The 72,089-nt window shown below is 45.7% G+C and overlaps 1 protein-coding gene across 1 annotated transcript; it reads right to left on the reverse strand.

Moving 5' to 3' along the window:
• Positions 1-25,862: 25,862 nt before the first annotated feature.
• Positions 25,863-44,994, reverse strand: CXCL12 (C-X-C motif chemokine ligand 12). Its single transcript, XM_037399899.1, has 5 exons — positions 44,851-44,994; positions 39,419-39,536; positions 35,952-36,038; positions 32,184-32,281; positions 25,863-30,093 (listed from the first exon to the last, which is right to left on the reverse strand). Exons 1-5 carry the CDS (start codon positions 44,909-44,911, stop codon positions 30,062-30,064), a joined length of 396 nt encoding a protein of 131 aa, XP_037255796.1. The 5' UTR covers positions 44,912-44,994; the 3' UTR covers positions 25,863-30,061.
• Positions 44,995-72,089: the final 27,095 nt, after the last annotated feature.

Here is a 72,089-nt window from a genome sequence, read left to right on the forward strand (position 1 = left end):
CAGTGCTTGGCTGAGGGGATCTAAAGAGCAAAGTCCTCTGGACACCATGAGGGGCCTGACGCAAGGCAGTAACAAAACTTGATTCTCCATCTACCTCCAAGCATATTCAGACTCTGCCAAGAAGCATCTCCAGACTCCCCCTGGGGATGTGAGAGCAATTAAACACCCATTCGACCCCTGTGAGCGTTTCCCAGCAGGGTCTGGCCGGGGTAATGGAGCGTGCCAGCTACAGTCCTTCCTAGGAGGGCAGTGGAAACAATCATGTGTTGACCACGGCTGACTGAGAGCCAAGTCCCAGATGAATCCAGCTAAGGGATGGAAGCTGTTAGACCTATGCAGCCCTAGCATGAGATCTCACAGACTAAGTCCAGCTGGTCTTAGCCCGTTATCTGTGTCACTGTCAGCAGTGTAAATATTACTGGGCTCCGGAGCATTAGGGTTTTTGCCTTCCTGCCTTTTCCCAAGCAGCCCAATATCTCGCTGTTATCAAGCTGGCTGATGGACTCTCCATCACCTCTGTTTTCCCTGTAATCCTTGTCTACCTGGAGGTGGCAAAGAGTCTTCTACAAAGTACGTTCAGTGCTTAGGCCCTTCCCTTGCTGATGAAGGCAGGAAAGCCAAAGGAGAAAATTATTGCACTGTTACCTCTCAATGTGAAAGCATTCACAGGGCCATCAGCTCCTCTCTCTCCAGCATCTAATACCCTTAATAGACACCTTTTTCAGTGATGTTTCTCAGACTGGTGCTTGTCTGCACCAAAACCCCAGTTTTTCACTTGTGAAATGTTACAAAAACTTCTGGATTTATTTTAGCAGCAAAAATTTATCTGGTGGCTCCTTGAAAGGAAAGGCTCTTTCTACATTGACCAGCTACCCGAGTATTTGTACGTATATGAAGGGATGTATGCATATGGAGTGCACTATAAAGAAATCAGGACTCTTTTACAGATGTGCCTAAACCAGTTACAGCCCTAAGCCTGTACCAGCTCTGCATCCGTGAGGTTTGGGTGCAATACCTGCAGGCACAGCTGGGGCCAGCTCGATGAGGGACCGATGGCAGGGCAGGCACCATGCTCGGCCTTAAGCCCAGGAAGCACAAACCTATCCAGGACCTTATAAACCCACATCCATTTCCCCACTTCAGATGCCACTTTACCGTAAAAATACAGTAAAATGCAGCTTGTGGACACGTGAATGGGATCTCCTTGAGAAAATCCCAGCTTCCCAAAGAAAGAAAAAAAAGATTTGTCTAATCCATATGACCTCTTGAATGAAAGCAGCTCTGCCTTAACTCAGGGAATGTCATCCAGGACAGTATGGGCAAAAATATCATGGAGCTGTGTCTACATATCTTTGCAGTGCATTGTGAGTCAGTGTTCATAGATATGTATAAAACTGATGTATATAGGTATCTACGTATGTCTGTCTCTACATATGTATGTATGTTAATGAACGGGGAGATTTCACAGCAAGTCTGTTGGGAATAGATCTTTCTCTTTCAGGAACCATTTGGATTTTATGTTGTTTAAATGAAGACAAAAATTATTTCTTCTCAGAATTCAGATAGAAGAGGTACACAGTCCTCAGGGGAAAATACCCCCATGAAATTTAATAAAATTCAAAGTGTGACTTAGAGGTGACTGTGAGCATGGAAAAATGAATTATATTGTCCCAGGCCAGGACTGAGGGACAACGGCTGGGAGCCAGCAAGGAGCAGCACACAGCCTTGCAGGGCTGCTGCACCTCTCTGGAGATGGAGAGCGCTCCAGAGCAGCCACACCAGTGCTGGAGATGGCTGTGAAAAGTATGATTTAAGCTCTGATACTCGTTCTCTTTGTTTACTATCAGCACAAAAATTAAATGAGGTGCAACAGCAAGGCATCATAAAAATACCAGTGCCGAGACTCCTAATTTTTCTCCCAAGCAGGCATCTGGATTAACATGTGTCTCTGCAGAGTGCAAAGCTGCGCTGCTCGTGTGGGGGGACAGGGTAATCCCAATACAACTGGCTAGTGACCAGGAACGATGCAGGAATGATTAGAAAACATCTGCTCCCCTGTCGTATCCTGCACTATCTGCATTCCATCTGCTTTGGCTGGACATAACTTTTACTATAAATGTCTTGTGAATTGGTCCCTGTGGGAGTCAGCTTGGTTTTAAAAGTATATGACAACTGATGGAGGGAAAACGGCTAAATAAATCTGTTGTGGTGATTGCATTCCGTATTACTAGCACTTCTTGAACCCTTTTGAGGGAAAACTTTTCTTTGCTGAGTTACCTTACTGAATGAAATCATTTCTTCTACTTGAGGAATGAAGATTTATTTACCTCAAATAATGTAAAAGGTCGTTCTTCACTGGGCCTATAAACCGGATCATTCTTTTGGCAGCAGCTGCTGCTAAGCTATTAATGTCACTGGTAACATGAGAAAATAAATAGAAATGTCCTCAAAAAAGCCAGAAGGACTATAGACATGGATGTAAATTAATGTGTGTGAAGATTGTGATCTCGTCTCCTGCAGCCCAGGATTTATACTCCGGTGTTCTCCGTGCTCAAGGGTAATGATCTGACGTGAAGCAGGCAAGTCTGCTGTCCAAGCCTCAGCGGATGCCTAGTGCAATGAAGACAGCCTGTGCAGCACCTCGGGATGCCCACCCTGCAGGCTGCAAATCCAGGGAATCCAACTGATGCCTGCAAGAGCTCAGGGCTCCCCAAATGCAGCCCCTAGGTCAGGAGTGCAGCGAATAGGGGCAGGCTGACAGCAGTGCAAGGCAATTCAAGGTAGAGACAGGGGGGCAAGTGGGAGGCAAGGGGGGGAGGTTAGACTGCTGGGTCTGCAGTCCCAGGCCCTGGGGTGGGCTGGGTGGCCATGCCCACAGAAGCCTGGCTCGAAGGATGGCACGGGGAAAGCCCACCAGAGATGAGGGAGCAGGAGGGCTGAAGCACCACTTGTTTTCCCAGCACAGCAGCATGTCTGCTGTGAGAGTTTCAGCAGCAAGCTGTGTGTGAGAGCTAAGCCCATCAGCCCTCTTCCTTTTCCTACCCTCTCCCAAAAGCTCGTGCTTGGAGAGGACAGACCCTGTGTTGGTTAAATATTTTCCTGCCTCCCTGGCTGCCAAGTAGCTGGGCATGAATACAGCTGCATGCACTTTCAGATTTCAGATTTTTGTTCTGAAAGATCTGAATAATATTTCAGACTATTACTTTGAAATAAACTGCTAGGTAAATACTTCATTTCTTCCTTGGGCAGGGAGGGAAGATCAATCTTTTTCAGATGTTTGTTTATACCTGCCCTGCCTGTCTCTCTGGAAGTCTGGGCTGGGCTCGGAGCTGTACCTTAGTACAAGGTGATTTCTAAAGAGCAGTCCGGAAAAAGCTATGTGATGTCTTCAGTGGTGGCTGTCACCTTAGCCCACATTATGTTTTCACCTTAAGTTTTTTCCTTTTGGAATCAAGACCAAAAATATAGGCAAGCTGAAATAATTTTTTCTATTATTATTATTTTTTAGCTAGGTGAAGAGATAAAAGGAATGAGAATATTCCATCCTAAACCTCATATTCAATCCAAGCCAAAAATGCCCCATTTGATAAATTTTAAAAAAATATATTTCTAAATCAAAGTTAATTATTTTGGAAAAGTGAACAAGGAATTTTGCTGCATTTTAAAAATTTTCCATGCATTTTTTTAATTGGAAACTTTCCCTCAGTCGAAGAAAGCTCCTGAAATAATTTTGTTCCTTCTGTAAACTGAAAATCTGCTGAATTTACCAGGCTCATAAAAAATCCACTACACTCCAGCATCCATTCAGAAGCATCTGACTCCTCCAGTCATTTCTTCATTTCTCTCGTAACTGTCACCATCTCACACACACACACACTTCACAGTGCTATCAGGAAGCGAAATTCAAGAGACTTATTTCAGTGGCTTACAAGAAGTGATTATCCCAGGCTATCTATGCTCTTCAGAAGTCGTGCTTCCTCAGCTCCCTATCTCACCAGCTGGGCTGGAAGTCAGGCCGGCTTTGGCGAGCTCCTTCAAGCCTCAGACCCAGGCACGAGCAGCAGCCCCAGCTGCCTGCGCTCGCACACACAAGAAAATTTTTCTGAATCAACTTTGCTCCTCTCTGTGTTATCAGGAAACAGGAATGTTTGTGATTATGCTTGGCAAAAACTAGTACTGGGGGAATAGTAAGGAGCAGGCAGTCTGGCTTTGTGGCAGATAAGCACAAGGAGCTGTACTGATTAAGCAATGTTTATCCAAGTTATTCCAACTTCTACAGTGAGCAAAATGAAGCTGCAAATCTCTCAAGCCCCCACTTCCTCCAGAGGTTTGTGATTGGTCCAGAAGTGCCACAAGAGGGACCCAGTCGGGTAAACCCAAAAATCCATATAAAAATATTCTTCAACTTTCTATGAAACTCGACCGTACGGTGGACAGAAGTGTGGTTGCTGGTTAGAGGACCCCAGCGTGCCACCACTAGCCTTGTGTGAACAAGGAAAGCAGCAACAGATATTTAAGAAATTACAGTGAGGGGAAGACAGAAAACTGAGTATTTTGAACCTTAGCTGACTTACAGGAGTAAATTCAAAAGGGAAGAACCTCAGCCTTGCCAAATTGCCTGAGACATCTGGGCCAATATCCCAACTCCGGTTATATTCAGAACCAGGTGCTCTTGAGGAAGAGAAAAACTGCCAGCTGGGGAAGTTGCTTACTAATTTACTTTATTAGCAGTTGTCTGCCAATATGTTTTATAACTTTCCCCAAATTCTTGTCTATGAAACTGCATTAATATCATCATGAATATTCCCATGGCTTTGAGGAACGTCCTATTTTGCTGTGAACCTCTCTAATCTCCAGGCATCAAAAGCCTCATACTTACTTGCAACATGTGGAGAAGCCATTCCTCTAGCTACATTCAGATGTTATGACTCAACTTCACAGAGTATCTGTGCACATCCAGGATATTCTTGTGTTAGAAGAGAGAGCAACAGAAGCTCTGTGATGATCTGGCTTCTATACAGCCCTGATAGTCCTGTCTACTTCCATAACATCCCTAGTTTTTTATCTCTGCTGTTAAGTGAGTCCCACTGTTTTTGATATCTTCTTGCCCAATGTGTTTTCCTAGGCTGTAATCTCTTTTCCTGCTTCTAATCGCATGTCCGTTCCAGAGCTTCCTTTTGGGAGAGGGTCCCCACTGATGTATGCAATAGCTTTATGCTATTGACTGGATTATTCTTCACCCCATCAACACTGCTGAAAGGAGCAACCCAACAGGCTGTGCACATCAAGCAGCCCTTTCTTGGCACTGTGCTGGTACTATCTGCCTGATAGCTTCCCTTTCACCATAAGAAATACAGCAGAAAAGCTTTAGGCCAAAGTGTATCTGAGACAGGAGTGTGAAGCCAGTGTAGAAAAACCCCTGGCACAGATAAAACTCGAAACTAAAAGTGTGCTTTCATCTGTGGTAGCCTTGCTCCATTCAGAAATGGTTTGAAAGGCTTGGAGGAGACTCCATGGATTGGGACTCTGTGAGGGACACACCTTTCTTGTAGGAAGGCAAACTCATTTTAAGGCTAGCTGTGTACCTCCACGACACTTTTGGTCAGCATTGTGTTTTTTCCACCTATGGCTGAGATGTGCAGCCCTCAACGTCAATGAGATTACATCAGAATAAAGATGCCTTACTTCAGCACAGCACATCCCCAGCTGTCTACGGGAATAGATGATCCAGCTTGAAGGTGCATTTCTAGAAGGAAGACAATGTACAGAAGTTGCATGAGACGAGCTACTTCCACATTCTTTTAAAACAACACAGCTGTGTGTAAACAAATCCTGTGCTAATAAAGTGTCACAGCACTCTCCAAACTATCAAGCTGCAACAAGGTCTTTCACCACCTCACACCAGCATACTCTTCATACAGTCCCTCTGCTGCCTTGCCCTCACCTCATCCAGGGCATGCTCTCCCTTCTCTTGCTTCTTCTTCCCTCCCTTCCTCGGCTGCTCCCTCTTCATTGGCTGCCCAACCCCTTAACAGAACCAGCCACAGCTGCACCTTGTCTACATCAACCAACCCGCTGCCCCTGAAGCCAGCCAGCAGTTGTATATTATCAATGCTAATTAACGCAGCTTCATTCCTCTACAATAAAGGTTTGGTTTGTTTCAGTGTTTGGGAAGGGAAAGGTAGGCAGAGGGATTACTTGCATTATGTTTGCTGTTTAAGCTAGATTTTGGCTTTGGGCAAAGGTGAATGTGAGTTTCCTTCTCCCCTGAATCCTTCCTCCCTTATATTTCCTTTTTGGTTTACTACTTTAGGGGTTCTTTTGGAAAACTGAAATACAAAACCTGAAACTTTTTATTTAAAACTTTTTTTTAAAAGCCTACTAATTTTTGTTTCTCTTTTATGAATCCTCTTGAAAAACCGAAGAGAGGAAGAAGACTACAAATTTTTTTTATAAAACCATGTGATATTTTAATGAAATGTAATTGACTTTTCCCTCCAGATCCCATGGGATATTTCAAAGACAACGGGCAGGGGAGATCTTTCAAAGAGCTGGGGGAGCTCTGAAATCTTTTCTGATCATTCAGCAAAAGAATGACCAGGTCCCAGATCGCCTCATCCATATGTTATCTCTGCACAAGTTATCCCTGACCTGAACCTCATCAAACATGGGGAACAGGGGTGGGGAGTGCAGACCCTGCCAAAGCTGAGTGGTCTCAACTTGCAAATCACTGCACAACTTAACCCTTGCCTTCTAGTGTGACCTTCCAGAAATACATAAGTAAAATAATATAATTTGTGGGGGAAGAAGGAATAGTCCTTCTTCCTGTACAAAATCCAAGGAGAATTTTGCAGCAAGGAAAAACAGCACTTCTAGGCTGAGAATTGGTGGGGGCTGAAATCAGGCAGACAAGGTTATGTTAGAGACTGGAAGCAGCATTTGTGCTCTAGCCTTGGGTACAGCTTTTGCCGTGGATGGTGAAACCCCTCTGAAGCTGTTCCCAGCCGGCTGGGAGGCGGGTGAAGTACATGCCGAGGGCAGGGGATGCCCTGCTGTGGGCCACTGACTCCTTTTGGGTGGTGCAGTGAGACAGGGATCCCTGCACAGGCAGCCACAGCCAGTGGGGTACAGACTCAACACAGCAGGCAAGAGAAGGGGGTTGCAGAAAATGTGTGTATCACGCACCCACCCACTCTGTTACCTTCCTACCCCTGCTGGCCGGGGGGGGGAAGGCTGCCCTCGGGCACCGTGGGGACCGCCACTGCTTTAAAGTCCTGTTAAAGGTAACTGTGTCACCACCTGCATGATTTCTCCAGGGTGTAAAACGATACACAACCAGTGCAGATTATTTCCATCTGCTGCGGCTGCGGGGAGCAGGAGGCCTTTATGTTTTATTTACAAGCCTGTGTACTAGGGGGGAACCAAGTGGCTGGAGAAGTTCTCCATGAATGGAGACGTGGCGTTGAGTTATAGCTTGTTCCCAGACAGCTCCGTGTCCATTCTCACAAAGACTGTTTCTTTTGCCTGAAAAGCTTTTCCTATCAGAAAATGTGGTTTCAAGTGAAAGCAATATTTGCAGGGAGGCAATAAGGATGTGGCTATCATGACAGATGTTTTTCAATATTCCAGGGAGATGAAATGAAGCAAAAAGAAAACTTGCCTGCACTTGAGCTTTGGAGCAAAATAAAGTTATATTGTTTCAAAACATTCATTCAAGATGGAAAAAGCTGGTCTCATCAGTTTTGCTGTTGTTTTTTTAATCTTTGTTGAGAATGCCTCAAAAAATGCAGTTTCCATATCCCTAATTCAATTCTCCTGAAATTCTTTGACTTTAAAATGGTTTAGTAATTTGGTCTCCTGGTTTTGTTCAAACAGGAAACAAATTGTAAAGCAATTACGCTTCCTGCAGCAGAACCAGCCACCACTAGCAGAAGGACAGAGAGGTGGGTGGCCCAGACCAAGACGGTGGCTCTAAGACCCTCCACCCCAAGCTCTGCTGAGGTGCAGCTCAGCCCTCAGACAGACAAGCTAAGAAATGCACTGTATTTCATTTAGAGGGTTCAAAACAGCCCAGCTCCGAAGTGTTCATGGCAAAGAGCTCTTAGCTCTGGCTCCTTTTCACAATAGGAACCAAACTACACTTCAAGTCCAGATTCAGTCCCAGAGCTTCATTTCATAACTATTTGGAGTTGGAAGTTTGGTTTAGAACTGAATCTAATTTGTAACCTCCATCTGCTTCATCAGAAATGCCTGCACGTCCCCACAGCCCCAAGGCAGTCCACTCCTTTCTAGTGCCAGCTAGGAAATCAAACTCAGACCCAGCCCTTGTCAGGGATTGATGAATGGGCTTGCTGTGTGAAACATGAAAAAGAGAAAGATCTGGGATCATGGAAGCTGACAGGCAGAGGGGAGTGAACGCCTGAAGGATGTGGGAAGGGCCCTTTTTAACAGGAAAAGCTCTGTCACCTTCAGTCCCAGATCAAGAAAGAAGAACATTGGAACAGGTGATGGAGAGAGGAGCAGCTGACAGCCACTGTGGGGAAGCAGCAGAGCCAGCTGCACAGGAAAGGAGACATTGCTGGTGCTTCTTTGCAAGGAGACCAGTCCCTACAGGAACGGAACTGCTTCCCACGGGAGAGCTGTGCTTGAGAGACGAGGGAAAGATCACCCCGAGAGCTGAGAGGGATTTACCCAGCAGCACAGTCACTCCCAGCTTTGCTTCTGCCCTCTTGCAAGCACATAACGAAGTCTGGAAGTCCATTGCACAGCTTAGCAGAGCAGGACTCCAGTCTTCTTTTGCTGGGCACTGTGGGTTGGTGACATTAATGTCTGGTTACACTGCCAGCTGCAATGCTGACAGTAAGGCTGCCAGTGACACTGCCTTTCACTAGCTGTGCACCAGTCTGGATTGCCTGTGTACCTCAGTGGTACAAATCCTTCTGCTTGGGAACCTCTGCCCTTGGGCTATGCACAGCACCGTTGGAGGCAGACAATAGTGTGGGAAAGGACTGGGAGGGAGATTGAGCAGTCAGACTCCTGGTGCCAACACCTGCATCTGCATCTCCATGTGCATCTCCATCTCCATCACTTACCTGCCTCAGGGAACAATGTAGCCTTCTCTGCCCCTCTAATACAAAGGCTTGAAAAGATGGAGTGAAGGAAAGGAGGAGACAGCAGACTGGAAAGGACTGGTATTTGTTGCTGCTTGAGCTGGTTTCACTGGCTGGCTTGAGCAGTTTGGTTGTCTGTCCTATGCTGTGGGACCGTCTGTGGTGGCAGAGGGAGGATGCAGTGCTCTGTGGTTGCGCTTTGCTCCATTCATCAAAGGGAAGCCACTCTCATCCAAATCAGTGTTACCGCTGGGGGCAAACCCAAACCATTTCGGCTTCCATAGCCCATCTCATCTGTGACACTGGATTATCCAGATGAGGTATATCCTTAAATAGAGAACCCTTGAAATTCATCTGCAGCCTGTTGTACGTGCTTCTCTTAGCCCAAACCCTTTCCCATTAAGCAGCATGAAAGCCATTGCCAGTAGTGGCTCCCAGCACACTATTTCTCTGGCACTCCAATCGGCCAACCACCAAAGCTGGCTGCTAAAGAAACTGTGGCTTGTTTTCACCTGCTCCTTCCACAACCAGAATACAATGAGCAAATGATTGCTGTGAAAGAAGCAGGCAGTGAAAACAGATGCAAAGCTGCAAGTGCTAACTCCTCTGTCAAGTTAATTGTCTGCCTCTTGCAATCCAGTGCAGCTCAGTTTTGAAAGCTTTTCTAGAAATCCAATTATGTGTTGGCTGTGGAATTTTTATTGATAAATAACTTACCAGAGCAATGCAAACTGGGCAGAAGGGAGGGTGATGGAGTGGTATTTTTCCTACAGGAAAGGCTGTGGTGGGGGGTGGGGGGGCTGGGGGGGAGGGGAAGCTTAAAGTCATGATTGATTTTCAGGCTTTCAAAACTACTCCCATGTGAATTTCGCTAGTAAACCCTGCCCTGGCAACAAGCCATCAGGAATAAACACAGACCCAAGACAAGAAAGATATGTACAGATGCAAGTTTTATGCAGAGCTTTCAGAGAGAACCTGCTTCCTTGTGCAGTGGATTATTCACTTAACAGCTCTCTGGATATGGGATTTCTTTGTGGAGGGCAGTGCTAGGTAAAGCGAGTACCTCAGCCTGCTATCTAGCAGCTGAGTGCCCTATGCCCCATCCTTTATTCTGTACATTTTTAAAAGTCAGCCCAGCTTCCAAAAAGTATAGCTGAAATCTGAACTTCATTTTAATTCTGCATTTTGCAGTTTAGTTTCAGCAAAGATGCTGAGATCAGTAGGAACTGTGGATGCTCTAGGAACTTAGGCTCATCTCTGCTCCAGCAATGGAAATATTTGTGTAGGGAAGGAAAGAAATTAAATTGGGAAGGCAAAGACAAGGGTTTCAACATAGAAAGTATTCAGGCTGCCTAAGAAGAGGAAGACTTCAAATGAAATCAACAACATGAAGGAAAAAGTAAGCGTAACCCTCATATTTTTGTAGCAAATTAAAAGTTACAGAAGATGCATTTCAATTATTTTTATTTTTGAAAACTGGCATTTTTGAAAGTGAAACCTCTGGCCAAAATTCACCATCAGGAACTTTCACGTCTAGAAAAACTATGCTGAGCTGTCTTTGCCTTTCACTTCTGTTTTTCAGTATTTCTTTTCTTGCTGTTTATTTTGGGGTTTGCTCCATTTAAGAGTGGAGGAAAAAACAGGTGAATTATGTGTAAACTGGCAAATCTGGCTTCTGTCCACCTACCCAGTAAGAGGACCTGTGGACTGGCTGGAGGCTATGGCCACTCTGAGTTCATTTCAGAGGCAATAAACCACGTAAAAGCCATGTGCACAGGTTTGCTGAGAATATTTATTTCCATTCCTTTTTGTTTCAGCCCTAGGAGACATCAGACAGGCAGAAAGGTAGGATGTCTTTCTGTGATGGAAGTAGACCTGGCTGAGATCAATTTGCATGAAAAACTTAACAGGTTGAATGATCACTGGGAACTGATTGAGATTTGAGGAGTCTGCAAAGGAATGCTGGAAATCTTTCAAACACATCTAGACTTTTTAGCCGCTTCCCCTTCTGGTCTGACTGGTGGAGCTGAAGAATGACCTCCTTTGCAGTATTTCTGCATTTCTTCTTTCATATCTGGCATACAGACAGAAACTAAGTAGTGCATGAAAATTAAAAGTAAAAAAATAACAAACTTTTCTCAAGTTCAAGGTCTGGATTTAGTCTGAACCACAATTGGGTCATGCCCTGGGCTATTTGCATCCAAGATTTAGCCTTGAATTCATTCGGCAATGGGGCAAAGGTCTGGGCCAGTTCTGAGCACTGCATTTCCATTTAATCTAATGACATTCTCCTGGACTCACTGGCCTCATTAATTCTGAATGTGACATTGTGTCACCCATGAGCTGACATAAAACAGGGAAACCCTTTTAAATGGGAGTAAACACACAGAAAAGAGGGCTTTGACTCCATGTGTTGATAGGAAAGCTTAGGGTCACTGTATCTGAACCCCTCCCAGGTCACTCGTAAGCCCCCTTTTTCTTTCATCCCTTGAAGTGGTATGTGGTGAGAAGGAGGAGGTCTGGGTCTGGGTCTGGGTCTGGGCAGAGCTGTGCTGCTGGCTGCAGGGGCTGAGGTGAGGCTTGGTGGGGAAGAGCTCCCTCCTGGACACCCTCACTGCCGAGGGGACACCTGCAGCCACCCAGCTGGAGGCATCCCGGCACAGTGCCTGCCAGGGAGCTGCCGAGGCCACCACTACCAAGGGAGAGTCTGCAGCCCTGGGCTATGACAGCAGGCATCCCTTAAGAGTTCCTGTGGCTAGTGCTCATTATCTGATAAAGCACTTTGATAGCCTTTTTCTTTTATGGAATTTTCCCCTTCTCCCAAGAAAGAAATTATGCAAATTCTATTTAAAATACTATTTCCTTTGAAACTTCCTCTCCACAGTTTCTTCCTGGTGAAGAAAGGGACACTGAGGACTAACTGAGCAGGGAAACAGTCTGTTTTCTCTCACTGCTATCTACCCTTTTCCATCTTGTTCTTTTTAAAACACAATTATCAGAAGAAAAAAATGTTGACATGGATGTTCCTCAAAATGAGCAGGAAAAACAAAAACAAAAATTTCAAAACTGTTTTTGTGCACTTAAAAGACACCCACAGAGTTTTTGTGCCTTGCTTAACTGGGTCTCAATAGAAGAAGCACCTGTTTGAAGTACTTGTATGGGCTTTAGCATTCTCACATTAAGATATTTATCCTCCTAATAGCTTTGTGAGGTGAGGGCATGCTGTCATCCCTATTTTACCCAAGAGGTAAAGAGAAGGCCTGCAGAAAAGCCCTGGGAGGCATCCTGACATGTACCAATAGCTGTGGAGTGACTGAGTGCCGGACAATTGTCGGCACCGGTGGGTGACACCATCACAATTTGCCATATAAACTCTGCGTGCAGAGTGCAGATGCCAGCAGGAAGATGAGCACCAGCCTTCCTGGCCTGCAGGACCGCACTGCAAGTGAGATGCCATCTATCAAGACAGGAAAGAGTCACGACTTACCGTTACAGTATCTCACCAGTGTCTATTCCCTCCCTAAACAGGAGTACCGTTGGCATGGTCATGCCTCTGTTAGAGTGCTTTGGGCTGTACAGCCTATGGAACATCTCACAGTGATGGGTGGCTCAGGGCTTTATTGCACTCTGCTCCTTCAGTACAGATGTGTTTATGCTTCTACAGCAATAAGCATCCTCCTTTCCAGAGAAGAGTTGCTTTTCTGAGCAAGGAGGAAAGCAGAGAGCCTAACACAACTCATACATCATCTCTGGTCCTGGAGGCGAGTTGAAGGCATTCATATGAGGGCATTGGCTCCTCAGGTTTGTAATGATTCCTGACAGCCCAGCAGTGAAATATTTTCCAGAGTGGGAGTACAGATGTGGGGTGATGTGGATCCTATTTCTCACAGAGCCCCAATCGTGTAAATATGCGGATTGAAATACACAAGGTGATGAAGAGCAGATTACCCAAATAGGAGGCTTGCGAGAGGTTTGCCTGTAAGGAAAGCAAGTCTAATAAAAGTGATAGACATAACAGAACAAAGCTGGCTACACATCAGCCACAGGCAAAGCGACCCTTAGCTCTCCCCTTGTAAAGTATCTTGTGGTCTTTCTGAATGAACCATCTCTTCAGAGGAATATAAACCACCCCAGACCCATGTGAAGATGTTGGGGCTGTTCCAGTTTACAGCAGTTGAGGACCTGGCTGTTGTCACACTCCAAGTAAAAGGACCTTCTGTCAATGACCAGTACTGAAGACACACTCTGCCCCTAGTATGAGCAGTTACACATGCTTGATGTCCAAATCAGAGCAGGGATACTAAAAAGACTTGAGCCTTACAAATGATCATTGGAGGAAACGGGAAGTTGGTGATGAAGGGACACATTGATCAAAGGAGGAATGAAGTGGTCCAGACATTCAGCCTTGATAAGCAGTAAATGGTAAGATCAGGAAGAGGCTGGTGACTGAGAGTATGGGTGGAGAGGAGCTGGAAGGAGACTGACTTTTTAGTAGTTGAGTTAGGAAACTTAGTAAAGGAATGAAATAATTGATTTGGATTGAGCTGAAATTCTTTAATGGAACAGTAAAAAAAAGAGAAATAAATGGATTATGAACACAAAACCATTTATTCTGTCTCAAATTATCTCACTGATTCAATTAACTTTTAGACAAGGAAGGTTCCTTTAAAAGGAAAAATCAAAGCATTTTAATTGTAAAATGGCAAACCTAAACGCTGACGTACTTTTGAAGCTTGCTTCATTTTTTTCATCTGAAACTGTTGACCGAATTCAGCCAAGTATGTGGCTCATTTCAGTCCCCCTGTGCTTTGGTAGTGTTCATTAAAAAAAGACAACTCTCACCCTGCAGCACTGAGGGACAGATGTGAAGTGGCTATTGCCAACACATAGTCACCCCAGAGGAGAAGAAATCACAGACAGTGGCTGGGAGTGACACAGCAGAGACCTGGTAGTCACACATCATGTCCCAGCCCACTTGGCAGCATCTATTTGAGAGCAGGTTTGTAAGTACGTGTCATATGGTATAACTCTCCAGCTCCTTCTCTCCTCCTTTCTCTGCAGCACGATCTACAGTCCAAAATGGAAGGAGAATGTCAGGGAGACAGAGGGCTTTCAGAGCAATTGCAGTGATTCTGTAAAAGAGGCAGGATAAAGGAAGGGTAGAAAGAGATGGGAAGCAATGCTATTTAGCACACAAAGCGGGCAGACCAGAGCTGGAAGTAGAATACAGTCCGCTGAGCATCTCTTTGGCCTGGCCATACTGAGATTGTACCTGAATCTGGTTCTGCTGGTATGAACTTCATCAGGATGAGTAGGCTAACCTGAGAAACAACAGCTGAGTGCAGCTTAGCCAATATATTGCCATACCTCAGTAGTCCTCTGTCCACACAGGGGACTGCTAGTAGGTGGTGCTTGCTCTTTATACACATATAAACAATCTCAGAGCCTAATTAGTCCATTTGCTAGCAGTTCAGTGCATATGGATTTGTAAAACAATGGCCTCCTATAACATCTGTTTGCTGCTAAAACTAGGCAAGCCTTTCCCAAAAAATATTCTTGCATGGATAACACAATTTTTCAAATGCCTTATCAGCTGGAGCCTAACTGAGAAATGCAGTCTCCCTCAGGCAATTCTGGTATTTTTTACACCATTTCATCGAGAAAGGTGAGGAAAAGTGATGATGGAGAATAAGAGGTCAACTGAAGAGCCTATTCAGCAATGGGGAGCTATTTGCTGTTGGCTGACTTGATGCTTTCTGCCTGTTCCGCAGCAAGACCTGGTGGTGACTTGCAGTTCCCCAGCCCTGCTCTTAGCGAACTCAGTCCCAGGTGGCCTCCGGTCCCGGTCTGCGTGTAATCCCCCATCACTGCCTCGCGCAACATCTCTCAAGAAAGAAAACTGTGTGAGGCACTGAATAACGGGCATGGATGAGACACGACTGCCACTTCCAAGCAAGCCATTTCACTTCACTTTTCCCAAAGGGAAGATGCTGCCAAAATCAATACCTTTCCTCAAAAGGCTTTGGTCTTCACACAGCTCCATTTTCTAATGAGAAAAAGTTAATTTCCAGCAGATCCCTAGCACAGCTCTGCCTAGGTGTTTGCTGTCTCCTCTATGCTCCCACTGGAAGGGCTAATATACATCTCATATGTCCTTTGCAAGGACTCAACACTCTCAAATTTCTCTGAGGTGCCTTTTCCTGATTAATATTATGGGTAGCACTAGGTAAGGGTTGGTTTACATGCCAAATTCAATAGCAGATTCAATAACATTCTCTGTACTTTCTAGCTGGAGCACCCCGGGGTGCGATTTTATTGCTCTGTTAGGTTCCTGGCGGCCTTTTACACACACCTTTTATACACATGTAAAATCGTTAATATATATGACTGTATATACATGTATAGATAGTATACATATATAATATAAGTATACACACACATTTATGTATCTATCGATACACACATGATTCATACAAACATTTTACTTTGGAAAAATGTTTGGCATAACTATGGCATCCTGTTTCTTTACAACCGAGTGGGCAGCAACTGTTGAGGCATGCAGTGGCCTTCCTGAAATTTACACACATGCAAAATTCAGAGCAATAAACTCAGACTTGCTTCTTGATTTGGTTTGTTTTCTTAACATTCATAGCACACCAGCTGGCTGAATCAAGAACAAACTGAACTGAAGCTAAAGGATAACTTGAAAACCAAAGAGCCAAATGAAAAGGCAGGTAAGTTGAGCTCATGTACTGTGTGCAACCTGCTCAGCTCCTTGCTCTCTATTTTTTTCTCATCATCTCCCACTCACGGTGCAGGACCTGCTAGCTACTACGCCCTCCCCTCTTCGTTTGCTAGAGCTGTCACAGTCTCACTGTTGTGGTTATGCAAAGGGGATGATGGAAGGGGAGTTTTGGGTGGCTTCTCATCCCCGGACAGGTGTTTGGAGGGAGGTGCCTGTTGCAAGAAACTGAGGCACCTGGGCCTATGCTGAAATTTGCACAGGAACTTGGACTTAACCAGGCACAATCACCAGCACCTGGAAGCTAGATGTGAGCCTTGTATCTGCTGGTCCCTGCAGACAGTGCAATGGAAGAAGTGGTTCACAGTCCCCAGGACTTTTGCCCATTATAGTGGGAGGCTTCTCCACTTTCACTGGACCTTGTTCCTCTTATGAGGGCTGAAACTCTACGAATTCCTCACCTTTTGAGGGTTGGGGTGGTTTTTTTCCATATCTAAAATGCTGCTCTCCTTGGGCTGCTGTGTCCTTTGCTCTGCAGTGTTAATTCAGGCTCCCTGAAGGGATGCTTGCACTTGTGAACACAAAGAGAAGGGCCAGTCTTCGTTTTTATTCCCAGGACCAAATCCTGTGCCTTTCATTTGCCTACCTGTTTGCATCTGGGCCCTTTCTGACACAGGAGCACTTGCAAGCAGGTGACACTAAAAATAAATTTAGCAGAACAATCACCAAGTAAATTGTTGTAATGTTCTTTCTTTGCTGCTTGGGAAATAAAAAAAAAAAAAAAAGAAAGAAAAAGAAAAAGGAAAAGAAAAAGAAAAAGGAAAAGGAAAAGAAAAAGAAAAAGGAAAAAAAAAAAAGAAGTTGTAAATATTCCCTGGCTTTCAACAAGCAGGAAGAGGACTGTCCCCAGTTGACGAGTTGTGCTGAGTGTGTCAGTTCCTGACTCATTGCAAACTCAACAGCCACTTCACAACAAAAGTATTTGGGTAGTTCTTTAAAGGGAAAGGGAAGTGGTGTTACAGCCCATTGGAAATAAGTAATGCAGATTTTAAGAGCTTAATAGCTGTATGGTGATTCAGCAAAGAAAGGAGTTTGTTCAGCTCACCTTGCCCTGTGGGCTAGCTGAACTGTCTCTGCTGCAGCATTACAAATTTGCAAGCATCACCTCCTGGTGGCAGGGAATGGTCCAGAAGGAGCTGATGGGTAAGCCTGCTGCGGCAGACATCACTCAGATCGTAGCTGCAAACTACCCCTTCTGAAGTGGAATGGTTTGGACTCTACCAATGGGGGCTTTGGTGTTTTATCTCTGCAGAGATGTGAAGGATCAGTAGAAACCTTACCTGAAGGCCCTGGCTGCTTCTACCTGGTTCTGGGCCAGCTTGCAGGAGAAGATGTCTCTGAGTGGGGTATAGGCTTCCATTGCCCTGCAGCACTGGGGAGTGCTGGTCACTTAAAGGGTCACCCAACATTCCATTTCTATAGGAATTTTCTTAAATGGCTTCCTTAAACAATTCTTTAAAGTGATATGCTCATACAAGTTTGGACAATGCATTAGAAAAGCAGATCTCATCTTCTCTAGAAACTCCTGTGAGCAAAGCAAGTAAGGGTGATTAGAAGTGACAGTGCAATGCAGAGAGACATCCTAGCACCCAACTCACCATTTTGCTGAACATGCAGACCCTGAGAGAAATGGTGTGAAAGCAAACCACTCTTGTACATCCCAGATAGTTTGTGCTATCCACATGGCAAATCTCATCCTCTCAGAAGTGAGTCCTCCCTAACTGCAGTCCATCAGCACCTACCTGGAAATTCCTCCTTTCTATATCAAAACTCTCCCTTATTAAAAAAAAAAAATAAAACAACACACCACCAAAAAGCCACAGCCTCCTCCCTCACCATCTTCCAAGCACAGTGATATTTTGCAGCACAATCTACTGAGAATGGTTCAGGGCTGAGCTCTGCTCCCAATGCTGTGGTGATGGGTCACAGCACCCATCTTGCCCATGGAGACCAGGCACATCTCTATGTTTAGGAAACAGCAAGCCTTCCATCCTTAATGGTCTGTTTTGTTACCCACCGCTGTGTATTAGCGTGGGCTCAGCCGCTGCATTTCATTCTGCAGGTCCCAAAGGCTTCTCCTCTGTGGAAGGACATTTGCCAAACTCTAAGCAACTGGGACCGCAGGATGAAAGCTACCAATAATCTAATTTAATTCCTCTGAACGCAAATGTTCAAAGAGTTAGGATCCACAAGTCCTAACTAACTAGTAAAACAAAGTGATGAAAAGCCCAAGGGGAAGGTACTTGGCCAAGTTCTAGTATTGGTTATACAGTATAAACCCAAAATAAGTCCACAGACTTTGTTCTCCGTGTCATTTAATCCACATACCTGAAACTCTTTAGGCTCTTTTTTTTTTTTTAAGGTTCCTTCTAAATGGACAAAATGACTTGCAGTCATTTGGACTTGATTCTGTTTTTACAGAGCCTGGTGTGCGTGGTGAGGAAAAGCATGTAGCTGTGCTAGAGACAAGCTCTCTATGTTAAAAAATCGAGAATTAGATCCATTTCTTATACAGATATGATGCTTTCAGAGCAGTTTCATGCATATATCTGATTTAGTAGACAGGTAAGATAAAAAAAATAGCTTTTTCTCAGTTTGGAATAAAATAGTATTAAAAACTATTCCTTCATTTTTGGTCATGAGATTTTGTGCCAGAGATGGGGGAAAAAACCAAACAACCGCCTACCACTGACCAGCATAACCTTCTTGCACAGTACTTGCTTCTCTGGTGATCTGGGTCCTGACTTTACAGACCAAGAAAGACTAGAGGTCATGGGTGTGCCGCACACCTCTGAACATGGGCTCCTTCCCCAGACCACACAGAAAACCAGAAACGACCTCTGTTATTTTTTGCCTATAGATGCTCTTCCTTATTTCTAATGTGAACAAGACTTGGAATCTGAGAGTTTGCCTTTTTCCTCTGATTAACAGCTCTCCCACTCTTTCTGAGTGGAGACACCACTGAGACCCTGAGTGTGGTGCTGGTAGGAGAACATCACACCTTTCCCCTGCTCCCCTGACTCTTCTACCTTTTTTCTGATGATGTTGAGGCAATGCTGTGCACCCTGCACAGCTGCTAAAACAAAGAAAAAAGAAAAGAAAAAAAGGGCAAAGAAACAAGCTGCAGAGGTTTAATACAAAACAGGCAGCATGACCAAAAATATCACTTTTATAGATTCATATCTTGAGTCTAATTTAAATCCATTGCAGAGCAGCCCCCAAAGGGAAGTGTACATAAAAGACTTGTCCAGGTTGTATGCTGCACATATTTTCCACAGTTTTCAGGCACTGATGTTGCCAGAGCATCACTGTTGGGCACCCTCATACCTTCACCTTCTAACCAGTAAGGCTCCCTGCTGCTAGGTCTGGATCCCAGCAGCACCGCAGGGACTCACCCTCAGTGCTTCGTTATGGCTGGATGGAAATACTGGCCTTCTGTTGCTTTTAAGTTCCCCTCTCTCGAATCATGGTTTTGAGAAGCTGTTAGAAGTGGTCAGAAAAAGAAATCTTTTTCCTGAGAACTGCTGATGTTTTGCCATTTGTTTCCATTACTAATTGGCTCAAGGGAAGTCAGAATATTATAACTTCTTGCAGGAAGACTATTTTCCCAAAAAATATTTGATTTGGGAATATAGTTAATTTCAAAAAGATAAAACCATCTACTTTTGATGTTGCTCTGCTGTGTTATATTATTAGATCATATTTGAAATAGTGAAGTCAAAACAAGTCTTTTTATCTTATCAGAACTAAAGGTTTTAAAATAATGAAAAGGAAACAACTGAACACTATTGAGAGAAAATGAAAAAGTCACCTCAGAGCCTTTGGACTTTCCCACTAAAGTTTAACCAGCGTGACCATGTTCCCACTGAATGTTTGGATTCCAAGAATATCAACCTGAGAAAAAAAAATAATTCATATCTGTTTCCTAGAGAGCAGGCAAGAATAATCCTGCCTATCCTCTTTCTAGCTGCCCTCACATGGGATGGTGGGGTTGCTGTTCGGGATGAGCCTGTGCAGACCCCCAGGAGAAGCACATGCAGTTGCCATGGAGCAGAGGTAGAGGAGTGGGAAGGGTCCCAGAAGTGATTTCTTCATGTGAAGGTTGCACCTCACATGAAGGCTGGGGAGCCCTTCAAGGGGAAGGAGGTGCTCGAGAGCAACAGAAGAAGAAATAATCCTGGCAGGACTTGGGATTGTTTATCTGCCGATCAGTATCTGAGAATGATTCCACAGCAAAGTCAAGTAAGCCAAAGAGTGGCAAATAAAGTAATTAATTGCTAAGTGATAACTTGTGAGAAAATTTAGAGGTGATTGAGAATTTTCTGCTAGAGCTTTTATGCAGTTAAAAATAGCGTTCATGAAACTGAAGTTTTGAATTTTTTCAGGGGAAGTTTGCAGAAATTTTTATACTAACAACTGGGGGTAAAAATCATAATGGAAAGATTTCAGATTAAATCGACCTGCTCAGTGAGTGTCCAGGCTCCCAGACTCTCCTTCATGTTCTCAGTATCTTTTATGAGCTAGGTGCTGTGGAGAAACTAGAAACCCCATGAAACACCTTTGCCTGACATGTTCCAACAGGTCATAGATGGACAAGGACAGCAATGCAGCACAGGAGATGTAGCCTAGCTTAGGAAACCCTGGATCTGGTGGACTGCTGGAACTGCAACTCCTATGACTCAGTATGACACTGTGGCAGATCCAACTCTGTTGATTTGAGCAGAACAAATGATTTTGGTATTTCCTGATTTAATCCTTTCCAAACAGTCCAATCCATTTAGAAAACATGACATTCAGAATTTTTCTGTCTGCTTTGAAATAAAAACAAATATCAGAGTATTGGGAATCTGTCCCTCTTTCTCCTGGATGAAAGTCTAATTTCCAAGCAGCTCTGCACGCTGGGCAGCGGAGCATTTGTGTGCAGCCTGTGAGCCACACACTGCCAGCCTGGTGCCCGGCTCACTGTGCCTCTCCCTGGCAGCTCTTGTCACCAAGCGATGATCCCTTTGTGGGTTTCAAAGAGAGGCAGAAACGGAGTGGAAACGTTGTGCCATTTGCTTCTGCGCTCTGCGAGGATTTTCTGAAGTGTCCAGATTGCTCATTGCAGTCAACTACAATTATTCATTGCCATTAAGGGAAATCAGACATTTGAGGTATTCATGTCACGAGCACTGTGTGGCTTTTATGCCTTCTCTTCCATGGCAGCTAGATTGCTGAAGGCCAGATGGCACTCTGAGATGCACTGCTGTAAATCATGGGCATTTCACCAGTCCTGCAGCACTGAGCCCTGCACACAGAAGACACGGCATCGCTGGGGACATAGCTGGGGACTTCCATTTGTTTGCAATTAGGTGCTGGCACTGCGAAAGCCCTGAAGTCACCATGGTCTCTGGGCAACAGATAAAGCTTTTGTTTTTGCACAGACAAAAGGCAGAGCAGACCAAACCAACAGAGTATGTGAGCACTGGGAAGCCTGATGAAAGGCAATAAAGAATGTCCAAAGTCAGCAACAAATAATATGGCAGCAGGAAACAGAAATCTTAAAGTAGTTAAAAGTGAGGAAGGAGGGAGGAGGAGGGGAGGGAGAGGAGGAGTCAGGATGGCTGGGTGCCCAAAGCAGTGATACACGGGGTGAGGGCTGCTAAGACTCACATGGGAGCAAGCCATGAGGGAACTGTGCAGAGCGAGCTGCGCAGCTCAGACGCAGCTCAGACCTACTCGTCTCCTGCCCACAGAGCACCCCTCTCTGGGCTTTCTCTCTTGTAACTGAATGACCGGGAAGGCTTGGTTCTCCTTGTCACTTCTCCATTATCTTTTTACATTACTCCACCTCTCCAAGGAACTGAAGTACTTTCTGTTAACCAAATCTTGTGTGTGGTGAAAGAGGTGAATGTGAAATTAGATCATCTGTACTTCCTTAATTGCTTGACAAGCCATCCCACGTCTGGTGTGATGCTTCTCCAACACCAAATGAAGAGATAAGAGACTTGCATTCCTTGCAACATATACGTTTGATTAAGAGCCCAGCAAAGCAGATCTTCAACCACGAAATCTATCAGGTAGGGACTGTCTTTATAATTCTGTGTTTGTACAACTGCTGCACAGTGGGGCCTTGTCCCAGTTGTAATAATGATGGACAGAGAGAAAATCAGACTGGGAGATGGCATGCAAGAGTAGGGGAGTGCAGGCTTGTATGATAGATACATTCTGGAAATGCCCCTGGCATCTCCCCTCTTTCTTGTCAAAACTACATGTCTGCTCTGGAAATCCCAAGGGGCAAGGGAGGGGTACCAATCCCTCAGTAACAGGGCTGGGGTAGATTACTTAGCAGGCAATAATGCAGGTAAGAGAAACACTGGAACAACCAGGCTGAGGAAGGCACTGCAAGTTACTATGAGTACCTTAATTTTGAATGTGGACACTTAGCATGATGGTAGTCATCCAGCTGTTTTTGTGGCTGTAGGTCTGGCACACGGGGTTTGATTCCTGTTTGCATTCATTGTATATATACTTTGAAAGAAAGAAGTATTTCCTCTCTTTTTCCTCCTTCTTTTCCAAATATTTTGTGCAGAACTATTTTACTAGTGCTCTGCCCTGTGGGAAGGCTCTAATTTAGAAAACATGGGCCAGGCTATGCAATGGGGCTTGGCATTTGCTCATGGAAGTAGTCTTGCCTTTGCATAAGAATTGTACAGTGAGTCTGAAATATTTTAAGTGTCTCTCGGTGCTCAGAAGCAAACAGGTAGAGTGTGCTCGATATTAAACTTATATTGGTTTTATGTGTCGCTGTGGTACTGTGTATGGAAGGACTTTGCAATCTGAGTTTTGTTACACGCTCTGGACCATATCCAGAGATTCCTTTCTTCAGATTTGCTGTTTTTATAGGCAACGTACAAACATGTTTCACCACAGCCAAAATCTTCTTTCAGGCACTGCAATAAATCACACAGCACACTAGGCAGCTGGAAGTGATTGCAGATCTTCGGGGTGGAAGAATCACATGCATTTTGGACGTTTCAGTCAACTACAGCAGGATTTTAAACCTCTGTCCTTCTGTTCTTACATCGTGTTCTTCCATCTCTCAACAGGCTGTGCTAGACTTCGCCCTCCGTTCAAGCCATAGTGGTGTGGGTTGGGTTTGTGGAAAGCCTGAAGCACCCTCTTGGTTCTGGGGCTCACAAAGCTGGTGCACCAGGGGTCAGCTCTCTGTTTGCTGGCGGTGGGAAGTAACAGGTCACTGGTTTTCCTCGACAGCTACCATGAGGAGCGGCTGGCTGTAGAGTGAGGTGCTGGAAGGCACATGAGCTGAGGACACACTGGTGTGCCAAAGGGTGGTACTGTGGCAGGCAGGGGAAGACAGATCAGTCTTCACGGATGGGAATGACCCCAAAAGCAGAAGCCAAACACCTCCGCAGCAACGGTCAGACACCTCCTCTCCAAAAGAACCCTGGATCCTGCTCTGGTACAGTGGCTGCAAAGGACAGAAGGGAAATGTCCTACCACCTCTTTCAGAGACTGGAAATGGGTGACTGGCCCTGGCCAGAGCACACTGACAAGGATGAAGGAGCAGGAAGGTGCTGATGACTGGCAGAGACTGCCAGATGGCTTTAAATCACCAAGACTCGTCACCTGAGCTGTGGTGACAGGGGTTGAGAGGCAAGAGGAGGTCCTCAAAGAGCCAGAGGAGAGAATGAAGGACAAATAAGCATCAGGCACAAGAAGGGACAAAGGAAGAAATTCAGGGAGTTCCTACAAGAAAAGATCACCAGTATGAGCAGTCCTGTGAGCAGACCAGGGGAGCCGGGGAGGAGCAGGGGGGTGCATGGACTAGGGATGGGGCTACAGCCTTCTCCTACTGCCATGCCTCTGCCCCTCCAGCTGGAGGACAAACGTCATGACCAGAAATAGAGGCCTTTTACCCCAAATCTGTCTCCAGTGTAACAGCAGGAGCCATCCTCAGCCTTCGTCCAAGAGAAGCTGGGATGGCTGATGATGTACTAGTGTTACTAATCACAGAAAGGCTGAGGAATGCTCCCTTGGAACCAGGGCTTTCTGCATATGGATTTCTGAGGCCAGAGTGATCGTTAGCTCATCCCATCTGACCCTATTGGTAACAGAAGCAAGAGAACATCCCCCGAGAGCCCAGCGAGCTGTATGTGGCTAATACCACAACGGCGTTCAGCCCTGCTCTGAATAGAGGGAGGATCAGGGCTTTCCTCCCCCTCTCTTGGGGAATGTGTTCCAAAGGCTAATCAGTTGCACACTTAGAAATCTGTTTTCAGTTTTAATTTCTCTGGCTTCAGCTTCTAGACCTTGGGATTTTTTTGTTTTCGGGCTTTTTTTCATTTGCCTTTGCTAGTCTCAAAGCAACACATTTGTTTTGTCTGAGGAACTCTCAGGATGACTTGAGAGCAAGTAGTTTTATAAAACAAGGAAATGCTCACCAGAAGCTAGGACTGACCCTCATCGCGTAGCATCACAGCAGCTTCTGGTTAACATCCTCAGTGGTAACATCACCAGCTGGTCCCGAGAAGCAGGGGCATTTCTCATGCTGTCTTCTGACCTATACCATGCCCAGGGCCTAATAAATCCAGCCCATAATCAGTGTCAGGATGGCTGAGGAGGCCATGAATGCAGCTGATTTCCTTCAGCTTGCTAATATTGGAAAGCTGCCTATGAAAAGAGCCAGATGTGCTAATAAGGTGGGTTCACCTCTGATTCCTAGGCAGTTGCAGATGCATTGCCATGATGCTTTGCTGAGGAAGTAAGAACTAAAACATTTACATTCTAGAGAAAAGACCTGATGAAAGGCACAGCAAAGTGCTCCACAGAACATGGGACCTTTCCTTAATATTAATGTGTAATTTTGTAGCTAATTACTCCCAATGCATTTCCCAGTGGCCTGGGAATTTCTCACTGACCATCTGCACTCACAACTACCTGCTCAGTTTTTCATAATCTCTTACTAAATCATTGCTGGATTTGCAAAGGGATCGTCAGTCATCTGAGTTTCCTTTTCCTGTTTTTTACATGTCTTTTGCCTTGTGTCAATTTGTCCAAGAAATATTTATTGAATAAGATCGGTAAGGCTTAAGCCCTGTTTCACTGTTATGAGATATTAAATCATCCCTAACCTTTGCTCCAGCCAGCGCTATACATGGTGCTGGGATTCACCTGTGTTGTTGCAGTGGATGAATGGAGGAAGGATGACTGGCATGTTGGAGCCAGGCAGCTGTGGAGGGAGCCGGGTGACCAGGAGAAACACTTTGCCCCTGCCATGGGGACTCAGAGAAGGGGGAAGGCACTGCCAAAACCCAATTTTCAACTCATGGTTTCGAGACTCACAGCAAATTCCCTACAACATCATCCAAGTTAGGATTATATCTCCAGGATCTCACACCAGTCCTATAAGCCTCTAAAACCATGCCCCACCTCCAAACAGAAGGCTGACCCTGCTGTGCTCCAGGAAAACCAACCCCAAGGAGGGTGCTGTTCACATCTGATCTTTTGTCAAACGCACCCAGTGACACCCCTGAGGCTCTTCAGAGAAACCTTCACCCCTTCCCCAGCACAGATCATGATGGCATCCCTACTGCTGGAGTGAAAACAGCTCACACTTTTCAGTTCCACAAAGTCAAAGTGTTGCAGGAGACAAGCTGGGGGAAAAACAAAAGTAAAAATAATAAGAAAAAGTTTGGCCTTCTGTTTAGGGAGCAAATAGTTAAGCCTTTCCTTCTGAAGATGGCACATTTCAATCTCCTAGGTTGCCACTCCTTGCCAAACCCCATGGGCACTTGGCTTCAGGCTCCCTGCAGAGTCTGAGCCCATAGGGCTGCTATGTAGAAGCATCCTTGAAACTGGACACTTAAAACTACATCTGAATGTTTTTTGTGATGTGAAGCTTTTAGCTGTTTGTATGTGAGGGGGAAAAAATTAAAAGCAAGTAATAATTTCATTTAGATAGACATTTTTATTTTGAAATTTTTAAGTGCATACACATTTATGGGAGAAATTGCAACAATATAAAAGTGTTTATTTTCAAAATATTCTATGAAAGGAGTAATTTCAAAAGCATAATATAACTCCTCCACAAAAGCTGCCTTACAGGAACACAAATACAAACCCTTTTTCACATTATTTGGGAAGATATTTCTTTTTTCTAATAAAAATATGAAGTACAGTATTAACCACATTCTGACAATGCTGAGCTCTTAAGGAGTGGAAGATGGGAGGTTCATGCAGCCCTTTCATCATGATACATGTTTTCTTCTCTGTGGCCATCAGAGTTTCATGTTTGCAGACAAGGCTCGTCTTGGTGGGATGTTGGTAAAGAAAAGAGTTCATATTTTAGGTGATGAGTTCTCAGAATGCTCTGGTTGCTGTAAATCACATTGCTCAAAACAAGTTACCAGAGAGAAGGACCCTCTAGATGCCAACAGAGGGAAAATAGCAACAAAAACTTCTAGAAGAACTGCATTTTCAATGAAACGTGTATATTTAACTTTGAACATAGCCTTCATTGCAAAATGAACAGTCACCTTTGCTCAAACACCTTAGTTAAAAACACATCAGAAAAACACCCTTCATCCTTCCTCAGGCAGAATTCAGATAAGTTATTTATATGAACAAGTATAAAGCTAGTATAAATAAAAAATTGGCACAGCAATAAATACCATCTACTCTTTAAAAAAAAATAATGCAATCTTAGGGTTCGACAGCTGCACTTTGAAAATACCACACATGATGATTTCACATTTACGGAAGCTGCTTTTTCGGCACAGTTCAGTGTTATCTCTTTTTGCCTCCTCCTCTTATGTATGGTCCCTATGTCACTCCCATTTGCTCACGCTTCCTTTCCCTGACTCAGTCTTTGGTCAACAATTAAATGCAGAAAGGAAAATCAAGTGCTCTCCCCGGGCAGGTTTCTGCTAGTGCTGCTTCTCAGCCTGCTCAGAGTGCAGCGTGCCCAGGAGGAGCAGCCTGCAATGCACAGGGCAGCACACGGAGCCTGGGGCAGCGAGTGATTGATTTCTCCAGCAAAAAGGGCACGGCTGCTCTTCCCAATGCATCGTGCAAATCATGTCAGGCAAAGAGCAAAGCTTCCCACTCCGGATTGAATTTTGGTCTAAAGCAAGAGAAAGCTTTTATCAGGTTCCCACTTCGGTTTTTGACAAGGTCTGTGCCACCCCTGTGTTCACGCTATGCTCAACCTTGCCCAGGTGAGGGAGGGACATAGTGCTGGCCCTCAGCAGCAGCCCCATGCCCTGAGTGGTCTCAGCTGCATGAGTAGCAACCAGTGTAGTGGTGTCAGGGCCCAGGTCACAATGTGAGTCTCAAGAAATGCCGGAGGCAGATGGCCCACAAGTCACCCTGACAACTACCACCTGGCTGTAAATGTTCCCTAGCCTTGCAGGGAGTCCCTTTCCTTCCTGCTGCTACTCATGCATTTCTCCCAGGAGCAAATGCCCTTCCTTTAGCACAGTCTACCGCTGCAACACTCACTAGCTTGCCCTCAGGAGAGAAGGTTGGCAGGTGACCCCATTTTCTGCGGTACCTCCACCACCTGGCTGTACTGTCCAGAGCTGGGACCCCAGGGTTTTGGCTGGAGTGCTGCAGCACTGCCCGTCTCAATGCTTCTGTCAAAGTCTGTTTGCCCAGGCTGTGATGTAGGGTTGGCACGTGCCCAGAGACCTTTCCCTGCCGGTGCTGACCCCAAATGCACTCCCTGTTAACGAGGACTGCAGCAGAGCACTGGCAAGGCTGTACAGTCATATCTACCCACCCCATCTTTTCACTGGAAAGCCAATGTTTCCCCTAGGAACAAAATCTTCATGGCACTTGTCATCATTAGCAAGGTAGGCTGTTGAAACAAAATCACAGCATTATTTAACTCCCTGTTTACTCCAATGGGAATCAATCAGACTTGCTGTCCTTTGATGGGAGGAATGTGTGAAGAATGCACATTCCTGCCTGAGAATGACAGTGAGAATGACAAGCTTTGAATGTCTCGGAACCAAGATTCTTCCATACCCTCCTCAAAGTCATTCTTGGCTTTGACACTCACACTTCTGCCTCTGGCAAACCACTGGCAATTACAGATGCAAGTGTGGGGACAGCAGATAGACCCTAAGGCATAAAGTACAGTCCAGGAAAAATACAAGAAACTAGTTTTCTCACAAAAGTTCTTCCTGTCTTTACCCTTACAACAGAGGATCTGATCCTGCTCACACCAAATCAACACTCAAGTTTTCATCAAGTACAGTGGTACCAGACCTTTCAAAACAGAGAGACAATAAGCTTAAAGCACCAGGCCGGTAATAATAACAACAGAAGGAATGTCAAAATCACACACACATTTTAGGTGCAGCAGTCAGTTTCTACTTCAAAGCAAATGAGGTGATGTGGTCCCAGCTGAAACCCTCTCTGTAATAGCACTGTTTTGCAGAGAGGAAAATATAAGATTTTTACCTGAATCCACATGGAAATAAGGTAGTCCCTGGCTAGCCAAAGTGCCTCTTTGGCAGTAAAGATGCCTGCCACAAAAAGGAGCACTTAGTGAAAGACCCCTCTCAGTGTTCCTGACACAGGCTGCAGAGAAGAGGGAAGATTCCTTTTGAAGCAACCCGCTCAAAAAAGATACAATCTTACAACATTTGTTTGTTTACAATACACACAGAGCTACATACAGACACAAGCATTGTGCTGCACAGATGTGCTTCCCCCCCAGATCCCAATGTGCAGCATAACACAGTTATTGCAGTACTGCAGGTGTCCCTCCATACACCACACAGCAAAGGTGTTGTGTGTACAGGTAGGAATTAGGAGAAAGAAATCTCTGGCTGAGAGAGGGGATTGGCGCAAGAAGTGGTACCTGTCCCCACGTGCACTTTGCAAAGGAAATTCCAGAGGCTATCCTGCTCAGCAGCAAACAGGGCTGCCACCACTGGTGAACAGTGAGTGTTGGCCTTCATGTCCACACTCGAGAAACACCACTCCTTCCACAAACTGGGCAGACCCTCTCTTGCCCCAGACATCCCTTTTCTCCAAAGATAGGGCCAGACATCTTCTTCTTAGATATCTCTGGAGCAATCAGAGATGTTACATCCTTCAGGTACATATGACTGTTCAGTAGCCAAGGCTACAGTATCGTTGGTGAAGTGTCACATGAATGCATCTCTGCCCAATTCAGTGCAAAGCTAGCCAGGCAAGCTGACATCACCTCCTGTGGAAGGGTGGGAAGAGATACCTGGTACCTGGCAGCGTATCTGATCCCTCCAGCAGCTTGCAACACAATTGTGTGGTTAGACATTTAATAATCCATTCTTTTTTGTGCTAAAATTTGTCATCAGAAACACAGGAACATAGGAAATGCCAGGTGACATCAGATCAGTGTTGTGGCTCCTAACACACACAACCACTACTGAATAATGGGCCACACTGCAAACCACATACTGGCACCTTGCAATAACAGACATGCAACAACCCAGCTGTTCATAGCTGTCACCAAGGCCTCTGATCTTCAGAGAAGGGCTTTAGCCCTGTAGCCCTGAGTTTAATCCCTCACCCAAAATACCTATAAATGCCACCCATGGTAATGCTGACCACTTTCATCAATGTCTGATGCCTTTTAGCCTTCCTATGTTCTTGGCCTTGATGACTTCTGGAGGCCAGGAGTTCCTCCACTATTTACACAACATCATTGCACTGTACAGTTCATGTCCTTCTAGGTTTAAGACTCCAGGAGACTTGCATGAACCAAAAGAAAGTTAAATAAAGCAGAACCTCTACATAGCAAAGGAAATAAAATATTATATAATAACACAGGGTTAGTTTAAATTTATATCTGCCCTCAGTGCTAGGTAATAAACCAACCTGTATAAAAACATATTTTTCTCAAATAGTTACATCTTACTATATAAAAATAGCACTGTGAAAGCAAGCCAATTTGTGCAAAAAAAAAAAACCCAACAAAACCCAAACCAAAAAAACCCCCAAAAAACCCCACACACAAACCCAACCAAACAAAAAAAACCGTTTGGAAATGCATGAAGCGTTGCTTTTGTGCTGTATGATAACAGTGACATGTATTCATTCCCTAATACTGGTTATCTGCTCTCTGGGTCCTACAGTAAGAAATCCTGTAGACGGCTTACAACGCTTGCCTCTTACATCTTGAACCTCCTGTTGATGAAGAACAGAGTGAAACACTATTAAGGTTTATTTCAGTTGCAAAAGCTTTGATATCAGGCCTAGGCAAACAGCAAATCTGTGTCTGGACTAACCCAAAGGCATTTCTTTTGCAGCCCCTCCAACAAGTATTTGCCAAATGTTTTGGGGGAAGTTCTCCACAAGGAGCTACTGTGACCCAGCAGGGCAAACCCAGCAATGGAGTTATTTTGGGCAGGTTGTGCTCATCACAGTTAGTAAGGTGTTCAGAGCTAACACAGGAAGAAGGCTGGCTAGGAAGCTTTTTCTGGACTTGAAAGCCAGAGCAGAGAATCGTCGGTGGGCAAAGAGACTTGGCAAAAAATAAACAGCAGGGAAAGGAGGGATTAATAATTTCTGAGAAGCCCCGGTAGTGGAGCAAGTGGCACTGGGAATGCCTCATTTACCTGCTCCTACCCCACAGCTCTGCTGGAGATCATGAACTGCAGCTCCACAGGGTGCCAGGTCTCTGTGAGGATGGAGGCACACAGAGGACAGCCCATGCTCTGCTTTTGTTGGTGCTCAGCTCCCACCATGGGCTGGTTGGAGAAGCAGACACCCCTGCGTGTGCCACCCAGCCGAGAGCCATCCCCATGGCCTCCCTGCTCTGGGACCTCACCTGCTGTGAGCAGCTGGGTAGCATGTCACAGCTCATGGTGACCAGCTGCCCACTGAAGGTGGGGTGACAGGGAGGGGGAGCAGCCACACGCTGCGCAGTAAATGTGTGAGGTGTTCAGTGCAGAGGTAAGGAGCTCAGGGCAGGAGCCAGACAAATGGAGTCTCCCATGTTCAGTGTGAGCATGGTACCTGGGGGAGCAGTGGGTTAGGCACCACAGCAAAGTGCAAGTGTATTGTGTGCAGGGTTCACACAGAACAAGGAGCCAGCCTGTGCTGGTGGCCTCCAGGTTTTGTCTGAAGCAACCCCTACTCCTGCTCCAGGCTAGTTGGCCTTTTGCAGTCTAGATGAGGTCACTAAGGCTGAGTTACAAGTGTCAGAGGGTAAACACCAGGTATTCAAAAGCCCTGATGACCCAGTATGTACTGTCTAGCCTACAGGATCAGAACAAACATCCCTTTCAGTGCCTGCTGGACAACTGAGACTGTGTGACCACAGCCAGAGACAGTTGTGGCTGCTTTCAGTCAAGGTAGCCTCAGAAAACTCATCCAAGCATAAAGAGGATGACGAGGATGACCATGGCATGGGTAAAAATTTCCTCTTTGAAGATATCTTCTCCAATATCCCATACCAGTAACCCCACTTCTTTTGGTGCAGAAAAGCAGGACACAGCACCCTGGTGTGAAAAAAAGGCAACTGGGACAGTCAGAGTATTGGTATATGTAACACCATGCTCTGGGTCAGGGGTCCTCATCTACGGCCTGCAGGCTGGATACGGCCCCCCAGGGTCCTCAATCCAGCCCCCGGTATTTACAGAACCCCCCGCCCCCCCCCCCCCTCCCCCCACCGGGGGCTGGGGGGGGGGGGAACCAAGCAGCCGCAGATGGCTGCCTGCCACTTCATCTGCGCGCCGGCCCCCTGGTTAAAAAGTTTGAGGACCCCTGCTCTGGGACTTGCCTAGCATCTCCCATAGGAGAGGTGTCAACCAGTCACCAATGCACCAAATCATGTTGTCACCACCCAGTGCAGCATTTGTCATTAAAAAGCACCCATGACAAACTCACAGCTGTTATTTATAGTTTAACTCTGTCAGTTTAGTATTGGAGGAATATGGCTAGCTGAAATAAATAGGGCTACCAAACCTTTACCCTGTTTTTTTTACTTTGGCTTTGATTCAGGGTTATTTTGGCCTATTTGGGTGTCCATTTTCCCATCTGTAAAATGGGAAATTTTCCCCACCCCTGGTGTGCCTAACTATCCCCCTGTTCTAAGAGTTTTACCTATATAACACTCCCTTGCAGGGAAGGTGCGGCTGTTACCCTCCACAAACATGGAGAAAAATGGAGGTCTGGATAAGCTAATATATTTGTCCAAGGTCACATAGGAAGGTCAGTGTAAGAGCAGGGACTTGAACCTGAGGTATCCCAGCTCAGAAACTAATGCCTCCTACCATTCTTCCTCCCACGAGACTTTAGTGGTGTTGCACGGGAAGGGCAGAGTGGGCCCCGTTTCTTCTGTTGCTTTTTTTTATGAGTGCGATGACGTGGTCTAAATTAAAAGAAAAATACAAAAAGACTGCCATAAATTATCCGTATACAAAGGCCTTATTCACATTTATCCTATGGTCCCTTCATAACTTGCTGGCAGGGTGCAAATGATGATGACACCCCTTTCATACACCCTCTGCCTCAGAGGAACACTAGGCAAATGGAAGTGCCCTGGTGACAGGACGTTTGCGAATTCTGAGGCCAGAACAACTCTTTTCCCAACACTGAAGCCTCCCCAAATGCCTGCCAGAACTTTTCAGCCAGGTGCCTCACCATTCACACAGTAACCCCATGATGTAAAATGAAAGTAGAGGGGGGCTGGATTTCTGGCTTCCCACCCAGCATTCCCACTGACATCAACAAGAACTGGTGGCTACTCTATGGGATTTGTGGGCATTCGGTGCCTTAAAACAAGGCTGCAAAGATAGTTGCCTACATTGCCCCCACCTATGTGGGGCATTTACCCAGCTCACGCTTGGTGGAGTACCAGGAGGTAGTTGTTCTTGGCGTCTGCTACTTCAGCCCTTACTTTACAAACGAGGTCAGAAATTAGGGAGAGCGGCCACACTGGGGTTTACAAACGCTACGTAGGAAGGCAACAGCAGGGCTTGGCTCCCATCACAGGCAGCCTCTAGAAGCTGGGAATTTCCTTTCTTTCCTCCCAGTGGGTTCAATGGAAAGGCTTTTCCTTTGACTTTGTTATCTTCTCCAGATCCATCAGCAATCTGGTCCATGCCAGTAGTAGCCACTAAATGGATTCCAGTATCTCAGACTGAGGGAAGTTCTGAGGTGGGACTATATTAACTCGACAGCAGACAAGGTGGCCTCTGTTTAATTTGGGCTCTGTTAGCTCTGCAAGGGCCTGATTTTGCATATCCTTGCATGAAGGGAGAAGGGAAAGGCAGTCAATGTACTGTAAATGATGACTGGGATTGCCTAGAAGTGATAAAGGATTTGTTAGATTTGCCCCTTGCCTATAAAATGAATGAATGTTGAATGATGTTGGCCACAGCAGCTGCACAATGATTTTTAAAGCCAGTTAAGGAATTTGGATTCCTGACAGCCTGAATGTATTTTACTGATGTCTCATAAGTGTGTGTATTACATGGAGATGTGATGAATATAAAGCAACAATAAAGGCTAAGCAGAATTAGTGAGCAAAATAATTCCCTACTAAAAAATGTCTCTGGTTTCACAATCAACTGTACTGGACTCCTATATTCTACAAACTTTTCCCTGCCCTTAGCTGCAGGTTATAACACAGAAGATAGTCTCAAATTGAAGCACTGGTATAGATTAAGATGTCTTGACAGTTTGGATTTTACTTAAGCAATTACAAGAGCCCTTTCTACAAAACGTATTGATTTTATTCCAGAAAAATAAATTCCCATGTACAATTGGGTTTTCATAACATGAAACAATTAGCCATTTTATTGCTAGTGCATATAGGGTAATGTCACATTTCATACAACTTCAGTACAAGTGAAAAAATATAATATATGGCTGATTGAAATTGATAGCTACATTAACATTTATAGATCTATATAGATTTATTTTACAAGCTGCTAGTAGTTTAGAGGGATATCGGTGTTTTAAACTACCAACATTCATATGGCTCCAATTCAAATATATGAATTGTTTGATGCGCTATAAATATATTCCGAAGTACATTTCATTGAAGAAGTCAAAGCTGTGCACTAAAATATATCAAAAACATGCCTTGTGAACATGCTACAGACAGAGCCCTGACTGTCTGTGGAGCATAAAAATGCCACTGGTGCTAGCATTACTAGTTGGAAAATGAAAATAATGCCATGATTACAGGAATAGGTGATGGACATATATGCTTTCTGTCATCTTATTTCATAGAGCTGGGACCAAATTCTCTTCTGTTTGTTACTCAATGTAAACCAGGGTGAAATCCACCAAATCGGCAGAATTGCTTCTGGATTAGCATTAGGTAAACAAAACCCAGAATCTGGCTGGAGATCAGGCATGGGCTCATTGGCTTTGCAGAGCTGGCCCCAGATCTACACTAGTGGAATTGAGAGCAGAACGTGCTCCTGCTGAGTTGTTCCCCTAAGTCAGGCAGGCAGGATCTGAGCACATTAATCACATTTGCCTAACCCTACAAGTTTCTTAAGTGTCTCCTAAATTTTGGGTCTTATGAACAGCACCAAGGGCTTCATTGGGGATGACAGCAAACAGAAACTTAGGCAGGGGCTTGAGGATTTTCCCGAAGTTAGAAAAAAAAGTAGCTCAAGCCCCTAGGATGGTCAGCACGGGCCACATCCTGCTCTTAGGTTCAGTTGTGCCTACATCCAAAGCCACCCCGGCAGCATGAACCTGGATTACCTCTACAGAGAATTTGCCCAAAGGACAAAAGGGCTGAGTGCTGGCAGCAAAGAAGGCACGGAGCGTTGGATGAGATGGGGAGAGCTATCAGGGCTGGAATCACAGTCAGTTTGGTAGCTGGCTTCCTTCCCTCCTCCTTCTCACTCTTGGCCCCAGTGTGATCCCAAAGGGCCACATGTTACTCTCTCTACTTCTGGTAACATTTTCCCCCTTGCTTATTGTAAAAACACATGAGAACATTGTTTTGTTTTGTTTTGTTTTTTTAACTCTACCCCTTGTTTGGCAGATGCATTTACAAAGCAAACAGTGAGGGGCATTCAGCTACCTGTACTGCCTCACATCTGCCCTGGGGCCATACCCTTCCCCACATTGCTCCAAGAATGCATTGCTTTTGTGAATGACTGGATTCCAGCCCTGCCTTCCTCCTACAGATGCAGGGGGCAGTAAGATTCAGCAGGGTTGCAGTGTGGTTACTGAGGGGTGGGAATGTGGTGGCAAGGGATACTGAGTGCACAGGTAGACTTGCTGGCCAAAATGCTGCTGCTAGATCAATTGCAGCCCAGGGCTCTGGGCAAGCGAAGAAATGCTTTGTACCATTCATTTGTCTTACCTTCCATCCCAGAAAGGCTGGAGCCTTTCCCTCTCAGCACAGAAATGTTCTCTGTGCTGCACTTCCACAAAATTGAACTGAGATAGTCTGGGTCCACCTCAGAGTAGCCATGATCACCCGCATTCAAGGGGAATAAAAATACATTTTAAAAGTCTGAATTTACCAAGTATGGCTTGTTTTACCCTGGTCTTCTGGGAGAGCTTTATTTGTGGCAGTGCATCTCACCTTGGCCAATATTAATAGCACTCCACACTGGCCAGCAGAGAAACAATTTTTAGCACCAAGACCCCTCAGGCCTCAGCTGCCTGTGCAAACAGACCCCCAGTGTAACATGGAGAAGGGGCTCCAAAGAAACTGGAACAATATAGATTCTGAAGTAACTGTAGTTTGGCTTGGGGAAGACGGGGCATAAAGGAAGCATTTTCCTTGGGAGAACGGCTTTTTTTAAAAGAGGATGAGCTGGGGACCCCAGAACAAATGCATTAGGATAGATTTTGCCTCAGACCCTGGCAAAACTCTTAGTTTGACATTTAGGATATACTAGAAGCTGTTGTTTTAATACAGACTAGGTCAACTCCAAACCCTTCTTCAAAACAATATCTCATTCCACGAGTACTTTGTCCACATGGTAAAAGCCAGACCTTAATGTTCTACCCTTTAATAACTCAGGATGTTAGCTGTTAAGTCCATTTGTCTCTTGCCTTACTTGTTTAAAGCTTTCTCCAGATATTCCTGGATCCACTTTAACTTGGGATCAATGCACACTTGCTTGCTGTTGCTCTTGAGCCTTGCACTGCCAAAGGAGAAAAGTCAGAGTGAGTCTGGTGTGCAATGCTCACACCCGCCACCCACCCCCAGATGCTCTATTTTCTTTGGGTGTCAGTGCTGCTGTCAGTTAATCCATAAAGAGGATGGGTTATCCCTACCAACCTCAAGGCACCCATTATAAATATCCCTGGTTTCAAAGCACTGGTACCATCTGTCTCCTCTAATGCTGATTCTTGTGGTCTGTACTGGGATGCATGTGGGGGTGGGACAAATACAGAATTTGAATCTAAGTTTTCCAGTTCATACCTGGGCTGTTATGACAACAGCTGTGTTGACAACAGCTAAATTTCATTTGGCAATACTAACATGGTAAATATAGGTCATTTTTGCAAGGAATTTATTAAGAACAGCTCTCAGATTCAACACAAAACTGAAAGTTTCATGTGTTTTGAGGACAGACAGCAAACCATACATCTTGGATGCTATGAAGGTCTGGTCACTTCTTAGCATTTTGTTTTATACAAGACTGAACGAAAAGGTTACAGGCAGGAAGCAACTGGAAGTACCATAGTGCCAGAGGCAAGTTTTTCCTCCTGTATTCACTCAGCACTGGAAACCAAAGCAGAAACTTCCTGAGGGGTTTCTCCTGGATGCCCAAGCTGCACCTTCCACACCAGACTGTTTAGCTAATTTGAATTCCCTCTGAACATGGCGTTTGGGCTATCTGCACCTTTCATACAGAAGCAGTACAAATAGCTTTTCACCCGCATCAGCAGGTCTCACCCTCCAGGGATCTCTGGGCCCCTTGAGAGGGCTGTGGTCTCCCTGTGTTCCCCGAAGCATTCTGCCTCTGCCCCAGCTGCTCACAAATATTCCCTGCCTGCCTGCCATGCAAAAGTGCCAAGAACAGCAGTTTCATGGAAATGCCCATAGGAATAAGTTCAGTACTCGTTTAAGTATTTTGCAGGATGGAAGCCAAAATGTTCCCCACTTTATAAAATGAAATCTGCAGAATAGAAAACTATGGCGTAAGAAATAACAGGTCAAGAAGGCTTCTTGGTCTGAAGTTATGCAACACCACAGTTGTAACATAAACACATCAAAGATCCAGCCTTGCAAGCCCTGCGCCAATGAAGAGATGAATGGACCTAATTCATATTTCCCTTACAGTAGTGCCAAGCTGGAGTATTTCCAGTGAAGTGATACCAACAGAGAGTAAGAATGGATTTGCTGATGTTAGCAATGCCTGGGAACTCTTGAGCTGGCCTCACAGGGTACAGAACCAAAAGCACACATAACCAGCCTCCAGCCACAATGCAATTTCCCACACCTAATATTAAGACATTGATTTTTTTTCAGACACTTACTTCTGAGCCTGCTACGTGTGCAGTTGTGGCGGAGACCTAGGCAATTATATAGAGTGCTAATGTGAACTGGTTTACGTGTCTACTTTAGCATGCAATTAATTGCATGCTAAAAATGCCTATTTCCCTGTACTAAAAAGCAAGGAATTTAGGATGGGTTTTCAAGAAGTAGGTATTGACAGAAGAGATTTTGGATTTGGAAACCTGACTTCCAATAGAATGGAAGACAAAAGCCTGCTTTTAGGCTTTTTGTTTGGGTACAATTCCCCTCAGCCATGAAGGGGAATGTACTTGTGCAAAAAATAACTTTCTTTGAAACTATATGCTTTAACTGAGATTCTCTATACCTGAAAATGGTAGCTTTTAAATTACTTACACCTTCACTGTATAACGCATATTCACTAAATTCAGAGTTTATGAAGCCTAAAACCATCAAGATGAGAAATTTATATGTTAGTTTTGATTCCATTTCAGCTTCTGTTTCGATAAAGAAAGACCTGGTTCAAACTCATGATGTTTCAGGGGTATTTGGAGATAAGTTTTTAAATACCTTACTTTTTAAAGTAACAAAAAGATGGTGAACTATAAGTTCACGTGTTCTGTGTGCCACTAAATCACATTGCAAACAAACATATTTGTATCAGGAATGGGCAAGAACATGAGTTGCTTGTGTTTCTGCATTTTGTGCTCTTATCTATCTCTAATGACTATGATCCCACATTAGTTAAGACATAAATGTATACTCTATCCTGTCTGAAATGCCTGCCATTTTTCTTGAAACTACTCCAGAAAATTCCAAATCCTCACAAAGCCTTAGCACTGGGACCCTTATGACATCCATTGACAGTCCCAGAGAACAAATCTATACACTATTGCATTTTGGATGCTTGCCTCCAAAATTGTTTATAGGTAGAAATCAGTTAGTCACAGCTGGTTTTACCATTTCTGTGAAAGAAAATAATTTCTCATCTGAGGCTTACAGTTTTCTCACTGTCCTCCACCAAATCCTAAGGCAGAAGCAGACATGAGAAATTGTGTATGACCTACCCAGTTTAAAAAAGAAAAAAGGCATATAAAGCCAAACTGGTTCATGAATGGATCCATGTTCTTCAATCTCTCTGTTCATTCCTGAGAAATCTCATGAAACCATGTCAGTTTTCTGGGTGCAGAACTGTTTTGGATGACAAAGATTGGATTTTCACAATGTTTGAGCTGCAACTGGAAGAGCTCCGCATCGATTGAAGACAGAACTGGTGATGGGAGCACTGCACAGAAACACAGTCTAGCCACTGAGACCCTCACAGAGGTCGACAGAAGTTGATAGTAGTAGAGCTCTCTTGCAGTGGAAAGATTAATGCTATTTTTTTTCTTCGAAAATTTTGGATTTTGGGTGAGGAGGGAGGGGGATCACCCATGAACAAATGAGGCAAAATGACCTTCCTAAACACAAACACAAATCTACAACGCCATTTTTCCTGAAAACCAGTGTTTCCTTTTCAGTAAAAATGAAGCAGTTATTTTCCATTGGGAACCCATCATTTCTGTCCTGCTGTGATCTGTGACCTACTGGAGACAGTCACTGCCTGGTACGTGTGTCCCTGGATCAGGTCAGCATATGTTTAGGGCCTGTACCTCCTGTGGAGGCTACACAAAATCCAGCAATTCCTTTTGCTTGTTTAGCTCCTCCCTACGGAAAAGTGGAGCATTAGAAGAGCCAGACCACTGTCTTCTTCCCAAGGTGTGAAGCTTCACATCCAAGGCAATGGACAGTCTGTCTGACATTCCTGCTCACATACCCAGGGGGGAACAGGACATGGGATTACATAGTCACAGGGGGATCACAGAGGTAGAACACAGCTGGGAAACATCTAGCTGGGCTCCTTTGTGTGGAGTAAAGCAGCACCCGGCTGTGCCTGACACAGAACTGGAAATCACAGCACGAGACAGACCAAATCGCAGCCACCAAAGCAGGAGCCAGCTCCGTGACTTCTCTTTTCGACACCTTTGATTAGCACCCAGCTGAAAAGAGTAAGAGACTTACACGATCTGCAGTGAGCAGTTAGGTGTGGAGAGGATTTTGAGGTGCTTAATGTTGGCTCTTGCCACGTTGCTCTCGTAGAATCGACAGGGGCATCGGTAAGTCAGGCTGACGGGTTTCTCTGCGGGACACAGGGAGAGAAAGGACACATTACTCCCTCTTGCTCCCCGTCACAGCACAGATACACAGACCGGGGCTGACAGAAACTCCCTCCAAATATGCAGGTGAAAAAAAGCAACAGAAAAGCTGTAGCTTTGGGAAAGCATTTGCCCACAGCTCACAGCACAATCCTTTTACCCCGGTACCCAGCCTTTCAATAATGGTGCGTGGGATTTTGTAAGACAAAAGAAGAGAGAGAGAAAATGGAGATAAGTAAAGAAGAAGAGATTAGAACAAGGAGCCGCTCCATTGTGCAGGGATGCTCCTGGTAATTAGACAAGATAAAGGCCAAAAAAGGGGGCACTTGTCCTCGGTGTTATTCTTGTCAAATGATTCTGACCCGAGGCCAAATTAGAAGGTAGCCAGAAGAAAGCGATGAATTCCAAAGTGTTCAGATCAAAACGGCTCGGCTCAGGTGCAGGCTTTTCACGGGGGACTTACTGGCTGCAGAAAAGCCCTGAGTTTTCCAGGCTTTCCCAGGGCCCAGTGGCTGACCTTTCCCCACTACAGCCAACATTTACTCCCAGCTGAGATATTCGCACAAGGAGGTGTGACTCGAGATGCAAGATCACAGTGGTTTTGCAGGGAAGATTTGGAGTCTTTTGAACTCCCAGCCTGTGGCAAAGTAACGGCAATCGAGGAGACAGTTACCATGCAGCGAGCTCTCCAGATACTAATCAGGGACCACCAGACTGGATGAGTTTTTTTGCTGGCATCACAAGGGACAGAATTAAATTTAGCCCCCTAGGCTAAAAATCAGCCATGTTTATGCATGTGGAACTAAGAAAAGCAGCCTGGCACTCACCACAGCCTCTGATGCAGTCCTGCTACCTGATTTCGCCATGGGAGACCTTAATTACTGGCAACCAAGTGCAAATAAATAAGATACCCTGTGTGTAAGCTTCAAAGCTCCATGCACACTAAAATAGAAACCCAGAAGCCTTGCCTGGAAGTCTAGAAGGAGCTGCCTAAGATTTGAAACAATTTCCCAGTGGAGCAGTTTTCAGCCTCTGGGAGGAATTGAATTCATATGCCTAACCCATAAGGTCTGGCTCATGGTGTAGATGGTCAGATCTATATCTGACAGGGCTTTAGATCCTACATGGCAATCTGCCGCCCTGTTTATTTAGCCACACAGCAGCACTTGCAGCATCCAAACCCAGTTTCCTTAAAGGCAGATGGAGAGCTAAAGAGCAGGGAAAGGCTTGGAATCCCTACACTGCCGTCTAGGAAGGCGAGAAAAGAGACAGCTTTTCAAGTGCATCTGATTTGCATATATTGCGCATTTACCAGTGCCTGCCTCTAGCACATATAACGACAGACAACACGGTGAAATTACCTTGTCCTCAGGACAGAAACCCCTTTTTTCCTTCCAAATGTGTCTACCAAGAGATGAGCCAGAATCAGGTCCCACAGGCAGATGAGCAAACAGGAATTAATTCATCAGTGGGAGTAGAGTTTCTCCAAATCCACACTAGGATCTGGACTACAAGTTAACAAAATTGGAGTGCTTTTTTTATCAGTTTTGTGGCAGCCCAAACAGGGATATCATCTATGACTTAATAAATGGGAGGAGAAGCTCCCATCTGCAGGGGGATGAGGAAGGAGGGCTGCAGGATGAGCCTCCCGAACATGCACTAGACTAACTAGTGCTAATAATGTGGAAGGGAGAAAGGCGCTACGATTTCCCACGGCAAATCTGTGCCTGATAGCTACACATCAGTGAGTTTGTATTGGAAAGGGAGACTGAAATTGAATGGACTCATGCAACAATGCTCTGAGCACAGCTGCAGTGGAAGTGTTGCTGCAAGCCTGTACCAACCAGATTTAAGCAAGCTTTAACCTCAACAACATGCAAGAGATGAAGTGTGGAGATCTATGGTTTGAGAATGTAATCCTGTCCTCTCTGAGACGGGGAGAGGAACATTCTTGATCCCATACCACTTGAAATCAGGAGCAGAGAAAGCTTAACCATGGCTAACATGTCCCTGAGCCCCAGAGTTGTTTCCTGCCCAAGAAAGGGGATTCAGCACAGCAAGGAAGAGGGGAAACCCCAGCATCCAGCGTTCTTCTGTCACCCCAATGCAACATGGAATGACATATGCTCTCCCAGCACAAGAATCCCTTTGGTGTTTCTGTGCCCCTTGCTTGCTGATCAGCAGCGCAGGCACCAACCGGACTAGCTCTCAGCATTGCTAACCGGACACCAATATCTCCTGCTGCTGCCCCTCCAGCACTCTGGCTCTGAGGGCTTGGCTGTAGCTCATGCTGCCCTCAGCAAAGCTGAAAACCAGGGAAAACTAGTGCACGTGGCATCTCTCAACACAAGAACCCCTATCATCCTAAAGTGGGAAAGGGAAGGGGCAACTTGAGGGCCATAATTTGGGAAGGGGACATTTCTTGTCTTACTCTGAGGCTGACAAACATAATTTCAAAATTTGAATTTTTTTTCATGCACAGTAATTGTTTCATGCACAGTAGAGCTGGTGAAAAGAATTATTCTACGGATAGGTACTGCAGGAGTCAATGCTCTGTTGGTTCTCTGGTGTCTGATAAATACCAAGCACAGCTGAAGCCATTCTCTTAGCAGGACAGATTAGTATAGCCTTTACATGAAAACACCAGTTCTCAAGAAAATGATGGTACATGAAGCTTTTGAGACTTCATCTGTCTGACACATTTGGTTAAAAATGGGTGAATATAGTCAAAGCTTACAGAAGAGCCAGACGGTATTCAGACACCTTAACGTCATTCCTTCAGCCTTATTTCCTTAGACAAAAAAAACCCAAACCAAACAAAACAACAACAAAAGAAAAAAAAAAACAACCAAAACAACCCTTTTGGTCTTGACTAGAATGGTCCAAAAGGTTCTTGGGTTCGGGTGTTTTGGTTTGGTTTTTTTTTTTTTACTGTTTCCTAACTGAAAGCTGAGCTCTGCTGGTTCTAAATACCCACTTTTGCTGGCAAATTCTCTCTAGAAACAAAGCACTCACAAAAATCTCTCACAGAGTGGCCACTTATCGATGTTGGAAGATGCTTATTTCACCCCATAGGGATCTGCCTTACCTCACCCATACCGCAACAGGATGGTAAGGAAACAAGTGACTTGCCCGTTCTGCTTAAAAATTACCATCAGTAACTTGCTGTGTGGGCTGGGAAGCTCTGGGCGCTTCAGTGGAGAAGGAAGCTCTACCCAGGCAAGCAGGCTGGGCATGAACAGACAAAACATTTGATGGAAGCATCAATTTACTCCTGTTCACCCACGGGTGCGTTTGTCAGTATCAGGAGAGAGTCAGCAACTTTTTAAGAACAGCTCCATTCCACTGGGCAGTGAGTCTGTGATAGGCAGACACAGCTTTACCAGGGTGGCTAGGAGAATTCAGAGCCCGCCTGCCCTCCAGGACAAGGTAGCCCTGCAAACTCTCATCTGGATCAGGGTTGAGAGCGTGCAACATGACATGCAAAGAAGTAGGCAAAGAACTTCACTCCTATCACCGCCAGCCGGCAGGGTCCTGTCTCCTTACTCGAGTTTTTCTCCAACCTTTTCAAGCCTTTTGCTTACTCAGGTAGCCAGGTCCCGACACGCTTACCCTGCCGTAAAGGTACCCGCTGGTGCCGTTTGCTGCCAGCTAAGGAGAGCTGCCGCTCAGGGAGCAAAGCGCGGTGCAACCAGGCAGCTCTGCCAGCCTCCCAGCCCTGCACCAAGTGCTGCCCGAGGGGAGGCGAGGAGGGGGACAGCCCTGAGCTCCTGGTGGTCCCCAGTGCCCAAACTCCCGCTCCTCCCGTCGGGGCTGCAGCCCCCGTGTGGGCCGGCAAAGCTCCCCCCCCCCGCTCGCTCCAGACTGACTCGCCCGCAGAGCCGAGGGGACCCCGCCTGGGTACCAGGGCACCCTGGTGCGCTCAGCCGTGCGCAGGGATCCGCGCTCCGCGGGCCGGGGGGCGAGAGGCCGGGGCTGGCCCGGCCGCTGCGGACCCCGGCTTTGCCTTCGCTACCTGCGCGCTGCCCTTCCAGCCCGCAGGGGACAGAGACCACCCGGCCGGGGCTGCTTGTTGGGGTCTCTCCGGGGCAGTGTGCCTGCTTCACCGGGACGGAGTTGCTGCTGGGACTGTGCTATGGAAAGGCGTCGGCGAAATTATAAGAGGGCAATTAACTCTCTCAGGCTAAACAAAGAGGGCATCGGAGAGCATCCTCCGCCGCCCTGGATGGGGAACACCCAAGTTTCGATCGCCAGAACTGGACGATAAGACAGGAGCGGAGGTCTGAAAGGGCGCTCGTTACTTGGCCAGCAGAGTTTCGATGAGGGGATAACAGGGGGCCGGTCCCTGCCAGGCAGAAGCCAGCCGCAGGAGGAGCGCCCGGGGGATGCCCCGAGGCTGCGGGCAGGACACCCGCCACGCCACGCGTGGGCAGCGGTCCCCGCTGCCCCGGAGCCCGTGGCCCAGGGCTGCCCTCGGGGCGAGAGGCGCAGGTGGCTGCGGTCCCTGGAGCCGTGCTCCGGCGGTGACAGGCGGGCCCGGGGGCCCGGCGCGGGGCGGACGGGCTGAGACGGCGCTGCGGAGCGGGACGGACAGCAGCGGTGTCGCTGCCTTAGCGACAAACGCCGCCGAGGCAGCGCTCGCCGGCTGCCGGCCCGCGTCCCCCAGAGCTCTCGCCAGCGCACCTCGCTGCGCCCCCCAAACCGCCCCTCGCCCCCTCGCCGGGGGTGCGGCGCATTCCTGCTGAGTGACCGCTTTGGCTCAGCTCTGCTCTGATCGAGGGAAGATAGATCACGACAGAGGACCGAAAAGGAACCCAACAAGCGCCTGTTTCTCATTTCTTGTAACTTTTAGGGCTGTTTTTTTTAAAGGGGAAATCGATGTATGTATTTTGCAACCAAACCACCTCCCTGCAGACCGAGCGCTGTCGAAAACCTTCCCGCAGCCGATTTCAATCTGGGGTGCGTGTGGCACGGGGGGTGGCTTGGACCAGCCTCCTTCGCAACAAGCGAGGGCGGGAGGGCGAGCCTGCCTGCCCCCAGCTCGCAGCCGCCACGGCGCGGGACTCGCCAGGCGCGCACCCCGGAGCCGCGGCGGGAGCCAGCGCCGGGAGCGGGCGAGCGGCGGAGCGAGGGGGCACAGCGGGGCGAGCGGCGGAGCGAGGGGGCACAGCGGGGCTTTCCTCGGGGCCGCAGCTGCCGGCCGGACCCCCCCGCCCGCAGGCGGGAGCGGGGCGAGCGGGCGGCCCGCAGGCGGGAGCGGGGCGAGCGGGCGGCTCGCCGGCAGCGCAGCGCACTTACCCTCCGAGAGGGAGATGATGGCCAGGGCGAGGGCGAGCAGAGCCAGGGCTCGGAGGTCCATGCTGGAGCGGCTGGCGGGGCGCGGGGCAGGCGCTGGACTGCTCGTCCCGGCAGCTGCGGCGCTCTGCCGGAGTCCCCTCCTCCCCTCCCTCTATAGAGGGGCCGGGACCGCCGAGGCTGGGGGAGGGGAGCCAGGGGGAGTAGCTAGCCTATGATTTATTGCCCGTGGCATGTTATTACATCCTTCCTCTGTTAAAAATGCTTGGAAAGGAACCAAAAGAGCGAGGGCTCTTCTCGTCGCTCCGTTCGCCCGGCAGTCTTCCCCCAGGCAGAGCGCTTGTCCCGCAGCCCCGCGGCCCGAGCCCCCCGCGGGACGGCAGCGGCGGTGCTCGCCCCGGGGGTCCCGCCCGCACGGCCAGGCGCGGTCACGATCCCCCCATCCAGCCCGGGCCGTGGCGGGAGGAAGTTTCCTCACCAAACTAGGCCAGTCCCTGTCCCTCCTGGGCATCCCAGCCCCGCTGCTCTTGAACTTGAGCTGCTGGAGCTGGGACAGCGGTGGGGACGCGTCCTGTAACCCTCAGCATTCACACCGGGGAGAGGAGAGAAATGCCACTTCACTCCGTGGGCGCGAATCTAGATTTACACCGGCTCCCTGGGCATCAGATCCAACACCACACGCGAAAACAGAACTTTACCCGGGAATTTGGGGGGGCGAGGAAGAGAGAGAAAGAGGCTTTCGCGTTTTGCTTCCACATGCTCAGCTCGAACCACCGTTTGCTCGTATTAGCTGAACCCAGCCGTACCTTCCCTGCCACATTTCTCCTCCTTTGTATTGCAGATGCCGCCGGCCTCCCTGGCACCTGGGCTGAAAGCCCCGATAGCCCGCAGCGCCTGCAGGTCTAAGGGGTGCTGCTGGCCCTGAGCTATTACAGCATCGTCAAGTGTAATTGACTTCAGCATGCCCCGGCTGTCTGCAGCCCGAGCCCACGGGGCCCTGTTGGTTGCCATTCAATACTTTAAATAAACATCGAGGCTTTGATTGAATTTGGACCTCTCGGCTACATTTAAAACAGGCGCCTTTGGTTGGGACAGAGGTGAGGAGAGTGGGTAGAGCTAATCCTGGTCTGAAGGTATTCAAAGGACAGGTCCACAATGCCACCAGACAGCAGGGCTTTCTGTCTAACAGAAGTTACCCAGAAGTTACCCTGGGTAACTTCAAACTCTCTCAGCCACAGCACGAGAGGTGAGCCACAGCACGTGGAAACAGGGACCCAAATCTTGCACCTGTACTAACCTGGAGCCGTTTCACTGGGAAGAGCTTGTTTGGCCAGGAGAAATGCTTGCATTGATGCTGGGCCACGAACTGGCTCCCTCCCTGACACACACAACCAGCTCCCTAAATCTAGTTATTTGTATTTCTTTGTCCCTGCTTACCAAGGAGCATTGAATTTGTTTAGATGATTTTGCTCTCCTCCCTTTCTTTTAGGTAAAGTAGCACAGTAGGGCAGGAACCTGATGCACTAAAAGGGCCAATGATTGTCACTAGTGCTGTGAGCCTGGCTACAGCTGCAGTGACAGTTGTGAAATTCTGCAGGGATGGGAGAAGCGAATCGTAATCCCACTGCAAACACTGCTAGGAGTGCTGCTGTCCCACCAGTGCTCCAGCTGGCACATCGGTACGTCCACGCTGCACTTCACGTAAGAGTAATAGTGTGTCTTTGCTGTTGCTATTGCCACAGAGAAAAACAGCCCAAGCATCTAATCAAAGAGATTGGATGGATGCGCGATGAGATCAGAGTAGCAGTCTCCCCTTCAGCATCCCCAGACATGCACACGTGTTGTGTTGTAACTGAAGGGGAGAACTGGGTGGATCCTAGGAAACGCCTGGACAGACCTTCACAGCCGACTCGAGGAGCTGCAGCACGCAGCTCCAAGGGCTCTCCCTGCACCTCTGGGTAACTGAGTACAGCCAGCTTCAAGCGGGGCTCGCACCCCTTCCTTAGGGCAGGAGGGTGCCCTGGCTCCCCGTGTGCCTCGGTGGTCCTCGCCCTCTGCCGCAGCCCCCGCTGCGTGAGAGACTGTCGCCCGAAGAGCGGGACCCGGAGGACACCTCACCCGGCAGCGGAGCCGCCTCCCTCCGGCGGGGCCGGCGGGGCGGGGGGTGCCGGGGCCGCCCGGCGGCGGGGCGCAGGGCCCGGGTGCCGGGCAGAGTCCCCGGGGAGCTCGGCACCGGGGGACAGGACCCGGCGGTGCCCGGTGAACCCCGTGTACCCTGCGTTCCGCTCCCCGCCTCCCCACGCGTGCACAGTGCCCCACGCACCCACCGTATGTTCTCTACCGCCCAGACATCAGACGTCAAAGCAACCTCGGGGGCTACTTTGCCAGGGCAATTTGGCCGGAGCAGCCCAGCCCGACGCCCAGAATCTCCCCCGGTGGGCGTCCCCCAGCGGCGGGTTTTGTCCCGGGTCAGGGCGAGCCCGACGCAGCCCTGTGCCGCGGGGCTGCTGTGTTCCTCCTGCTGGGATGAAGAAGAGCTCTTCATACAACAACCGAGCTCATCTGAACACCGAGCAATTTTTATCAACGGCGATTCCCCCTCCCGCCCCCCCCCCCAATCAAGGACAAATTGCCGCCTAGTACAACGATTCTGACTTTAACACTTCAACAGCAACAAAACGACGGAACAAACGAAAACGAGGAGAAATGCCCTCACCGGGGGTCTTCTGGTTTGCCCCTACCAAATCTAGATTTATGAACTCGGGGAAATCTGAACAAATTGTACATGTAAATTTAAAAGAAGTTAAATGACGGCAAGTGTCCTTGAAAAGTTAATTTCAACTTAATGTTAACTCCCACAGAATTGACCGGTGTTTTCCTGAATACTCAAAACTCCCAGCCCCAGCCTACACCCCTCCATGAGCTGGGTGGCTGAGCATCCACCCCCTTCCCCAGCTGCAGCCAGAACTCCTTAATAGCCAGTAAATTTAATGTTTTATCTGAACGCTAACAAAGAAAGGATGAATTCAGAAACGTTAAATAGACCTACTGTTGATTTCAACACAGCTTGAGACAGCCTTTCTTAATAATACAATATTCCAAATTTTTTTGTGTGTTTGTATCAAATTACATTTCCTCTTAAACAAGGAGATGGCAACATTTCTATTGCATAGAATTTTAGACTGGCATAACCCAGCAATGAAATCATTATTATCTGAAGTCGTTTTAAATCCCCACAGATTATGTATAAAGTAAGCCATTTCTGCCCAGTACAACACAACTCATTATTATCAAGAAACTTTTTTGTGAATTAAGAATTAAATTAGATGTCCTCAGGTCGGGAGCATAGTACCCCTGTTTTCATTTTGTTCTCACTAATACTATTTGACTGTGATCTTCCTTAATATTTCCTGGAATTATTATCTGTAACTAAACGCATAATTTTTTGGATGGCCATAGTGTTCACACAATATGTTTAAGTGGAGTTAAGATTCACAGTGCATCTCAGCAATTTCAAGTAAAATACATTACAAACGAAGCATGTTAATTCCAGGAAACTCATGGATCTAGAGTTAAGGGTAATTACATTTAGAAATCTGTATGTATTAGGCTGTGGGACTGCACAATTAAGATACCAAATCGACCTTATCTCTGCCTTGTAACATCATCTACTAGCCCACATGACATGCAGCAGCAGTTCAGAATCTGTCTCTTGATGCAGCTATTTTTTTCCCCAAGATATGTTTTTTAAAGCATGCTTAAACTGCTTGTTTCCACACAGTACAATGCTGCGATGGGAAGGAAATGAAAGAAGCTGAAATGTTAAAATCAGCATGAACTATCGCGTGGTATCCTTAGGGTGCAGAGTTAAAAGGGCTTGGAGATTTTGAGTGTTCCAATATTTTTATGTATTTGCATTCTTTTCTGACTTAACTCTGAAATTCTTTGATTTATCATACTTTTAAAAAATAATAATCAAGGCATCCATATAAAGTTCGTCTTTCTTCAGCTGCTGAACTATATGCCCTTAGATTTACGTTCATCTTACTATCATTCTTGTTCTGCTTAAGAATTCTTTTTGTAATAGTAGTCTTATTCTTGTGACATTCCTACATGATTTTTTTTCTTTTTTGCAAAGACTATTAATCAGGTGAAAGCTTGAGGGCTTTGTAATCTTGCTCTGCATCCAGGCAGCAGCTAGAAGAGGACAACCCTAGAGCTGTTTGAAGATCTTTCTTGACTGCTGTCTTTGACCTTCTTTCAAATGCTAAGACTATTTTCCCTACTTATTACCATGTCAGGGTTCTTAAGCTTGTTTACATGTGTAGCAAACAGAACTTGTAACTATTTGCAACAAAGCAGTATAAACTAAGAGAAGCAACTTGTTGGATTTTCTGCTCTGCAGAAAGAAAAAAAATAATTCCCCGAATAACCAGGTTTCAGATAGAATTGCAAGAGGTCTGTTCTCATTGCAGTAAAATGGCCTCAAAACATTCATGTACACAGACATATCCACAATGTGTGTTGGCCTTAAAAGACTCCTTGGAGGGCAGAAGGAGAGACCAAATAGAGGTCAAGTGAGTAACTGCTTATAGATGGTTAACTACAGTGACAGAGAACTGTGGTAGCCGCTTTTTTAACAGCATTTAAAGGTTTAAGCTTGCTTCCCTGGGAGTTTTGCATGTGATTTCAGTGGATGTGAAATTGGCCCTTAAAGGCAGAATCCATCTCTCCTCTTACTCCAGCAGAGCATGTCCCAAGCTGGTCTAACCTTTCATGAAGAAACTCAAAACGTGACACATTTTGCTTGGGTTTGAGTTTTGTTATGAACATAGCTCTTGGCGTCACTGTGAGGAGTTTCCTGAAAGCTTGGGGTAAAGCAGAGCCAAGTTTGGCGTGTTCTGCCTCTCCCCGTGAGGACCAAGCTGACACCATGGAGGGGATTTTATTCCAAGAGTGTTTAAAACTGCATTGCTTTGCTTGGGTTTCGCTTGGAGTGTTCCGGTTCATTGAGCTTGCAAGCCACTTCAAGGAACCCAGCCCTCACCATTAAAGGGTCACTATTCCTAGCAAGAAGAGGCACCTGGGAGGCTTGGCCAGGGTGAGCTCAGCCCTGACTTTGTACTCTCTCCAGGGGAAACATGCACAGAAGGCTAGAGCATCAGAGCTGAACAGACTTGAGTCTGCAGGGAAAAGGCCTAGTCCAACAGCCAGGTCAGCATGGTCAGAGGTCCTTATAGCACCCATCCCATTTCTTTCAGGCTTTCCTTTGCCTAATCAAACATGTCATCCTATCTAATATCACATCTCTCTTGGGATTCTTTTTTTATTGTTTGCTTTTAATATAAGATAGGCATGAACAAAACACCATAACCCAAATACCTATACACTTTGGGGATTTTCATGCTCTGAAACAAACTTTCCAGCTGCCTTCTCCCTCAGCAAAGTCTAGGGGCCTCGTGGTTCTGTCTGTATTAGCAACTTGCCTGGTGCAAAACCAGATCTATACAGCAAAGCAGTCATTCCATTCTATTTAAAGAGTGTTTCTTTAGTCTAGCTGTAGTCTTGTCCTAAGGACTGAATTGCTATTTATTTAGCAACTGGAGTACATGCCCTTCTGGATTTTATTTGATGACTTTTTCATCCTAAGGCAACGCAGTTCACACATTCAGAGACAGCTCTGCGATGCAAAGTACATAGGGACAGGGCTTCAAGAAGCCCACTGCAGAAGCACATCCCTGATCCCAGTTAAAACCCTAACGTGGGTGCAGCCTCAGGGCCACAAAAGCCAGGTCGGTACCGCCCCGCCCCGCAGCGCGGAGATGCTGCCCGCACCGCACCGGGCTGCGGGGGCGGCGGCAGGCGGGTTCGGGGTATTGGGGTGCCCTCTAGTGGCTACAGGCTGGGCACTGCCTGGAAACGGAGTACCATGAAAAAGCCTTTACCTCAAACTTTCTTCGTATTTCGATTTTGGGTTTGAAAGGTCTTTTTTTTTTTAAAAAAAACCCTATTTCTGTGAATATTCAGAAAGTTTCTGAAAATTTGATTTTCTAAATGCATTTTTATAATTTAACAAGTCTATTATTTTAGTGCTGTTTTGAAAACTTCTTATTGCCGATTAAAACCAAGAATATAGCTATTTTAGCAAAGAGTAACCAGCGAGTTATGTCACATAAAAGCCCAGAGTAATAGGTAAGATTAAAAACCAAACCAAACCAAACCAAACAAACAAAAAAACCCCCAAAACAAACAAACAAGGAAAAAAAGAACAGGGTCGGAGGGAAAGAATAGCATTCTGCGTGCCCAGAGCAGGCGTTAGTGCCCCAGCACATGTCCACTGAACACACAGAGGGCCGATGAAGCAGATAATGTAGATTAAATCTAATTTGTATTTACAGATTTGTTCTCTGGGCTATGAGCAGCTGTATTAACCTCACATTGAAGTAAGATCCAGCAAACAGCTTGTTTATGGTGATGGGAAGACTTCATGTGCTGGAAGTGTTTTGACATCCATCATCTAAAGTTGCCAGATGGTAAAAATGTTTAGTTTGCAATAAACAATCATTAGCATCATGTAACATACATGTCATTCAGAAAACAGGGACATGCATTCTTACAGGACCCGACTGAACTGGGATGTGGGAGATTGGGACATACCAAATCCTATCATTAGCTTTCTTGCTGGAGTTGTGTTTTACTCAGTCTCACTGGATCTTCTAACCAATAGCTGATTGCATAAACTGAGGTTTTTCAAAGCCAGCTCCTAAGACTTTGCTCACTTAGAGGGAAATACTCAGCCAGAAATGAGTCCCTGAAGCACACACCCGTGGCCCGCCACTCCCCCAGTGTGCTAGCAGAAATACCAGCTACTCATTTCTCCTCTTTCGAGTAGGTCTGGTCTTGTGGCTGTAGCTATGCTTCCTGACTTCTGCTTCAGAATTTGGGCCTGAATAAATGTTTCATGAGATTATCACCATACGTACTGAAACACAGAGGGAATGAGACCAGTTGGTACTCCCACAGTATCTTTCATCCTAATGGATCCCCAGCTGCTTGTAAAACTTCAGCCATCCACAAAGAGCATTGAAGAGTCATTCAGTTACAAGACCTGGAGAAGCACAGCAAAGCCATCTAGCCCTTTTTTCTCACAGTGCACGTTTTTTTTCTGATTGAAGATTTATTGCTGTTGTGTTCAATCTGTGCTTAAAAGTTTTTAGAGATCCAGCTTCTATTTCTTGCCCCAGGAGACCTTTAGTCCAATAATGTGTTACCATCAGAAATCTTCTTTTCCTAATGTCTCTATTTTTAACTCCTCCCTTCTGAAGTGTAAAAATTCTACTTACACTCATTTACTACTTTACAATATTCCTCTCTGGAGATGGTTTCTGTTTCCTTTTTGACCTGCACAACCAAATGATAAATGCCCATGTTATTTCATTGTCTTATATAATGAGCCCCAAAAATGTTGCTCTTGTTGTATCTGTTCACGAACAGGGACAGGCTTTTGCTGGCGTGCAGGCTGATTTATATTTTTAAGTACTGTGGCTTTGTTAGCTCTCCAAAGGCAGTTTGGCATGCTTTTTTCAACCTGGCATACTTGTAAGGGACTCATCCAGACTGTATTTCATGTCTAGAAGTTCAGTCACGATTTTGGTTGACCAGACTGGAATGCAGCTATGCAAACAGTAAATATTTGACAAAAGCATGTGAGAATGGCTTGTAATTTCAATTTTAGGACTTTCTCAGAATTACTGACATCAGAAAAATCAATATATTCATCATTATATGTTTCCAGGAGTTGATTCCTCAAGACTTGCTTCATTCAGTAAAAAACACTGAGTTGTAAAACCAAGGCAATTTTCGGACAGTTTTGCATTTCTCTGTTTACAGTGATTGTTCACATTTTCAGGAAAGAGACCTAGCTCAAAATGCTTGTATTTATGTAAACCCCTACACCTTCTCTCTAATGAGAAATGTGAGTTGTCTTGTTTCATGACATATACTATAAGCTAAGCTCTAAGAACATCAGCCTCCCACAAGGGAATAAAGTAGGTGTTTAAATTTGGCACAGTCACCCCCTTCACACGTGTATGCAATCAATTCCCCAACATCTGCAGCGCAGTTGACTTACAGCTTTTTTGGTGTGTGTTAATTTAGCATGTACACAAAGCCCTGACAGCATATTCCAGGCCGAGGGCCCGATCCTTGGCCACACGCCCGCTCTGTGGAGCAAACACAGCACAGAGGTGTCAACATTTGCTAGAGATTCGCAGCTGCAAGTTCCCCATGTGTGATGAAGTGCCCAACAGAAATCCACCTGGTGCATTAGCTCTCATCCTTCCTTGGTGCAGCTCCCTCAGTGGTGAGTGTCTGGGGGCAGGACTGGTGTTGGATCTGAGTGGGGGAGGACGTCACTGACAGAGCACTACTAGCTAACATGCACTATGACATTTACAGATGCAAAGAACCCAGAGGAAGATGCATGAGAGCAGTACAAAGGCCACACTGTTTCAGACCAAACTTCTACATAGCCCAGAATCCTCTCTCCAGCCATGGTCAAGAACAGATGCTCAAGGGTGGAGGGCAAGCATGGCTGAAACTTCCTGCAGCATGCCCTCTCGGCATGGAGCAAAGAGTCTGGGCTCAGCTCCAACAAGGATGTGGAGCCCCTAACTTCCCACTGATTTCAGCAGTTCCAAGCAGGTCTCACACTATTTGATTTTATCAGGGAATCAGAAACTTCAGTAGGAATAAAAAACGGTAGGATATAAACTCTAGGTTTTAAAAATTTTTGCACCGTTCTTCCTCAAAAACAAAACCCAGCTTCATTCCCCAGCCCTGATTATAAAGAGCTTTTCCTAGCTTCTGCAATGTCTGAAAAATTGCAGACGGAATTTATGGAATAGTAAATGTCTGCCCTGAAGACAAAGTGAAGAACACCTGGAAACAAGAGTAATACTGAACCTTCCTTTTCCAGCAGGAGCTGATGGCAGTATCCCTATGCAATAAAACACCTATCAATAACGTCACGGGAAAAGCCAAAATGGTAGAGTTGCCAGGACAGCATGCACCAGAAAGCCAGGGGAATCAGAGCAAGAAGAGGCTTTAGGCTTGCAGGATTGGTCCTAGAATGCTAAAACCAGGAGGTTATAATAGAGTTTCTCCCTATTTCCAGCTGGCAAATTATAGCCAACCGGTTTTTCTTGTTATGAAGAACAAAATTAATTTCTGTAGTGTGCCCATCTAAGGATGTAAATGCTGTTTCTTGCAATTCCTTTTCCCAGAACAACACCACAGCAAGCATCCCTTGCTCCTGTAGCTGGGGGTAGGAGGGGAAGGGATGTGCCTGGACCAAGCCACTCTGCACAAGAGGCCAGTATCTGATGTACTGGCTCATAAATGACACAGGAAGATCTTTAGATTTACAGCCTTGTCAGTTCCACGGGGGCTGTAGATTTCCCTTTTACATTTCTTGGAGGTGTTGCATGTACTCTTAAACAGGAGATCTGATGTGGAAACAAAAGCCTTTCAGATCTCCAAAAGAAGGTAGCTTTTCTCTCCCAAGCAAACACCCTGACCAGGTGGACTGCCTGCAGCTGGGATGCAGGAGCAAGGGTAAGTCATTTAAAGGTCGTAAAAACCCTTGGGCTTAGCTTTTATTTGTGGAAGGAAAAATCCAGGTGGCAGATGCTTCTCTGCACTCCTCCTAACACATGCCAATGAGAGCTAACCTGCCTGAGAGTTGTCTACAATACAGGTGAAGAAGAAATCCCCTGGAATGATTGTGTAAAAAGTATTTTTTATGTAGACATTGCTATGGAGTTCTTAATGGAGATGTCTTAGCACCTTGTAGACCTCAAGAAAGGGGGGTCAGTTCCCTGAATGTAGACGTCTGGTCATTGTAGGTCTGTGGGGTACCTGCCTGGCCTCCAGCTGTCATCTCAGAAATACACGGGTCTATAAACTTCTCATCATCACCTGGCAGGCATGCTGCATACTTGAGCTTTTCCAAACAGCACTAGGACCCTTTATCTAGGCACCCAAATCCCACCCAAAGGATTCTATCCTGGCTTTTTATTCCTATTTTAAGGATGGAGGAACCAAGATGAGTGTTATTCTGGACAATGGCTGCAAGATCATCCTCTCATTCAGGGTGAAGCGGTGTCTGGAAGACCAAACCTTGCTTGCTGAAGATGCTGAGTGCTCCCAGCTCAGTGCATGGTATGAGTGTTCTGGTCTTTGGCAAACAGCTGCTGAAGGAGCACTATGGTACTAAGAGCTATTTATGGAATTTGGGATTACACAGGAAGTCTGTATTAAAGACAAGGCTAAGCCTGGGCTCTCAAGTGATGCAGTTTACTGCCATAGCTGCAGTGATCCCCAGCTACAATGGCTCCTTGTGAAAGCTGAGAGACTTGCAGATGTTGCCAGAGATAATTAATATTCTCTATCTTCCATTTACCTACTCCAAGCCGTGGAACTGACCCCAAGCCTCCCACGGGACATAAGACAAACACCCATACAGCACATGCATGCACTTGCACACTGCTCTGAATTACCCTGGATGTGTCTGTACTGCCTTTAACCCCCATGAACACATACACACTTACACATGCAGCTCAGCAAGCACCATTTAACTGCTCAGTACCTTCAGCTCTGCCTAAACCCAACTTGATTGTAGTTCCATGCTCAGGGCAAGTGGGTAAGGCATGTTGCAATGATCTGTGCAGCTTACAGCCAATGGCCCTGGGAAAGTATCTTGGGTGTCTATGGGGAACTGTAGAGTTTCTGGCATGTACATATGCAAGGCAGCGGCAACATAAACAAGAGCAGCTGAAGCGCATGGCATAGCATCTTCTGTCTTGACTGACACAATGACAGTTGCACTGGAGCATTGATTGAGAAAATGAGGAATGATATGGCTGATCTGTATTGCCCCTGCTTTGCCGCCTGGGGCCTCAAGAGGAAATTGCTGGGAAGAGATCAGCACTAAAAGGCAGCAAGCACACAGTCCCAGGCATGGAGAGTTCAAGGCTATCAGATCCTTGGTGGCCTGGGACTGCTGCTTCTAGAAAGGTCAATACAGAAAGGATTAACTTGCTGGCGAAGGGCCCAGTGAGTGTGGGGCTTCCTTCCAAAACCTCCCAGCCTGAAGGGCTTTATTCAGCCCTAACTCCAGATGCTACAAAACAAGAGGAACAGGAATTTCCCAAACATTTAGTCTACTAGGACTGTGAGGCTAGAAGAAAGAGGGGGAGGGTCATGGTCATCAAGGAAAACAGCCCAGAGCAGCAAAGCAGGACACTACTGTGAAGCAGAGGCACAGACAGGTGAACAAGAGCTACCTGGTACTTGCACTGGGACCAGACTCAGAGATGCCAGCTTCCTTAATTTCCACTGTCCGCAAGGCAGGAGGTTGCTGATGGCATGCTCAGCAGCTGGCCCTTCCGTCCAGTCTCACCCATTTCTTACCTCTGTCACCCTTTCTCATCCTCCTTTCCACCCCTTTGCCTGCCTCACACATTCATATTTAGTTGATTTCCACCTTTTTTTTTTTTAATTTAAATTTTTGCTTCTTCAGCTCTCTAGCACTCCTCCCTGCCTTTTCCCCACTTTCATCTTTTCATCATCGTGCTCTGCCTCTGTTCTGCCTCTCCTTTTTCGCATCCATAGGTTGTCCTTCCCAGGTGCTCCACTCCATTGGAAGCACCTACTAGAAGAGTGGAACCCACACAGCCCATTAGAGATGTGCAAGCGCTAGCATTGCCTTTGGGCATGTAGAACTTGCACCTTTATGAGGTGCTACCCAAGATTCCCATCCCACGAAGTCCTTCCTGAGCAGTGGCCCTGCATTCAGGAAGGAGGGTTCAGAAATATCTGCCATCCATGCCCTCTGCTCTGTGGGAGTGTCTCTGTCCCATCAGACAGTTCTTTCAGCACCCCTATGTGACCTTCAGACAAGAGTAGCTCCTTTCTCATGTTTTCTTAGAAAACATTTAATTTGTAAGAGCTATAAAGCTGTGGAGGTTAAAAAGTACATCAAGGTTTGTGGACTCTAAGGTTACACAGTACAGGCAAGGATCTTCCACAGCTCTTTCATGCAGTCTGCTGGCAGACTCTTCCAAAGCCCGGCTGCTCAAAAAGTTAAGGACTTTCTCCTAATTGCTGCCTCAGTTTATTCTTCATCCATTTATCCCTAATTTGTTCTTGCATGATACAGTCATGTCATAATGAATCTCTTCTCCATCACTTACAGACAAAACTTTTACTTAAGTCTTTTTGGGAGTTTTTGCAGATTTAGTAATTTAGTAAATTAGTAAATTTAGTAATCTAGTAAAAACACAGGTTTTATTGTTTGTATGTGCAGTGCAGTTAGTACAGAAGCCACAAGCAGCACTATCAGCTACGGCTCCATCATGCAATCTTCAGTCTCATCCTTCATCTCTTTCCACTTGAATGGGGTTATCTAGTTGGTGGCATCTAACTCTGGAAGGTTACACTTCATTTAGATGTATTGAGTAAATTCTCAGCTCCACTGATACTCCATCTTCTAACAGCAGGGGTAAAAGGGCACAGGATTGTTTATGCTGGTTTCAGGCTCAATCATAATGTAGGGTTTTGTCTGAGTGGAAGTGCAGAACTGGAGCAGCTGGCAGAATTCAGGAAAACTATAGGAATCCCTTCAGATCAAAGGCACTTTCTTCTTCATTCCCACAACTGATGTTAAGGAACTCTGTTGTGTGTTTCAACAAAAAAGTCATGGTTTCCTCCCCCATCTCTTCTCTTTTTTCGTTGGATCTGATTGAAAATTTTTCATCAAAGCTTTTTCAGTGGACATTTGAGCTCTTGACGAAGAGAAAAAAGGTCTCAGTGCCCTTGGAAACATTCAATTTTTCACTGAGTAAACAACCCAAAGTATTTTTAGATAAGAACGGCAGAGTCAGGGGAGAAGAGCAGGAGGATATTGGATCTCAGTGGAAAGGCAGTATGTTTTGTGTCAAAACGGAATATTTTTCAACAAGCTATACGAGCTCGTCAAATGTTACTTAATTTCAATTTCTGAAAATCTCTAATGTCAACCCAAAAAAGTGTGGAAAAATAACAATTGGTGTCTGCTTGCCATTCTGTTGACTCCATTGCTCTTAGTCGTAAGACAGGCTTTTGAGTGGGGACTTGTGTCTGTGTCTGAAGTTGAGATACATGCTTTTACCTGTGTTCCAGAGTTAAAAATTTGTTTCTAGGAATCCCTATTTGATCCTACTTCTTGATATCATATGGGGTTTTGGAAAACTGTTAGATGGCCATTTGCTCGTTACCTATCAGAACGGGCCCATGCAGTATTAGCAGAAAGCTCCCTTCTCTTCAAAAACCCCCTAACCCAAGGAGAAACCTTCCCCTTTTTACAGATGGCCAACAGCAGAATATTGCATCCAGAAGCTCTCAGTCACATAAGTCTGCCTCTTCTTCAAGCACCTGGGAATTATCTGGTGTCTGGATAATCTTTTTTCAGAAGTAAGGGGCCTTGAGCCCTTATAAACAGAGACAGAACTGTCCCCAGAGCAGAAGCCAGAGTGATCTGCAGCTGAGCAGCTCCAGCAGCAAGAAGATGCTTGACCCTGCCTAAGCAATCCTGGCATCCAGCAGCTGGCAGTACTCATGATTGGGCTCCCAGATACTGGAGATACAGATACATTCATGCTGCAGGCTGGAGGAGCGCACTTAAATCAAAAGTTGGGTATTTTTATAAAAGCCACCCTGAGGATATGACGGCCACCAAATCCCAGTAACTTGGATAAGAACTCTAGTTCAGCTTCCCACCCTGGATTCAGCTTGGTACGGGTTGCAGAGACAGCAATAACCTGGAGAACAAAGCCAGGTGAAGTCTGTATGGAAACATAGTGCAGGTCTGGTGCAAGGGCTTTGAGGCAGATGGGGCTCTTGGAGGAGTTTCATTTTGTTGTCAGGCTGCTCTCCTTTTGCAGGAGCCAGTGATGAATTTTGCACTGCTGAGTTATGCTGTCCTATGTGACTGTAGCTCTGTTTATTTTGAAATCTTGCTGTGGTGGAGGGAATTTACGAGCCAGCAATATTTCTACTTTATGGCACTTCCTTCGTCCACATTCCTTCGTCTGGTCATTTACACGGGCCGGGCCCACGAGGAGAGGTCAGGGGGGCACCCGAGTGGTATCTAGAGGCTCAGAATGGAAACATGTTTTCTCACACAAAAATAAATAAGGGAGAAATGTTTCCATTGCAGAAGAGGAGCAAAGGCTGGGATCGCAGCAGAAACCAACCAGGGAACAGCAGGCTACCCAGCTGAGGCAATCAACAGCATTTATTGACAGGCACGCACTGTATATAATGTGTCTTATTCTAGTGACACCCTCTTTGGCTTTGGCACATTTAGGTTTGGTTGCCTTAAACAGTCAGCAGCTGAAATGCAAAATACACATGCAGTTATATCTGAATCTGAATGATCAACCAAGGAACTACCTGAGGTGCAGGCACATGTCTCCCCTGGGCTGCATCTGAACATAAAACGGCTGAGGATTTTACCTTTGAAGAAGCAATAGACAATAAGTCCTATATACTGATTACCCATCCCTGCCCTTCTCAGGAGTTGAATGAGCATCCCAGCTGGGAATACTGTTCATCCAGATCTGTTATGTCATCTAATTTCCTCATTTAAAAGTCCGCAGCAAAATGAGAAGGAGATCTGTAAATTTTAAATATATAAACCCCCAGACAATTCCAACAAAAGATCAAACAACCACCCAAACACAAAAGGTCTGCAAGATCAGCACAGTCTTACTAACATACCAACAGCACCCAAAAGAGCAATGTGACTACTATCGTTGCAGGGGTAGTTCTTCTGATTAGGCTCCAGCTGGGCCAGCAAGGTGATGCACAGTGGTGTAAACCCATGGGAAGTTCTGTCACCATGCCCCTTACCCTGCAGGAAGGCCTGGGCTCAGCTGGTGGCGTTTGGCTGTGTATGCCTGTGCTGTGTATCTGACCTTCAGCGCACAGGACTTCCCTCCTCCGCATGCAGACAGAACACGACTTGCAGTGGACGGTCTCAGCCGTGTCAGTACTTTCTACAGATTTGGTACAAGTTGGTCCTGTTGGTCTTCCTTCTGCCTTCCCACCCCAGGATGGCTGTATTTCTGCTTTAGGATAAACAAGCAATTCCCACACAAGTAGTTTGTTAAATGTCCTACGATGTCAGACAATATCTTAGAAAGGCACGAAGTGTTACTGAGGTTACTAGCTACAGCAAGTGGTTTAAATCAGACCCTAGTCCATGACAGTGATATAAGGGAGAATCCCACTTAATGGTAGCAAAGGGAGCACATCTCCCTTCCTTAATCACACACAGATTTCCAGTTGGGTAGAGCCTGGGCTGCATATTTGTCCTTCATTATATAAACCATAAACACTTGGATACACAGAGCTCGTCCACTCTAATCACCTGTTAAGAATCCCAGATTCCCTCTCTGCAATCCAAAGACCTTCTTTATTATCACATCCTTTCCTAAAAATTTATACAAACTAACTTCTGTTCTCATCCGATTCTCATCTTTTCCCAACAGAACTGAAAAGATCAGGTTCCCAAGGAAGCTGGTTTTGAGGACCTGTGTAAATGTTATCTGGGTAAGTGCAGCAGCGACATGCAGAGATTTTAACATCCAGCAGGCTTGATTCTGTGACAACCCCTTTTACTCTACTGCTAAAACAGCCCGTGTGGATGCTCTTCTTCAGCTCCAGTGCAAAACCAACCAGATTAGTTTATGCCATTTCTGAGCAGCAGCTTGGTGCTGCAATGAAAGACGTGAAGAGCGCTCTTTAAATGTTTCACATCTGGATAGTTGTGAGATAATCTCTTCTCACTGAAAGAGGTTCAATGACAAATGGTTGGACGACAGTGTTACCTTAAATTGCCATGCCATTTTAACAGCTATATCAAAATCTAAATCAGATGGGACATTTCTAAAGGTACAGAGCAGAATTAACTGCCTGTTTTTCAGTGGCTCTCATGAGGAGTTGGACACCTCATAGATATTTGTGGCTTTGAAGAAAGAATCCAAATACTGGACATTTGGGTCTTGCCTGAAATAGCCTTGCAAGGTTTTTTTTGGCAAAGGCAATTCTACCAGAAAGATTCAGAGCAAGCTTTTAAAATTCCATTTACCATCAGACGTAACTCAGACACGACATTTGTAATGTCATCAAAGCAGGACTGCTGACGTGAACAAGAGTGTTGGCAGCAACTTCCATGGGACCAGAATTGGGTCCAGTTTTCACATTTCCTAGGGATTCTTTGCTAAACATTATTTTATATAAAGAAGCATTTGTTTGGACTCCAGATGTTCAAGTAACCTCCTGTCATATTTTGTCTGCATCCCAGCTCTCCCATCTGTGATCTGAAGTGTTACAAGGAAAAAGTGGAAGGATTTATTTTGATCTTACTTCCATCTGTTTTACACTCCACTTACTCCCCTCTTGATTTGTACCAGTGTTTGAAAATGGGGCTAAAGCATAGTGAGTGCAGTTCTGCACTACTCGTACCAGTGTAAATCCAGAAGACAGGGCATTCACTCTGAACTGACCTTAAGCAATTATTTGCAGAGTCATTTGGGATAAACAGTTGTGATCCAGGAAATCAGCAAACCCTGTGTGGGCACTTGTTCAGGGAGAACATCTGCTATGAAACACTTCAGTTGTTACCAGCGCTTAACAGGTGGGCACTGCTGAAGCTAATGATTGTGAAATATGAAGTTTAAGATGTTTCTGAGCAATGCACAGCAAAGTTACTACAGCATAACCAGCATGGACATCTCTTTATTTACTTAAAGAGTGCTCTGAAGGCAGCCCTGTCCTGAATCTTCTGCATCGGTGCCAGCCTTGGTTACAGGAAAGGAAACTCATGAAGACTTCCCACAGTGACTGTGATTATAATCAGACTTTTAAGACAACCTGATCTGGGCCAGAATGGCCCCCAGTTATTGATGGCAAATGCTCCTTATGAGTGTCAAAATAGCTGTGTATGCTGGGGGGTGTGTGGGGATCTTCCCCCTCCAGTTCCTAAGAAATGCTCTCTACTCCAGGGCTGATGCAGACAGGGGATGTCTGAGGGCAGAGAACCATTCTCACTAATTTGAAACCTGCCAAAAATTAGTGCCAGGGAGGTCTGTGTGGGCACCTAAGAGTTTGCATCTGCTTCCATAGTTCAGGTATTTGTCTAACACTGCTGAGTGGGTAAAGATGCTTCTGGAGGCAGTTAAAAACTCCTGGTTCCAGTGTTTAATTCTGTAAGTACTCAGCATTACAGAATCCCAGCTGGAGGCAGCATGATCACCAGCATAGGAAACAGGGAAAGCTGAATTCCAAATGGGTAAAAGGTATCTGAGAACCATACGGAGAAAAGCAAAACAAAACAAAAAAATCCCACTGTCCAAGAAATTCAGAATGTCAAAACCCTTCTTCTTCCATCTTCACTTTGGCTCAGCAGAAACAGGCAGCAGATCCAAGGCAGTGGGGGGTGTTTTTCATCCCTTTATGCTGCAAGAAAAAATTCTCAGAGCACTTTGTCGGAAAGAAATCATTAACACAGGAAACAAGAATTAACAGAGACTGCAATAATCCTTGCTACAAATGAGATGGTCCCAGTTTGCCTCCCAGCTGCATCATTGGAAATCCACCAAGGGAAATTTTTTGGACAAAAAAGATTCTCCAGGGGCTGGTGCACAAACCGTGTCACAAAGATTACAGGAAGTCATCTGCAATGTAGCGTTAACATTTTTTACAGGAGACCTGAAAATTTCCATGCCTGGTCCAGAACAGAATCCCCTGATGCTCGGCTATCCTGTTCCTCCGCAGGCCTGGCTGCCGGACCAATCCTAACACAGCCAGCAGCCCAAGGTGATATCACTTGCTAAGTATGAAGTTTGGGATTGAAATGCTTTGTCCTTTCTCATTTTACTTGCCAGCACTATCCCTCAGCTCCAGTCAGGGCCTCTTATTTGCCTGAGAACTAAATCTAACCGAAATAGTAATAAAGATACTTTGCATGCTCAACTGACACTAAGAGAGAAGAATTGGTGGACAGACTGTGGAATGATCTCTTTTCAGACTTGCTGTAATATGTGACTATTAAACTAAAAGATCATTAATAATATGCCATTTAGCTTGTTTTTGAAGGTTGGAGGAATGACTGAGAATATACAGATGAAGAGACTGAGGGAAAGAAGCTAGAACTTTACGTGCTCCTGGCAGCAGGCAGGGAGACAAACCCCAGCTGTGCGTGTAGCACACTTGGATGTATTTGTAAGGCGTTGTGATAGCACACTCGTTTCCAAATGTATTTACTCACGGTGGTTGTCCAGCCAGCTGGTGTGTCTGTGTTTGAGGCTGGGAAAGATCCCTGGTCAGCAAAAGAAGATGATATTGAAACTGGGGCTGTGAAGGCGGCTGGCTGTTTATTACAGCTAGTGTGTCCTGGTGAAAATGTGAAGGTTTGCTTTTAAATTTTGCTTTTATGGCAGCAAGACCTGGTATGGGTTTGAGAGATGTAATACTCCACTGCTTTGTTTTCCTTGCACTAAGAGGGCAGTATGACAGCTGAGATGTTTCAGGCTCACTTAAGCACAAAATGCTAATCTTCAGTTTTCTCTTTTTTTTTTTTAATTATCATTCAAAAGATACTCCCTCACCTCTGAACTGAAACTGCATATCAAAGGGAAGAGGTGTATAATAGCAGCAAACAGAAGACAGCGTTCATGCTTCTTCCCTCTCTCCACGTGAGGAATTAATTCTAGGAAAGCACATCACAAATCCTTGTGAGTCTTCCAGCCCCCTCAGAGTCTTCAATATTGGACCTAGAAATGCTGTACAAATGAGGGCTGTGCGGAGCCTGGGTTCTCAACACTGTTAACTGCATCACAACCCATTTAGCTTAAGCCATTTCTCTGCTGCTCAATAGTGCACGTCAGCTGGAGCAGGCCTGGCAGTGACCCCCAGCTGTCCCTAGTAGCAAAGGGAGCCTTTGCTCTAATGGAGACCCATGAAATCACCACTCCAGAAAGGTACTCACTTCATGGCACAGCTCTTGGTTTCTCTGGCTAATTAGTTGTCTTCACAGACTCTTACACAATGTTTAATGCTGTGCCAAGGCACAGAATGATCCTGTAAAACCATTTGACAGCCCTGGGATGGGTAAAGGTGTCAGTTCACACCTGACATGCAACAATCTCTACCACATTCACACTCTCCACATCTTCCCTCACACTCTGTCTGAACTGTCCTGATGCAAATGAAAGCTATGTGTGTATCCAAGGGAGTAGCTCTTATTCATACAGGTGATTCAAAAAGAAAAGTGTTTGCTACACCTTTTTACAGCATTGAGAACACTGTGCTTGGTCAGGCTCAGCCAGGTCATCCCCTGCCCCATGCAGCCTGGTGCTCAGCAGCAGCCTGTGTCATTGTGCCCATAACATGGCTGCCACTCTGGATTCACTCCACAAATTTATATCCAGCTGGTGGAGAACACCAAAGGGATTTGGTAATTATCTTCTAAAGCCTCAAGCTCTCATCAGGTACCACCTGCTATGGCAAGCCCTGCCACATTCAAAAGAGGCCACTTTGCTCACCATCAGTGTTGATGCTCTTTTTATACTCCAGTGCTTTTCTCAGATACAGCAACCAGTGTCACCGCAGGCTGGAGGGTGAAAGCCCTGCAGTGGGAATGGCTGTTGCTTTCTTTAAAAATCCTTTCTAAGAAAGTCTCCCCTGGAAAGGAAGCTTTGCCTTTGGTTCAAGATCCCCGCTGCCTGGACAAGTTGTCTCAGCAGAGAGTGCCCTGAAATAGAAGTAATGGCCGCAGCGAGAGCGCTTTCGCCTAGCAGGCAGGGCAGACATGCCGGAGCAGCAGGATCTTCCCCTGCAGCATGAGAACACGGCAAGTCTCATGGGAAACCGCAGACCTGTAACCCTGACGTGCTAGTGCCCGGCCTTATGAATGGGTTGTGACAGGCTGACACAGCTTCACAGCTTCTCTCCTGACTGCTGCCCTTTCATACCTCATTATTCATGTTTATTCTGAGGTACATGTTTTGGCTGGGTGGGAGAATACAGTTTTTTCTTTATGATCTTTTTCCTTCTAGTAATTGGTGGTCAGAGATCCTATTCCTCCTGTAGGCCAAGTTCAAAGGCTGATGTACAGTGTAGGATGGACTTCTATGCTTTTCTTACCACCTACGTACAGCCCCAGGTAGATATGCAAAACGCTCTAATTATACACCTAGGGCCAACCCAGCATCATTTTAGTTAGAAAACTTGTCTCTGACTGGCATCTTTTTGCATGCTTCTTTTAACTTATTCTTTTTACTCTTTAATTCTCTGAGCCACTCAGGTGATGAATTACACCACTTGTACCCTTAACTTCACAGATAACTGAGGTCAAATTCAAAGGTGATACAAAGGAGTCAAAATGGAAGTAATAATGGAAGAGTCCAGAGCAACCCTCTCCTGCAGCACGCACTGTCAGGAGCCTGGAGAAAGGTGTGGCACATACAAGTCTGAACTCCCTCTGTGACCTTCTTTCACCAACGTATCTTTGTAAAACTTCTCAATACACAAAGCAAGGCTGTGTTCTCATACAAAGGCTTTGCAGTAGTTATACTGCTGCCATAAACTATTGATGAAATTATTCAGAATGGAATAATCATTTGATTTGCTGCCTTCGGTCACCTAAAGACAAAATATCCTGACGATAAGGCATCATCGTACAGGAAAAAGTAGTAAGACAGCCCTCTCCTCATGACAAACAGCATGACTGTAGCATTGCTGATTTTGTACTGTTTGCATTGCATTCACCCTGGAGACTTCTGGATACCGCTACACTAAGGTCTGCACCCACGCACAGAATAGGCAGTTTCTAACCCTACAGGACTTTCAGGACTAAGTCAGTTTTAATTTCTGCAGCTTTTTCTCATGCCACCCAGAAGAATCCCTGCTGCTGAAGGTCAATCAAATATTGTCTTTTTTGTCTTTTTTTTTTTTTTTTTTTTTTTTAATGGGCTGCCTGGATTTGTGAGCAGTATTACTGTTTATAGCTGTGCAGGTAAGAGAGGGTTAAACAAGTTTTATGTTGAGCACCTAAAAGGGTCAAGGGGTCATTTCCTTCACATGTAACCATTTGACCAGGTGCAACTGTGGAATTTTCCCTTCCTCAAAAGCCTCAAGGTATAGATTATTTACCAGAGGTGCATAATTAGATTTAATGGCCCAATATTCCTTGGATATGGCAAAACTTAAAAATACCAAGCACGGAGTGGCTGGAAAGAGTACAGAGATTTGTCTGACAAATACCACCATCAGACCTAGCCTCACATGCACATGAATCATCATCATTCAGGAGTAACTGAAACTGAAAGGGAAAAAGTCTCTGTCTGAACCCCACTGAAGTGCGCGAGTTCAGCACTGATTGCCATGAGTTATTTCTGCATTACCCTTTTAAAGCAGCTGCTCGTTCCGTTGGCACTTCAGTGATCGATGGCCACAAGTATATGATAAATATATCCCACTGCTTAGGAATAACCTGAGAAAGAGAAACATACGATATATATTGCTGGGGGGGTTGTTTTCATGGAAACAGTAGACCTGAAAGGTTTTTTGACTTGAGAAGACACGTTTCCATTTTGTTTCTGGGTAGGGAACGACATACACACCTTGCTGGGGCCCAAAGGAAAATTCCTCTTTTCTTCAAGAGGAGCAGGGCTGCACACCAGAGATACAAATTCTATGTAAGAATTTCAAGACCACGCAAGCAAAGAGCACCAGCCCGAATGTTGAAAGACTCCACCAGACACTGTAGGGCCTGACGCACAGTTTTGCAAGTGCTACAGTCCTAGTTCCTGAGTGGTACTGCGGGCAGTCACCATTTCCTAAACTGCTGAAAACAAATAGAGTCAAAGCTCTAATGTAAGGTAACTGTTGGTGAATGAAAGACCTATGCCCCACTTAGCCTGAAATTCAACCAGTCAAAATTTAGATGTCTAAAAAAAAGGCATCCAGTAAATGCATGTTTTCCTAAAGTTGCTTGTATCCGCATGGTGGCAGCTGATGAAGGCTGACACTGCTCTAGAAAGTGACTTATATCACAAGGTTGCCTCTTGGCCCTGTCAGCCTTCCTCTGCATCAGCTGAGGACTGAGACAGCCAGATGGAGTAGGAGCTTGACTGTTACTTGCCTGGTTAGATAAAAGATATCCCTGTCCTACTACCTTTGAAAACATTATATCTTTTTCATCTAAGAATATCATGGGCATTTCAGAACTAGTGGCATTGTATCAGAAGACATCGACCTTTAGACCCATGCTGAAATTAGGGTGGACTTAGGTTTTGGCATATATTTCTATTTTGTGCTTGGTTTTGTTTGCTTTTTATTAGTAGTGGTTTAGCTCAACACCTGAGAAACCCTGCATGAAAAGAAGGTCTTCATTAAAATTTCAACACCCTTGCTGCTTCAGTTTAGAGTCAGGAGAGCTCCCACTATGCACGTAATTGTTTTTCCATAGTAAAACACTCCTTGCTGAAGGATAATTGATATGAGGCTTAAAATTCTAGCACCAAAATAAAAAAAAAGTTATTAACTTCTCAAAGTATTTGTATGGGCCCCCGATTCCATCCTCTGGAGTCCAATCATGTTCTTCAGGGGTGGGCTAGTAAATTGTCTTCTTGGCTGTCTCATTGGCCAAGTTCACCCACACACATCTCATGTTCCAAGGAGTCTGATCCCATAGGTCTGCATAACGTAACCAGCTTCTCCCCTGCAAATATGCAATGAGAACACAATACCGTTTTCTTTCTGATGTTAGATCACAGGCAACTGACTGCCCTCTGAACTGATAGGGAAGAGCCATCAGGCACGCAGTCTGCATAGGCAGAGATGATTCATCAATATGTAGATGTGCATCTGTATACACAGACCAGACTGTGACTGTATTAGTTACAATCTGAAAAAAATGCAAAGGCATAAAATGACCGCTTGTCAACATCACCACCTGAAACTATTCATGAATGCGGGACTTGGCCTGTTATTAGCAATTTCTCTTCTGATTAATCCATTCCTCAAAACCACCAAAAATATGAGGGCCCTTCTACCCACCAATTCACCAAGCAGTATCTCTGTCCTATTCAAATTAAATGAGCTGGGCTGAGGGAACCTTGGGAACACCTCAGCCTTCATCCTACTGATCCCCTGCCCTTCCTTGCTAAGGAAAAAGCTGATGCAGTGCATAGAACATGCTCACATTCTCATAGCTTCCTCCATCCTATGCCATACAGGCATGCATTACAGTCCCTTCAGCTATTCACAACACCACAGCCACTTTCTAGCCCAGAAAGTCCTACCAAACACAGAGCTCTATTATCTGCTTGCTTATACAACCAGACTAAGCCCCAAAATTCCTTGCTTCTGCAACAGAGACCTCCCAGATGAGTTTGGTGATGTTAGGAATAAGTGCTGGGCACCAATAATTCCTTAGATGTCCTTGGTCCTCCCTTTACAATGTTCATGGCCTTTTCTCCTAAACAAAAAAGCTAAGGACAGTTCAGTGGAATAAGGTAGCAAGCTTATTATTGCAGGAGAGGGCAGATCATGTTAAATAATACCAGTTTTAGCCAGGTTACAGCACAGCAGGTTCTAAACTGTTATTTTCCAGTGTGTCTGTCTAATTCAGAAGTAACTCTTGAGTTAGATCTTTCTGTGCTAACCTCTATACCCTACAGAGGATCACGGCAGTATGACTGGGCCAACAAAACTCCCAGTGGTGGAAGCATTCCCAGGACTCCTGCTACCTCTCAAGATCTGCTGTGGAGGGTTCCAGGCTGGGGATTACTGGTATATTCTGGTGTTCAAAGTCTGTCTACAATGCTGAGGAGTTTCTGAGCTACACGTTAGTCCAGAAAACACATTCAGCCAGGCTGCCTTAACTTTGGTCTCAGCTGCAGCAGAGTTCTCTCCAGCTCCTGGAGTAGGCTGAGGCTGGGAAGGTACAAAGATGGTTTCAAGCCAGCGTTCTGCAACCCTTCCCAGTGACAAAAGTCAGGTGCTATATCATCTGGAGGCACATCATAACCTCACCCTGTCAGCCCAGACCTAGACACGGGTCCCTAATGGCATACTTGTCTCTTTGCGTGCAGTCTGTTCAAAGCTGTGGGAGCAGGGGACGATGTATGACCACACACAGCTCAGCATAGCTGACCAATATTTTCCTCTGAAGGATGGACCTGAACTTCAATAAAAGCAATCAAGAAGTGGAGGAAGCAGTACATATTAACTAGTAAAGCCACCCATCTTGTAATCCTTTAGAGGTGGCTTTGGTGGAGCTGCAATGTTGATGTGTAGTAGTGTTCTGTTGGGATTGGAGCTGCTTAGCCTTGACAAATTGATCTTGGGAAGATGTGGAGACACTGCTGTTATTTACAGATATTTAAAGCCTATGTGCAAGTACCATGGAGGAAAAATTCACTGAGGTGCCAAAAGGACAGGTTAGAAGAAAGGAAATGAACAAACCAGCATGCCTGTCAGGAGGAATTTGCTGATATTACTCAGAGGAATAATCTCCTCCTTGCTTCAAATGCATATAATTAGACTGGGAAAAATACTAAAAAAATATACAGTAGAAAAAGCAAACTGGGATCAGCTTCCGAGGGTGGAGTGAGAGATCCCAGGAAGACTTTGCTGTCTATCATCTCCAGGCTCCTCTGAAATTCAGGCTGTCCTGGGAGTGCTCATTCAAATTTATGCAAAGTTGAATTAAATAGCATTTGTCTACTACTGTGTATTTCACCATAAATTCTATTCTGAATAAAATAAAAATATATTTCTGTCAACCTGTAAGATCTTGGTAAATGAGCAAAACCAATTGGGACTTCTTGCCTGGATGTCTTTATCTTGAGATTATCCAAAGGCTCTTTCTTGACAGAGATTCCCCAGATTATTATCATTGTTGTTTCCTGTAATAAAAAAATTCCTCAAAAGTTAGTTTGAATGAATGCTGAATCTGTGCTTCTCCAGCCAGGGAGCCCTTCCCCAAGACCACTGGAGGCTGTTTACCACTGTTTTATGTTAGCCTGTCACTGATAGATTGAATGCCCAACTGTGTCCGCCTGCCAAAGATCAATGGCTTCCTCCAGAAAGAAGTAGCCTGGAGGGAAGAGGAATGCCTGGACCAAACAGCTTCCTGGTCTCCCATGCAGTTTATGGGTCTGATACTCTTCTTGCTTATCTCAGGGCAACACCAGGGTTCATCCCCATCCAGACAGAGTAGAGATATGCAAGATAGTGATGCTATCAGTACAGAGGTCACTGGTAGCTTAAAAATCACATAGATCTATCTTCTTCAAGTTTCCTCGACATTTTATTATCAGAAGAACATAAGGTAAAATAAGACAAGGAAGACAACAGTCTGGCAGGCTTCCTTATGTGGCAAGTGATGGGTGGACTTTACAAAATTTAGACATCATTTGGTTTGAATCAATAGCTGAAATACATTGAAGTTCACTTTTGTGACACCCTATGTAAGAGAGATACTGAAAACCTGTGGAGAGTCCCAAGACATGCTGATGAGACGGTCAAAAGTCTAGAGCACATGAAGTATGACAGGCTGAAGGAACTGCGTTTTTCTAACCTGGGGAAGAGAAGGATGGAGAGGGGAGGATCTGATTGCATCTTCTACTTCCTGAATGGTCTTGTAGCAAAGACTGAACCAGACTCTTTTCAGAGGTGCACAGTGAAAGGACAAGACACAATGGAGACAGGCTGCAACAAGGATAGTTCCAACTGGATGTACAGAAAACATCCATCACTGGGAGAGCACTTACCTATAGGAACAAGCTGACAAGAGATGACAAGGAATATCCATCCCTGGAGATTTTAGAACTTCCTTGGCTGAGATCCTGAGCAACCTGATCTAATGTCGAAGCAGGGTGTTCTTTGAGCAGATAGACTACATGAGCCCCAGAGGTGCCTTCTGCTTGAACCTACTGACCCAAGCTGAAAAAGTAATTGAAAGCCATTATATTTTACTAGCACGGCTTCTGGCTCTAACTGGAAGAAGACAATTTGATTTGGCTTCTAGAAACTGGCAAGCTTTATGTATGTATTGATTTACCCATAGCTGTGTTCAACATACAATATGAGGTCAAGTACATTTATTGTAGCATTTTATTCTTCATTGGGTTCACTTCACCTGAAGCAGCAGCAAATTGTGACCCAAGCCCTCTGGCAAAAACCCTGTAGGTGCTTGGAAAACATTCAAATCCACTTCAGATTTTAGATTAAAGTTCAGACTGGGTCTCGTTTCTTGTTAGGAATTAATTTAAAATTGCAGTAGTGGCCTTTTGTTTGGCCTCCCCTCCCATACTGGCTTTAACCCAGCGCTTTTCCATCAAATCCAATGAGTTTGTTACTGATAAACATAAGTGGGGGGAGCATTTACAGAGCTCTGCGAGAACAACAAAGAGAGTTCTGCCTGCTTTTTTCTGCTGCTCCACCCTACTGATGCATCCCTGAGCTAACAGCCTTATCACCCCCACTGTGGACAGCTGTATTACTCTCTTCTTCCTCCAGAAAGAGAGGGCAGGAGATACAAAGGAAGAAACAGTGGGAGAGTGCTTCACTTACTTTGAGACCCATCCCTAGCTCAAAGGCTGTCCTACACATCCATCCGTGGCTAATTATGAATCACAGAAACTAGAAAAAGAAAAAAAAACCCTAAGAAATGTTTGTATTCCATGACAATAGCATAGACTGTTCCTATCACTGCACTCCCACTCCCTTTTTCTTATGGCCACTGATTTCTCCACTCCTTTATTGAGGGAAATCCTTTATACTCTCATTGGCGAGCCTAATATATGCAGAAGGAAGGGAAACTAACCCTGATACAAGACTAGATACATGGAAGGACAGAAAGAAGCAATTGCCTTGAACACAGTAGTAAACTGGATTTGTTGCTGTTAACTAAAACTGAACCACTAACCCTATTTCTGTAAATCAGGTGCCGGTTTCAATTTCTTAGAGATACCAGTGTGGAAAACCACTTTCTTGCCTCCATGAACTGTCCTATTTTAGCTGCAGACGGGATCTTTGTTCCTCTTCTCAATTGTGCCAGGCACCAGGGAAAGGTTAGAGTGACCTGCTAGGGGGAAGACTGCACCTTCCCATCACCGAGTGATCCC

This window comes from Falco rusticolus, chromosome 9 (assembly GCF_015220075.1).
Source record: "Falco rusticolus isolate bFalRus1 chromosome 9, bFalRus1.pri, whole genome shotgun sequence".
Lineage (NCBI taxonomy): Eukaryota > Metazoa > Chordata > Aves > Falconiformes > Falconidae > Falco > Falco rusticolus.

Bases quoted from the DNA above. Each gene is read 5' to 3' on its own strand.
- CXCL12 (XM_037399899.1), bottom strand. From the start codon at position 44,911: ATGGACCTCCGAGCCCTGGCTCTGCTCGCCCTCGCCCTGGCCATCATC. The intron at 39,537-44,850 runs GTAAGTGCGCTG...TGTGTCCCGCAG, and splicing joins CATCATCTCCCTCTCGGAGG to AGAAACCCGTCAGCCTGACT. The intron at 30,094-32,183 runs GTAGGAGGCATT...CTTCATCAACAG, and splicing joins GTCTCGTGGGAGGAAGAATG to GAGGTTCAAGATGTAAGAGG.